General features: G+C 38.6%; 1 protein-coding gene and 1 long non-coding RNA gene across 3 annotated transcripts; both read right to left on the reverse strand.

Annotated features, from left to right (window-relative positions):
* Window positions 1-41,152: 41,152 nt before the first annotated feature.
* On the reverse strand, window positions 41,153-42,584 carry LOC133826447 (uncharacterized). The gene is made up of 4 exons (XM_062258800.1): window positions 42,562-42,584; window positions 42,284-42,442; window positions 41,419-41,535; window positions 41,153-41,236 (listed from the first exon to the last, which is right to left on the reverse strand). The coding sequence occupies exons 1-4, from the start codon at window positions 42,562-42,564 to the stop codon at window positions 41,153-41,155; spliced, it is 363 nt and encodes a 120-aa protein (XP_062114784.1). The 5' UTR covers window positions 42,565-42,584.
* Window positions 42,585-45,334: 2,750 nt separating this feature from the next.
* LOC133824635 (uncharacterized) lies at window positions 45,335-46,852 on the reverse strand. 2 transcript variants are annotated; one of them, XR_009888550.1, is made up of 3 exons: window positions 46,770-46,852; window positions 46,131-46,219; window positions 45,335-45,565 (listed from the first exon to the last, which is right to left on the reverse strand). It is a non-coding gene; the product is annotated as an uncharacterized LOC133824635 (long non-coding RNA). The 2 variants fall into 2 exon arrangements; XR_009888549.1 differs by having other exon boundaries at window positions 45,335-45,577.
* Between the last annotated feature and the right edge of the window lie 25,237 nt (window positions 46,853-72,089).

Genomic DNA, 72,089 nt, shown 5'->3' on the forward strand with positions numbered 1-72,089 from the left:
CTATTCACATTACTAAAACTCACACTCTTATAACACTTTAGATGGCGATTGACAAGACTTGGACAACATTGAGAAATCGTGGTTGTCAAGAATATTGGAATGGTCGGCAAGCTTTTTTTAGGATGGCGTTGGAACATAAAGATTCTGATGGAAGAATTAGGTGCCTGTGTGTGAGATGCAATAATAATAGATTTAGATCTTTGGATGTAGTTCGAGCACACGTTTTCGATAGGGGTTTTCATCAAGCTTATGATAAGTGGATTTTTCATGGTGAGGTGGAAGAAAATGTTGCTGATGAGGTGGTTGATGAGAATGAAGACGATGAGATGATTCACGTTGTGGAAGACTTCCTTTTACCAACAACTGAGGATGTAGAAAGGGATCCCGGCGGGAGTTAGTATTATGATGAGTTATTTGAGGAGATTGAAGCGGAGTTGTATCCTGGATGTGATTGGATTTCATCCCTGAACTTTTTAGCAAAGTTATTGCATCTAAAAGTTAGAGGGAAGGTGCCTAACAACATATTTGATGAATTGCTGAAGTTGTTAAAGCTTGCATTTCCTAAGGAAAACAAAATCTGTAACGACCCAAATTCGGTGTTTAGGCTTAAGGGCCTGGGGAAATGTGCCTGGAGGGCATGATGGGATTTTGTGTGTGACTTTAATGAGCTTAATGCATGATTACGATTTATTGCACGTTATGTGATTAATTGATTAATTGAGATGCACGACTATGTGAATTAGTATGCATGTAGACCTGATTGTCTTAGAATGAGCATGATTGTAATCTGGCCATGTTTGGGCATATCTGTGATAATTGTACTATGTGAATGGTGCCATGTGAGTGTGATGTTTTATCAGGATGCACGCATCGAGACGGTCCTAGTGAGCCATTTAGTCTAAAAGTCACAACGGGGTGTTGTACCCGGCTCGGGTAAAGCCTAGGGGTACTTTGGGAATCTTATAAGTTGAGTTGTGAATGAGTGGTTAGTTATTGGTAAATGAATAACGTGGGTAACCATTTGTAACTGATGTGGGTAACAAGTTTTAAGATAGGAAGTGGTAGAATTGAAAGGAAAGTGTAAAGACTTAAGTGCCCTTGAAGGTTTAGCTAAAGAGGGATTATTAGGAAGGGGTAAATTGGTCTTTTGGCAAGGCAAATAGGCATGTTGCAGCTGGGTATATGGGGTATACGGTTTGGGCAAGGGATCATTTAGTGTCTTGATAAAATTAGAAGAGAAGGAAAAGAAGAGGAGAGAAAGGCTAGGGCAAGCAAGAAGAAGAAGAAGAAGAGAAGGAGAAGTGGGAGTCTAGGAGGGGATCAAGGACTTGTGTGGATTCTTTATTTGAGGTAAGGGTTTTATACATATCTAAGTATGGATGTTGTTTTGATTTAAGGAATTTAAATGCCTAAGCTAAACATTGTTGGGTTTTGGGGTTAGTTGCTGAAATTTGAAATTATAGGAGTGGATCTTGGGTGTGTTGATGTTTTGAATTGATTCTTGTGTTTATAGGGTGTTAGATTGTTCATATGAGGTTTGGATTTGAGTTTTGGGGTTTAGGTATTGGTTTGGGGTGATTTGGAGAGGTTAAAGCTCGGGAAAAATGCAGGAAAAACCTAGAAAATCTGGGTTCGCGATGGAGCGCCGCGGCCCTTGATGGGTGTGCCGCGGCCCTAGGCCATTTTGGCAGCCCAAATGTTGAATTTTTAGGGGTTTTGCCCGGGGACACGGGGGATGGTTCCGATACTTTGTTTTGTGGATTTAGAGGTCCCGGGAGTGCGGGATTGGTCCCGGGAAGTGGTTCTAGGCTTGGTTAGTATTGAAAGTGTTTTATGTGTGTTGTGACTAGGATTTCGGAGGGGCTCGTGCTTGTGGACCGTGCTCGTGACTGTGGTGCATCGGAAAGTTCGGGATACAGGTAAGAAAACCGTAACACCCGAGCGTAGGGCATGGCCCCACTGTGTGATTGGAGGGCATGGCCCGAGATTGTATTATGTGTAAATGTTTAACTTTAAATGGATCATGACGTGTGTGAATGATTACTTTGAATATGCTATATGTGTGATTATATTGTAATGAACGGCATGGGCCGAGAGCGGCATAGGCCGGGTACGGCCGTGGGGCCGGAATTAACACTCAAGCACATGGAATGCTTATAATCAGGGTTGGACCCAAGGGATACATGAGTTATCCTCGCAGAGAGAACCGAAACCCCAGGGCTTTGGTAAGGCCTCTGGGGCGGCATGGCCGTGCTTATTTAATTGATGATTTCCCATTTATCAGTGAATTATGCCAGCTTTATAATTTGCATATGTTATGTACTATTTGGGTTTTCTTGCTGGGCTTCGGCTCACGGGTGCTCCGTGTGGCAGGTAAAAGCAAGGAGTCTGTCAACCGGCCATGAGTATGGGGAGCGTGGGAGCGGCGCGTACATGTTCGGCCTGCCCGACTGCTTTGGTTGGGGGCATTTTGTATATGGCTGTATTTAACCATTCTTTTGATAACTGATCAAGTTTAGATCTATTTTTGAGTTGTAAATATTTTGTAAACCTTATTTTGGGATCCCAGATGTTTTATATTTAACGTTTTCAATGAAGTTGACTATTTTAAAAGAATACAGCCTTAAACTCTGGTTTAATCACACTTTTGGTTTTAGGAACCACTTTGAGTCAATTAAATGCACAATTTCTGTTTTAAACTCACTTAGTAACGGCTCTAAGGTAGTAGGGCGTTACAAAATCCCTGGATCATACTACGAGGCGAAAAAGAGATTGAAAAAATTAGGGTTGGGATATGAGTCCATTCATGTGTGTCAGTATGATTGTTGCTTATTTTACAATGAGTATGCATCTAAAGAGACATGCCCAGTATGTGGAAGTAGCAGATGGATTACTTCCGAAATGACGAAAGGAAAAAAAGTGCCACACAAGGTGATGCGTTACTTTCCCTTCACACCTCGGTTGAAAAGATTATACAGTTCAAGGATTACAGCGAAACACATGATATGGCATCACGCTGGGAAATCAAAAGATGAAGGGGTGATGCGACACCCGGTGGACGGCTCTGCGTGGAAGGACTTTGATGCCAAGCATCCTGATTTTTCAAGGGATCCCAGAAATGTTCGTCTAGGCTTAGCTGCTGATGGATTTAATCCATTTGGCAACATGAACCTTGCATACAGCATGTGGCCTGTGGTATTGGCAAACTATAATCTGCCACCTTGGTTGTGTATGAAAGACAATTATTTCATGTTGACCCTCCTTATTCCTGGGCCAAAATCACCAGGTAAGGACATTGATGTATTTCTGAGACCATTGGTGGATGAGTTGAAGGATCTGTTGGTTAACGGAGTTGACACAAGAGATAGTACGACCAATAGGATGTTCAAGATGCGGGCAGCCCTTTTGTAGACTATGAACGATTTTCCAGCTCGCAGTAGTTTGTCTGGATGGAGTGGTCAGGGATACAAAGATTTTCCTACGTGTAATGAAGACACAATTTCCATCCGAGTGATCGGTAAGACATCTTATGTTGGTCACAGAAGATTCTTGTTAAGTACTCATCGAATGAGAAGAGACACCGAGTTCGATGGAGAAGTTGAGAGAAGACGTCCTCCGAGACGGTTTACTTTTGAGGATATACTATAACAAGTTAATGCTCTTGCATCGCAAGTTCCAGGGAAACATGTCCAATTTGGGGGTGTGAAACGTAAAAGAGGTGTAGATGAAGGTAATTGGAGGAAAACAATATCTTTTTTGAGCTTGAGTATTGATGTACAAATAAATTAAAACACAATATAGATGTCATGCATGTTGAGAAGAATGTGTGTGATAGTCTCCTTGGCACCATCTTAAACAATGATAAATCTAAGGAAACCACTAATGCAAGACATGATTTGAAAAAGATGGGTGTGAGAGAATCATTGTGGATTTATGAAGATGAGAACGGGAAGTTGATGAAGCCGCACGCTCCTTATGTGTTAACTCCGGCGCAGAGGCAACAATTTTGTCAATTTATAAAAGGAGTTAGATTTCCAGATGGCTTTTGTTTAAATTTAAAGAAGAAAGTGTCCGAGAATGATACAAATATTCTTGGGTTGAAGTCACATGATTTGTCATGTGATAATGCAACGATTACTTTCTCTCGGTGTTCGAAAGTTTCTTCCAAAATCTATATCGACCACTATTACAAAATTATGCAATTTCTTCAGGCAAATATGTTCGAGGACTTTAAATGTCAAAGATATGGAGGAAGCACAAAATGATCTTATTCAAATATTGTGCAAGATGGAGTTGATTTTTCCTCCAGCTTTTTTTGACATAATGATTCATTTGGTATTACATTTTCCAGAAGAAGCTATATTGGGTGGCCCGGTATTTATGAGGTGGATGTATCCTTTTGAAAGGTACATGAAAAAATTGAAGAATTACGTGGGAAGTAAAGCTCGCCCTGAAGGGTCGATCGCCGAAGGCTATGTTGCAGATGAGTCTTTGACCTTTTGTTCAATGTTTTAAAGACATTGAAACAAGATTTAACCTTCTTGATCGAAATGAAGATGCAACTTATATCCCACGAAACCTTACAGTTTTCCAATCTCAATGTCGTCCACTCACAAAGGGAACTTTGAAGCCTCTCAATCATAACACTCGTGAAATAGCTGAGTGGTTCATATTTGAGAATTCTCCTGAAATTGAGCCTTATTTAGAGTAAGTTTATTTCCTTTTAAATTAGAACATGTGTGGTTATTATAAGTTTTTTTTATCAAGAATCGTAACACTATTCTAATTAACAGTAAACACCTACAAGAGATTAGACAAAAATACCCAGATGGTGATCATGATCGTTTGCATAGGAAAAGTTTTCGTTCATGGTTTCATAAGAAGGTAGCTTTGAACTTTCATTTTATTAATGATTTATTTTGTGAATCTAATACCATTTTATGTATTTAGATATATGACTTGCACAAGCTTGGGTCTTTGGAAAATGGTGATGAATTGTTAGCTTTAGCATCTGGGTCAGATCATTTGGCAACCTATTACCAAGGTTGTATAGTCAATGGCGTTCGATTTATTGCACACGACCGAGATAAAAAGCGCACCACATAGAATAGTGGAGTGTTTGTTGCCGAAACAGAAGGTTTTAATTATTATGGCACACTTGAAGAAGTAGTGACACTATCTTTCACTGGTGCATATACAGTGGCATTATTTCGATGCAAATGGTTTAATACAAATCCAAGAAGGAAGAAAACAATCATTGAAAATAATATCACCAGTATAAACGTCAATGGTGAATGGTACAAAGATGAGCCGTATATACTTGCTAGTCAAGCTAAGCAAGTTTTCTATCTCGATGATCTACTTAGGGGTCGTGATTGGAAAGTTGTAGAAGATGTTAATCATCGACAAATTTGGGACATTAAGGACAATTCTGATGAGGTTAATGATGTTATTGATGTTGTACATGAAACAAGTTCATCAAATTTTGTGTTGACTGTGGACCTCGGAGAGTTGATTATGCAATCTGATCAACCTGTTGCATATGTTGGAGCTGATGAAGAGGGTGACGACGAAGCTAATATGTCAGAACATGAGGAAGTCGCAGCTGCAGAGGATGAATTGTTAGTTGAGCTTTGTGAAGATGAAAATGTGTCTCCAATTACTGATGGAAATAATAGTGATTACTCTGTTTAGTTTTTCTATTTGTGTAACAGAACTATATATTGAAATATAATAAAGTTTTTTTTGTAATTATTATTAATATGAATTGAACGTGATATACTAATAATTTAATTTAATGCTAATTACTAACTAATAAATTTTAAATTGAAGTATAATGTCAGCTGATATAGCAACCTATCACGGTGGAGATGGTGGGGGTCAAGACCCGCCAGATCCTTCTAGAGTACCATCATCTTGCGAGTCAGATTAAATATTTCATATCAAAATTCTTTTTAGAAATTATTTTGTTAGAGAAATATAACAACAATACTCATACTGGTTATTGTTAATAAATTTTAAAGCCCCGCCGACAAGAAGAAAAGGTCGTGGCCTTGCTAGTAATAATGTTCTTGAAGAACGAAGGAAAAGCCGGGAAACCATTGGATCTAGAGCTTGATCCTGTGACTAACAAAGTGGTTGGGCAGTAGGATCAAGCTTTTATTCGCATGTTGGGCACTTTAGTTACCATACTGTGTCTGGGACATTACTAGGATTTTGCTAATTTACCTCAACAGTTTAAGGATCAAGTGCTTGATCGTATGAGGGTAAAAAATTACAAATCTTGTACTTTTCATTATTTATTTTCATTATTTACAAAGTAATCTATTTTTTTTTCTTAATGCAGTATTACTATAATATAGACGATCATCCACAACGTGAGTCTGTTCTGGCAACTGTCTATAAGGAGATGGGCGAAAGATATCGCGAGAGAAAGAATAATAGACATAGACACTTCAAAAATCATTATGCTGGACCAGAAGATTGGGAGAATGTCCTCTCTAAGCCACCTGACCATTGCACTAAGGAGGCTTGAAAGAATATTTGTGAATTGTTTTTGAGCAAAATATTTTTGGCTCGTTCCGCTAAAAATCAAGCAAACAGAAAACAAATGAAGTATGTAACAACACAAGGCACAAAGTTGTTGGTAGCTAAGCGTCACGAATATGTAAGTGAATATGTTAATTTAATTTTATAAAATAACACATTCTAAAAGATTTTGTTTACATTTGTATAGGAGAACCCAGATGCGCATGTTATTGATACTTGGAGGGATGCTCATATGAAAAAATCGACAAAATCTTTTGTCAATGAGGCAGTTCAATAAGATTATGTAAGTGAATAGTATTTTTTTTTGTTTTTAATGTTTCTAACGTTTCTATTTTTTTTTTAATAATGTTATCTTTATACAGGAAAAAATGGCGGCAGAGGTTCAGAGGTCACAGCTTGAGAGGCAGAGTTAACAGCAGAGTGATGGATCTCTTAATGTATTTGGCGTTGATTCGTCCCCGGTCGATCAATACGAGATACTAAGTAAAGTACTCGGGGAGAGATCTGACTACCAATGAGGAGTGGGTTATAGGGTGAAAGGGAAGGCAAGAAAGACAACCTCCAGCTCTACAGATCAAAGTCAGTCCCAAGCAAATACTGTTGCTACGCCTAATGAAGATATGACTACTATGGCTTTGATGATGAAGGCAATACGTGAGACGATTCAGAAGGTGGTACCTGAGCAACCCAGTAATTTGTATGACCCACGGTTTGACAGTTTTCTGCAGAGGTATTTGCCACCACAATCTGAAGGTGGTTCGTCTTCTCAGAGTAACACCGCCCATCCTGACCTTCATACACTGCCACAGCAGCAGTACCAACCTCCTTCACAGTATCCGCCACAGTAGCAGTACCAGCCTCCTCCATCGTATCCGCCACATGTGCCGTCGCAACAACCTCCTCAGTATCCAAACCAATACATTTTTGGACGCTCTTCCCAGTCTCCTCCACTATATTTTAGCTTTACCGATTTTCAAGGAGGATCGATGCAGCATCCGCTACCTAATGTTAGGTATGGGGAGGTTGGAGGTTCGTCGCAGCAGCCATATGCGAGATATGGTGAGTTTGGGGGCGGGTCGCAGCCATAGCCTCGAGATCAGTTTGGGGACTTCACGCTCGGACGATCTTCACAGCAGCCTTTTATTCCTTCACCTCCACAGCCGTCGCCCTCACATCCACACCAAAATGTTGAAGACGGGGACAATTTCAATATTAATCTTAATGATTTTATTTAGTTAATAGTTTATGTATTTTGATTAAATTAATACTGTATTTATTTTTAATGACAATAGCGATATTAGTTAGTTTGATAAATATTAAAACTATTTACATTAATTTTAATGTTAGTTATGTTTAAATTAATTAAATGGTTATTTTGTTAGATTTTATTATGAATTATTTTTAAAAATAATTTAATATAATAAATATTAATTTATTTCAAATTATTTTAAAATTATATTTTAAAAATATTAGTAGCGGCGGACCCCGCGACTAATAATAATGCATCTGGCACAGTTATTAGCAGCGGGTGTGTTAATCCGCCGCTACTAATCATTAATAGCGACAAATAATTTGAGGCGGATCATTAGCGGCAGACCGCCACCACTAATACGTATCGGCGACGGATGTAACAACTATTAGCGGCGGAGGATCCCGCCGCTAATGAACTCAATTCTTGTAGTGATACTCAATTTTTTTCATCAAAATCAGGTTTAGGGGCCTATTTGAGCTATTTTACAAAACACAAGGTCCAAAATATAATTTGTCAAAACACAGGATCCAAACAAGTAATGAGACAAAACACAAAGTCTAAAAATGTATAAACCCTTATTAATATACAAACACTTCAAAATAACTTATCATTAAAAAAATTATTTATTTAATAAATATTCAAACAGAATAAATAAGCTACAACTTTTACTTATGCTTAACCAAATGGAACGTTAATTATGTAGGAAAGCAATTTTCACCTGCTATCGACTCTAACATTGATATCGCATCTGATTCTTTATTTATTTGTCTTCACAACAGAAATAGTTGTAGCTGTCGACGAAGACGATTGTTCAGGTGCAAATTGATTTACAGTCCGGCGGTACTGATCAAACCATTTGTTCTACATTTACCATTCCTTTCTCCACGGAGGTAACGATCTCCTAGCCGCATCACACATTGTTCTGATGATCCGCTTCAGACCATAGCCATTGTCGATTTATACTCTCGGAAGGGACTATAAGACACTTGAGTATTGTGCGGAAGACCGTGCGATCTCACACTCAGCCACAAAAATGAGATCGATTAAGTAGCGGTGGGTTTGGTGGTAAGCTGTTTATGTTCTTACGAGTTGTGAAAAACTACATATTACCGGTGCCATAATGTTCATAGAAATTAAACAATAGATGTACATGTTTTTTGCCATTTCAACCCCTTTGTTACTCAACCTAATCAATATCACGATACTCAAAGTGGAATTTAGTTTTCCAACAAAAACAAATCATGTCGAATTTCAACTACTTGGCCATTGTTAATCTTAAACTCTTTTATGTCTTTATTAACATAACTGTAAAAAATTGGGGTACTGAACACCCATCTAAAAACATCGTCCTGCCCATTTCGTCTTTATCATGTTTAGTTATTACCTGTTCTTCGAATAACATATCTATAATTCATCATCAGTATTGAAAATTTTCTTTATTTCTTGCAGTAAAGTGTCCCTAGATTTTCCGTTATCTTAATAAATCTTGCCACCAATCTATACTTGAGATTATCTTTGCCAAGGACCGACTGCTACTGGAAGAATTATCAATATAAATAAAGAAGAAGAAGAAAACAGTTGTAGTTGAATAGTAAGAAAGAAAGAAGAATAATGGTTATGAGAGATGTTCACGTGTTAGCCTTAGACTATTTTAGCCTGGAAAAAAGATGACGTGTTGGCTGTTGGAAAAAGCAAGCAATAGTTCAACAGTAAACAATAGAGATGATCTTATACAAACAAGCACACGTTAACATTTACCCATTATCCCTGTCCACCAATCATCTTCAAGAAAAAGAGCTCCATCGGTGTGGCTATTTTCCACGTCTGCGCCAAAGATTTTTCTTTTATTTATATAATAGAATATTAAAAAAAAAACATTATAATTGATGTTATAAATATAAAAAATAGGATAAATCTTTAGTGCAGGCATCCAGAACGCCCGTACCACTGCGACTATTTCAATCAATGGCTTTGATTTCTTGGTAACACATAATATACGGTGCACGTGTGTAACTTAATATTTCTTAAAGAATTATTTTTAATTAATTATTATTTTAATACGAGAATTTCTTGCCATTTTTTTATATACATGGATGGCATTTCAAAGCATGGATTTAGTATAAGTGTCCGATGTTAATTTTTTTATGATTTGTTATGTAAGTTTGCATTTTCAAAGTCACCTTATAATTAAAATTAGGTATAATTTAGAGTAATTATTTAATTTGGCATATTTGTCTGACCATGTAATTACATAGTTATGTAATTAGAGGTAATTGATGGGTTTCAATTACACTTTCCAATTCTCTTAGTCCCCATGAGAATTTTGTATAATTACACTGTGTAATTACTAATTATTATCAATTTTAAATAATATTTATTGAATAATATTATTTTTCCGTGTAATTACTAGCTGTTTTGTCAAACATAACAATATGAATTCATAAATAATTACCACTTGACATCCAAACACACCTTATATTTTAATATTTAATGTAATTACTCAGATATGTAATTACTACCCTAGTAATTACACAGTTGTTTCCAAACATACACTAAGTATTATTTCTTTGTTTTGAAACTTTGTTTACAATCATGTTCATTTTCACCACACAAAAGCATGTTCTTTTTAAATTAAGTGCAGTGCCACTACCACTTGATCAATCTCTTCCTAGTGGATCATCACCATCACTCCTCGGCCAGCTTATCGAGCCCATCACTAAGCCTCCGACGTCGTACAAGAGCCATCAAGAACAAAGAAGAACTTGAAAAACAGAGGTTGTCCCACATTGTTGTAGAGCGAAATCGCCACAAAAAATGAACGAGTACCTTATTGAACTCTGATCTTTAATGCCCTCTTGCTATGCTTAGAGGGTTATTATTTTTTAGTTTTTGTATTCTTGCTGCCATTCTAGTTTGTTGATATTATTATGCATCCAAGTATTCATATGGTTATAATTTTAAATTTCATAACAGGGTGACTATAGTAGATAAAATTCGTCTACATATCAAAAGTCCCATAAGACAATCAGACTAGTCGGTCAGGCCCAAATTGACATATCTCAGGCAGGCAACCAGACTAGCGAGCTAGCCCAATTTTACATATCTTACGTAGGCAGGCAACCAGACTAGCCAACCAGGCCCAATTTTACATATCTCAGGTAGGCAGGTAGCCAAACTAGCCAGCCATCCCAATTTCACATATCTCAGGCAGGCAGGCAACTAGACTAGCCAGCCAAGTCCAATTTGACGTATCTCAGGCAGACATACAACCATAATAGCCACCCAAGCCTAAGTATACATATCTCAGGAAGGCAGACAACCATACTAGCCAGTCAGGCCCAATTTTATATATCTCAGGCAGGAAGGGAACCAGACTAGCCAGCCACAGTCAGGCCCAATCCAACAAAAGCAGGTGACCCATATTTGTTATTTGGCTCATTCAATAATCAATCCATACATGGACTAGGATCCGAAGGCATTAGTCAGTGAGAGACAATAGAAATCTCTCTAACCAAACCAATCGAACTAGTTTACCGAACCTGACTGGACTCTCAAGCTCCGTCGTCGCCACCACTTTCACTATTACTCATCTTTTATCATTGATTATTTTGTTATATTATCATTTTATCAATTAATCTATTGTAATCCAACTGACTTGAGCATTAGAGTCCCTTTGGCTGACACACTACTGGTGCTCCCAATCGAAGTCTTACCTAATTCTTTGTCCTTGTCAGTAGCAGGAAGCTTGAAAAAACCACAGAAGACTTGTATGTTGTAGTTGAATGACTGAATGAGCCTTTGCGAGATTATGTAGGTCACTTCATGTAACGCCCTGGATAGCCAAGACCGTTACACTGTGTGTTTATAAAGTGCCAGACTTGCTAATCAAGTCATTAAAGTAAAAGCGTGTTACTGAAATAGAAGAGGAACTAGGGTTAAAAGTGTTTTGGTCTCAAAAGTACGTTTTCATTACTAAACATTGTTTACGTACATGGGATCCCCAAAACTTGCAGTTTAAAAGCCATTTACAAAAGTTACAACGTTTAGATACATCAACTGGCCATACTAAGGCAAAAGCGAGCTGTTAGGTAATCTCTGTCCTGACACACTTCTCGACCGTGGTGATCGAACAGCTGGCTATGTACAATTCACCTCGGAGCTCTCCACCTCAGGCCTGGTCCAGCTTGCCCTTGCCCTTACCTGCACCACGAAGCACCCGTGAGCCAAGGCCCAGCAAGAAAACATAGAAACAACAGAGCATGAACAACTAGCAACAAATGAATTACACATATAGCATCTCATCAAATACATAATGCACAGACGATAACCAGGGCTAGCGCTCACAGGCAGCTCCCTCTGTTATCCTTTTGTTTCCGGCACTCAATGGCCAATTCGCGCTCCGTGCGCTAAACTCATGAACGGTACTCTTAGACCGCTTATACGTGTCCCTTGGCATAATACCAACGATGACACAATACAACTTTCGGGAGCACTTAGTCCCATTCACAACCATACATTCGGGTGCAGTTTTCTTACCTTTCAATTCAATAGCTTTAATCCCTCGACACCTTGAGCACGATCCCACTTGAGCCCTAGCGCTCACCTAAACACAATCATGGCCAAAGTCAACATCAACCCTTAAGTTCAAAACCTAGCCCCGGGGCCAAACCCGAGCCCCCGGGATGTCCTAGTTCCACCAAACAAGGTGGTGGAACCAAACCCCAAACCTTAGGTCAAAAACCCTTGCAAATTACCCTAAAATCCCCTTCAGAAGGCAGGGTAGCGCTACAGCGCTCTTGGGAGGGTGCTATAGCGCTACAGACAGAAACCAAAACCCTTCCAGCAAAATGGCCTAGCGCTACAGCGCCCAAAGGCTAGCGCTGTAGCGCTAGTCACAGACAGCCCAACACCAAAATTTCCCTTGTGCGATTTTCTCGAGCCAACCTCAACCAAACCTCTTCCAACTCTTACCCAAACTTAAAAACAACCTCATGACCACACTCCACTCATCCCAAGCACCCTAAACATCTAAAATCCAAGCACATGCAATCACAAACTCAAAATTCACCATAGCCACCTCCAAACTCTAAAACCCAACATAAACCAGCTGAACATCAGAACTAAAGCTTAGAATCCATACCTTTGATAGAATTTCGCCCACAAGCTATCCCTAGGCTCCCTTGGCTTGCTACTCCTCAGCCCTAAGCCTGAATTCCCCAAAGTTCCATTCAATTCAATTCAAGCACCACAACTTAAAAACCAGAAACAGAAATGGATGAACTCTAGAACCTTACCTCAAGTGTTGGTGAAACCCTGCTAAACCTCTGTCAATTCCTTAGTCTTAGGTCAAGATCCTTGATGTTTAGTTATCCCAGCTCTCCTCTAAGCTTTACTCCAGAAATTCTCAAGAAACAGATGAAGGAAAGTGTAAACCGACTTTAGAGAAACTCTCTCTGTTTTCCCTCTTCCTTTTCCCTTCTTTTTCAGACTTCCTTGATATTCTATAAATTCCACTAACTTAAAACCTCAGTAATACCCATCCTTAAGAGCCCAATGACCTTTATGCCCTCCCAATTAACTCTAATCCTTTAGTCCACTTAAGGGCATTTTAGTCATTTGACCTAATTCCCGCTACTTCCTCGAATGTCTCTATTATTTCCCCCTTAATTCCCGATACCTAATTAATCACCAATAGCATTCCTCAATGTTACAATAATCTCCAGCTCATCCACTAAATTCCCATTTACACCCGTGAGCTCACCCCGAGCCGGGTATAAATCCCCGCTATGACTTTTCCGCTACTTAGCTCACTAGGATCGTCTCGAGTCACAGATCGCAAATATATCCACATAATAATGTGGTCTCAACAATTATCACATATATCAAAGCAGTTATGCCCTTAATGGCCAAAATTACGATTATGCCCTTCTACCCTATTCTGGGCCTACATGCATACAAACACGCATAGTCATGCATCTCAAGTACTCAAGTAATCATATAACATGCTTTAAATCATAATTATACATCTTAATCACTAAAATCACACGTAATCTCCATTATGCCCTCCAGGCATGCTAATCAAGGCCCTTAAGCCTTATTAGCGAATTTGGGTCGTTACAACTATCCCCTCTTAATAAGAATTTCGTCCTCGAAATTTACCTGAACAACTCGGGATACTGATCCCGCATCGCTGTCTCAAGCTCCCAGGTCGCCTCCTCGACCTTAGCATTCCTCCATAGTATTTTAACCAGAGGGATCGTCTTATTCCGCAATACTTTATCTTTCCGATCCAAGATCTGAACCGGTTGCTCTTCATAAGCCAAATCTGCCTGTAACTCCAAATCTTCATGCCTCAACACATGAGTCACATCTGAAACATACTTCCGAAGCATGGAGACATGGAACACGTCATGAACTCCAGACAATGATGGCGGCAAAGCTAACCTGTAAGCCACCTGACCAATCCTTTCCAGGATCTCGAATGGTCCAATGAACCTAGGGCTTAGCTTGCCCTTCTTACCAAATCTCCTCACCCCTCGCAGAGGTGAAACTCGAAGAAAGACGTGATCACCCACCTGAAACTCCACGTCTCTGCGCTTAGGATCAGCGTAGCTTTTCTGTCTACTCTGTGAAGCGAGCATTCTAGCCCGAATCTTCTCTATGGCCTCACTTGTCTTCTGAACCATATCTGGCCCCAAATACCTCCTCTCACCCATCTCATCCCAATGAATGGGTGATCTACACTTTCTCCCATATAACATCTCGTAGGGAGCCACTCCAATTGTTGACTGATAACTATTATTGTATGAGAACTCAATCAACGGAAGGTACTTACTCCATGAACCCTCAAAATCAATCACACAGGCTCTGAGCATATCCTCCAATACCTGAATCGTCCTCTCAGACTGTCCATCAGTCTGAGGATGAAAAGCTGTACTAAACTTCAACTGAGTCCCCAAAGCTTTCTGCAGACCTCCCCAAAACTTGGAAGTGAAGATAGGATCTCGGTCTGACACAATCGACTTAGGAACCCCATGGAGACGTACGATCTCTTTCACGTACAACTCAGCGTACTGATCCACAGTATAAGTTGACCTCACTGGAAGGAAATGGGCTGACTTGGTGTATCTATCCACTATAACCCATATTGAATCATGAAACCCTACTGTCCGGGGTAGACCTCCTACAAAATCCATAGTAATATCCTCCCATTTCCACTCAGGGATACCCAAAGGCTGAAGCAACCCTGCCGGTCGCTGATGCTCAGCTTTCACCTGTTGACAGGTTAAGCATCTGGCAACGTACTCTACTACATCCCTTTTCATCCCGGGCCACCAATACAAAGTTCGTAGATCCTGATACATCTTCGTGGTACCCGGATGAAGCGAGTACGGTGTCGTATGAGCCTCATCCAATATTTCTCGTCTGATCCCCTCATCTGCTGGAACACAAATTCGTCCCTGATACCGAAGTAAACCAACCTCAGAAACAAAATAGTCCTTAGCTACCCCCGCCAAGACATCATCTCTAATCCCCTGTAACAGAGTGTCTACCAACTGCCCTTCTCTGATCCGCTCTAGCAGGGTCGACTGCAGAGTAATGTTGGCCAACTGGCCCACTACCAATTCTATCCCCGCTCTAACCATCTCATCAGCTAACTCCCTTGAGATCTGAACGGAGCTATACAACTGACCTGGACCTCGGCGGCTCAATGCATCAGCCACCACATTGGCTTTCCCCGGATGATAGAGAATATCACAATCATAGTCCTTTACCAACTCTAGCCAACGCCTCTGTCTCATGTTCAGGTCCTTCTGTGTAAAGAAATACTTCAGGCTCTTATGGTCAGTGTATACCTCGCACTTCTCCCCATAAAGATAATGCCGCCAAATCTTCAGTGCAAAGACCACCGCTGCCAGCTCCAAATCATGAGTAGGATACCGCTGCTCATACTCCTTCAGCTGTCGCGATGCATAAGCTATCACTTTCTCATTCTGCATCAACACGCAGCCTAAGCCCAACCTCGATGCATCACAATAAACAACAAACTTCCCTTCCTCCAAAGGTAAACTCAACACTGGCGCTGTAATAAGTCGTCGCTTCAATTCTTGGAAGCTACCTTCACACTTATCTGACCAAACGAACTTTAGATTCTTTCTTGTCAATTCTGTCATTGGTGCTGCTATCTTCGAGAAGCCCTCTACAAACCGCCTGTAGTAGCCTGCCAAACCAAGAAAACTCCGCACTTCCGAGGCGTTCCTTGGCCTCGGCCAATCCCTAACTGCTTCTATCTTAGACGGATCCACCTTAATCCCATCCGCACCTACAATGTGTCCAAGGAATGTCACTTCAGGTAACCAAAACTCGTAGAGCATAATCCAATAATTACAAGGCATTAATTAGTTACCAGCAAACCATAAAATACATTCAAGGCAGCACACTGGTCAATAACCAATAATTCAGCTCCAGATACTCATCAAGTCATACACAATAATCAACAATAGAACATATGTCAAGCAATAACTAGGGTTAATGCCTGCAGGTCGCACCCTCTATTTAATTCACTGTCTTTGGCTCGCTTAGGCCAAGCCCAGTGACATACCCACTGACTCCGGCCAGTTTAACTGAGCTCAGTGATTAATAAGCTGTCCTCGGATACCAGTGTCCGAGCCGCGTCATGTGCGCTAGTATTGATTTCGGCACCCTTAGGCCGTTTATCACTTGTCCCAGTGGCATAATACCACCTCATGACATTCATACAATTATAGGGAACTCTTAGTCCCAACATATTCACATAGTTTATCATAATCACATAACAACACATAAAAATATAGGGAACACTCAGTCCCATCCTATCCTCCTACATAGGTGCAGTTTTCTTACCTTAATTCCAAGTGCTTTAATTAGAAAGGACGACCCCCGAGCACGATCTGTTTCCCGAGCCCTAGCTTATCACCTAGTCACAACCAAGATAATGGATTCCATTAATATTCAAATATAGGTTCTCGGGTACAAAACTAACTTCCGGGAAATCGAATTCCACCAAACACGGTGGTGAAATCGATCCCGAGCACTTTAGGTTAGATTCCCGTGCTTTAAAACTCCAAATGTTCAAGTATACATCTAAGGGCTGCATCCCTTGAAGCCTAGCCGCGTCCCTGCCCTAAAACAGAACCTTAGCCCTCCCTGGAAGAAGACACGCGCTGCGGACCTTGCTTTGGGTGCCGCGGCGCTCACCCCTAGTCGACCTTCTTGGCTCATCTTCATCCTAGGGTCGCAGCGCTCTAGAACAGAGCCGCGACCCTTCCCTTCGAGCCCAGAATTTCCACCATTTCCAACCTCTAAACCTTACCAAAAATCATCCCAAAGCTCCCTATTTCAATATCAATCATTCCCAACACTTTTAAGATAAATTTAACAGCATAATTCAACAGAAAACCCAACCTAAAACTCATTGAAATCCATGTTTCAATCTCCGAAACTCAAGAACTTCAAAAACTAAAACCAACTAAAAAACACTCAAATTTAAGCTTTTAATCATGAATTAAAGTTTACCTCTTCAGCTGAACCTCTTCTCTAAGCAGAATCCCAGTTAATTCCCAAGTTTATCAGCTCCAATTTAACCTTAAACATCAACAACACAATCATCTTACTACTCAGTCAAAAGCTCAAAGTTTCTAACTTCAAAATACAGTTTAATTCTCACCTTGGCTTTGATTAAAGATTTCTTGGATAATCCTTGAACTGAGCTTCTAAATCCCCACTGAATTCTCAGCAATTCCCAGCTCAATCCACTTGGTTTTCTCTTTTTTTCTTTCCTTGTGGTTTTGCCTAGTTTCCTTGAGAGAGAGAGAGAGAGAGAGAGAGAGATAGAGAGAGAGAGAAAAGAGCTGAGAAGAAAGAAAAAATGTCGGTTTATTTGTGTTCTACTGTTTTCTTAAGTCTAACCTTATCATTTAGGTCAAACCCGAGGCTCGGGGTGCCGGAACCGTCCCCGAGGGCAAAACGGTAAAATTCCCCAATATTCTCGCTTAGACTTCCTAACCTCAAATATATCTCCATATATTTATTTTCATAACTCGATAGTCTAAATAACTACCCGATACCCAAAATACCCCTGACTTATCCAAAGTCAATTGTTAAGCCTCGTTGTGACTTTTCCCGCTATCTAGCCCTAGGATCGCCTCGTGCCGAAAGCTACAAACACACATGCATACATATATATATCTACCTATCCACATAATAATGTGGCCTCAACAATTTATCACACACACACTCACGTTTATGCCCTAACAGGCCAAAATTACAATTATGCCCTTACCAGCCAAACAGGGCCCGCATTGCTTATCCAATACCCATATTCATGCTTTCTTACCATTAATTCTCTTAACCTCCAATTATGTCCTCCCGGCACACTAATCAAGGCCCTTAAGCCTCATTAGTAATTTTGGGTCGTTACATTCTATCTCCCTCTCTCATCTTTTTTTTTTCCTTGGAAGCTTGGAGGCCTAGTGACATCTTGGAGGAAACTAGTCAAAAACTAAGGAAATTGGAGCTGGGATTTTGGGGAGCTTGAGGCTTGGAGCTTAGGAGATCAGCTCAGAGACTCAATTCAGCAAGGGTAAGTTTTAAATTATAAGGATTGTGTTTGAAATTTTTGTTGGTTTTCTTAGTGTATGCATGTGTGTTGGGTGAAGAATTGAATTTGGGTTTGAAGAGATTTTTAGCTTGAATTCTTGTTGGGTTTTGCTGTTGAATCTATAGTATAACCTCTATGATGATTGGTTTGGATTTTTGGCTTGATTCTGGGGATAATTGGACTGGTTTTTGAGGTGAAAATGGTGAGTTTTTCTAGGCTCGAGGGGTCGGGCCGCGACGCTGTTCTTGCTGAGCCGCGACCCCTTAGAACTTGGGGCGTCTGGAATTGAAGGCGCGCCGCGGCGCCCTTCAGGAAGGGCCGTGGCGCGTGTAGGTTATTTTGAGGTAGGGCCTCGGGTTGAGCTGGGGGCCGCGACATGAGTCCCTAAGGCTGTGACGCTTAGTGCATTTTTGGGTTTTTAAGAGGTTTTAGGCTCGAGAATTCAATAGTTAGGGCTTGGGATGGATTTTATCACCCGGATTGATAGAATTCAATGTCCTGGAGGCTAGAACCATAATCTAAAGCTATTTAATGGATTAGAACTTGATGAGTCAAAATTGTTAATGCATTATGGCTAGGATTTCGGTGAGGCTCGGACTAGGGAACTGTGCTCGGGACATCGGTGCTTGGAAAGCTCGAGACACAGGTAAGAAAACTACTGTTCCCCATAGAGCTTGTGTTGTAGGGCTCGACCCTATATGACTGTGTTGCAGGGCGTGGCCCTTTGATTGAATTTATATGTGTTTAGATATCTGATTAGTTATATCAAGTGTGTATATAAATGATGGAACGGCGAAGGCCGAGAATGGCAAAGGCCGGGAACAGCGAAGGTCGAGAACGGCAAGGGGCCGGGAGCAGCGTTTAGCATGCAGAGTGCGAGCTGCCAGGGCGAGACCCTAAAGGATACCTGGGATATCCTTACGGTATAGACCGCGAACCCAGGGCCTGGTAAAGCGCCTGGGACGGCATGGCCGTACATGTATAACTTGGTGATGGCTTGATTTTATGTTAAGTGTTTGATATGCGTATATTATCTGCTTGTGAGGGTTTTCTTGCTGGGCTTCAGCTCATAGGTGCTCTATGGTGCAGGTAAATGCAAGGGGAAAGTCGATCAACCTTGAGTATGGTGAGCGTGACGAGCGGTGCGTACATGTCTGGTCTGCCTGGCTGCCACGGCCAGGGGTGTTTTTGGGAGATGATTGTACCAAACTTGAATTTTGTCATTTAGTCGACTCTGGTTATATTTTGAATTGTAAATATTTCTAAACAATGTTTTTGGGATCCTAAGTGTTAAATGTTTTATAATTTTCAATGAAAGGTTTATTCTTAAGTTTATGACTCTGATTATGGTTTAATTACACTTTTGTCCTAAAACCTCAATTAGCGAGCTAATTGCACACTTTAAACTCACTTAGTAACATCTCTAAGGCAGTAGGGTGTTACATGGGCACCCCTACCCTAGGGGGGTGGCGGCCCTATCCTATCCCCATTTCACCATATGTTGTTTTTAGGGATTTGGAAGAGCATGGGGGACTGGGGGACGATTCCACCACCCCGTTTGATGGAATTGGAAGTCTCGAGAGAATGGGATTGGTCCCGCACTCAGTATTTTGATTTAGTTCTTAACAAGAGTACCATTTATGGTTATGACTAGGTTTACGACAAGGCTTGGGGGGAAAAAGGGATTGCGCCCGAGGTTGTACCATTATTCGCACAGGACTCGAGGTAAGAAAACTGGTATATGCACATAGAGCTAGTCGGTTGGTATGCTAATTAGCATTGAATTATCTGTGAATATGTGGTATAATCTATATTCGACCATCATGTTGAACCTAGGGTCAGACAGCCATCGCATTGAGCGTGGGGCTGGTCGCCAAGCATGTGGAACGCAGGTCGTAAAGGTAAGTTTAGTTTGAGGGTGTGAGCCCCACTTGCCCAGCACAAACTGTGAGCTAAATGCCTGGGTACGCTCTCACTCGGTTGGGCCGTTCAAGAAGGCTATTTTCATGGGTTGTGTAATTGATTATATGACTAAAATGAGTATTTTTTTTAAATTGTGGAACGTGTTTACATGTTATATGATTGGAATGAATGTATTTGATATCTGTGAAATATGTGTTTATTGCTTTTGAATATTTGGATTACTGTTATACTTTGTGGGGTTTTCTTGATGGGCCGCGGCTCACGTGTGTTCTATGGTGCAGGTAAGAGCAAAGAGATACTGGACCAACCATGAGTTGGAGAGCTTCGGGGCCGTTGTGTACATATGCGGCCAGCTCGATCACCACGACCGAGATTTCTTTTGTAGATCTGGAACTACTGATCATTTTGCCACTTAGGACGAATTTTTTGTATATTGTTTGTCTTGTATCAATTTAGAAACTCTTTTCTGGGATCCCATGTATATATTAAACTCTTTTAATGAAAAGTATTACTCTTTTGGCCAAATTCTTAATACCTAACATTTATTTAGTTTAATTACACGTTTAAGTCCAAATGACTTGTTTAGAGAGTTGAGCACTATTTTAAACACACGGTGTAACGATCTTGGATTAGTAGGGCATTACATCGCCCTTGAAAGGAACAAAGCAATCAACAAAGAAGTTGAGAAGCTCATTGAGAATGGATTCGTAAGGGAGGTGCATTATCTTGAATGGTTGGCCAATGTGGTCATTGTAAATAAGAAGAATGGCAAGTGATGAGCGTGCATCAAATTCATAGAACTCAACAAGCCATGCCCTAATGACTCATTCCCATTACCACACATGGACATGTTGATAGACGCCACAACTAGTCATGAACTCCTAAGTTTCATGGACACGTACTCGGGATACAACCAGATCCTAATGCACCAAGACGACCAAGAGAAGACAACCTTCATGACCAACTTGGGCATATTCTTCTACAAGGACATGACGTTCGGATTGAAGAACGCAGGGGCAACTTACCAACGATAGGTGAACAAGATGTTTGTTGACTTGCTGGGGAAGACTATGGAATTCTACATCGACGACATGCTTGTCAAATCTCTCATTGCAGAGGACAACATTAGTCATTGAAACAATCTTTTGATATTCTAATAAAATACAATATGAAGTTGAATCCTACTAAATGTTCTTTTAGTGTAACTGCAGGAAAGTTCTTCGAATACTTGGTAACTTGGAGGGGAATCGAGACTAAATCGACATAAATAGATTCAATCAAAAGGATCCTTTCTCCAACATGAATAAAGGATGTACATAAGATAATTGGATGTATTGCTGCACTTAGTCGATTCATCTCAAAGTCCTTAGAATGATGTCACCTCTTTTTCAACACATTGAGGAAGTCCAAAAACTTTGAGTGGACAACAGAGTGTGAAGAAGCATTGACCAAATTGAAGCAATACTTAACCAATCCGCCTCTATTATCTAAACCAAAAGATCATGAGTTGTTGTTCGTCTACTTGGCTGTATCTGAAGCTGCAGTCAGAGCAGTTATGATCAGAAAGGACGAAGGTAATCAACTCCAAATTTTTATATGTAAGTAAATCCTTGCTTGATGCAGAAACATGATACATTCAACTAGAAAAGATAGCGTTGGCACTCGTCCATGCAGCATGGAAGCTACGCCATTACTTTTAGTGACACCCAATTGTAGTGTTGACTACATTCCCTCTCAAGACCATTTTTTGCAAGCCAGAGTAATCAGACAGACTAGCCAAGTGGGTAGTAGAGCTCAGCGAGTATGGCATAACTTACAAGCCACGAACCTCGTTGAAGTCTCAGGATTAGCTAATTTCATTGCCGATTTTTAACAATTACGTGCAGACAGAAAAAGAACTCTGCTGCCTAACTGAGGGATAGTCAGCCAACATTTGGAAACACTATGTAGAAAGATCAAGTAACACAAGAGGAAGCAGACTCAGACTCAACCTGACCCCCCCTCAAGAGGAATCAATTGAGCAGGCTGTCAGATGTGGGTTCAAAGCTACAAATAATGAAGCAGAGTACGAAGCAATGATTGTTGGACTCGGGCTAGTCAAAGCAATTGGAGACAGATTGATTAATGTATTTAGCGACTCACAACTGGTAGTCAATCAGATGCAAGGTAACTACCAAGCTCGAGATGATAAGATGCCAACATACCTCAACAAAACCAAGGAGTTGCAATAAGGCTTTGATGAGTTCACCATCAACTAAGTACCAAGGGGGGAGAATAGTCATGCAGATGCACTACCCAACCTCGGATCCTCCACCCAGACAACCAACCCCAAGGTAATGCCTGAAGTGTATCTCCAATGGACAACCGTCTAGAAGGGTGAAGAAGAGCTAGTCAATGACATCTCAATTAACCGAACATGGATGAATCCAATACTTGAGTACCTGGAACAAGACATACTACATGAGGAGAAGAATGAGGCACACTGAGTCAAGGCTCAGTCAGGTCGCTTCTCCATCATACAAGGTAAACTCTATAAACAATCCTTTTCTGGTCCTTATTTAAGATGTGTTGACCCTACATAAGCAAAGTACATACTAGCTGAGCTGGATGAGGGGGAGTGTGTAAACCATTCCGATGGATGAAGTTTAGCACACCGAGTCCTGACACAAGGGCACTACTAGCCAACCATGAGAGTAGACTTGTAACGCTTTACTAAACCAAGATCATTACACTGCGTATTTAAAATAGTACTTAACTCGTTAAGCAAGTCATTTGGACTTAAGCGTGTAATTAAAGTTAATAAATGGGTTAGGTATTAAATTTTTTGGCCTATAGAGTATTACTTTTCATTAAAAGAGTTCAATATATACATGGGATCCCTGAAAAGAGTTTATAATCAGGTACAAGATAAACAGAACACAAAATAGCCGTCGTAAGCGGAAAAATGACTATAGTTCTAGATCCTCAAAAGAAGTCTAGACCGTGGTGATCGAGCAAGCCGCATATGTACACATCTCCCCGAAGCCCTCGAACTCATGGCTGGTTCAACTTCTCTTTGCCCTTACCTGCACCATAGAGCACCCGTGAGTCGAGGCCCAGCAAGAAAACCCCACAAGGGATGACAAAATCCCAAATATTCATAAGCAATAAACACATGTTTCACACACATTAAATGCATTTATTCTAATCATATAACTGGTAAACACATTCAACAATTCACAAAGATAGTTATCTCAATCACACAAATCAATTACACGGCCCAGGAAAACAACCCTGCCGAACGACCCAACCACGCGAGCTGCGTACTTAGGCCCTCAGCTTAAGGTTTGTGCGGGCGAGTGGGTTTGCACCCTTATACCAGACTTGCCTTCACAACCTGCATTCCATAGGCTTTCCAACCAACCTCGCAATTTCTGACCAGCCCCACACTCAATGCGATGGCCGAAGAACTCCACGTTCAACACGATGACCGAATATAGATTATACCACACATTCACAGACAATTCAATGCTAGTATGCCTAGCAACCAATAAGCTCTATGTGCATATGCCAGTTTTCTTACCTCAAGTCTTGAGAGATAAGGTAAAGAAACCGCGAGCACGATCCTTTCCTCCCAATCCTTGCGGTTCCCCTAGTCACAACATATTAAGGAATATCCATCAAGAACTAAACCAATTAAGAGCTTTAAGATTAAGCCCTAGCCCTCAGGACCTCAGATTCCACTAAACCGGGTAGTGGAATTGTTCCTAAGACCTCTGATTGGGTTTTCCAAAACCCAAACTTAACACATTCTAAAATCCCATTTAGCGCCGTGACACCCCTAGCTGCGTCGCGACCCCTCAATAGGCCGAGAAGCCTTCCTATAAAAATGTGCATTTTGAGCAGCGACGCACCCACAAATGGCCGTGATGCCCCAACTAGCCGAGAGTATCTCTTTCCATTTTTAGTCGCGATGCTCCCTATAAAGGGCTGTAGCACCACAATGGTCCAAGGGAAGCCCACCCTTGAAGAAACCCAAGCGGGCGGTGGCGCTCAACCCAAGTGTCGCGGCGCTACCGCGAAGAAACCTAGAAATATGATTTTTAGAAATCTCAAACCAACCCAAAACCAACCCTAAGCTCAAATTTACCCCCATCAACTCAGAATTCCACCTTAGATCATTGACACCAACCACAAGCAACCCAAAACCATTCTTAAATGTTTCTAAATCCCATAAAAATCCAAAAAACAGAAGTTTTGCCAAAAAAACACTTCAAGAAAACTCAAAGAGCTTCAAATTTTGAATTTACCTTTTAGAAAACCAAATTCCCAGCTGGATTCTAGCTTTGGCAGCTCCCAAATCTTCTCCTTGATGACCACTACCTCCTCAAGTCCCCAAACTCTTCAAATTTGGCAAGTCCTTGCTTTGAGAGCTTCTTAACTTCAAGACCATTCTAAATGTCTTCCAAAATGTGAGAAAGAGAGAAATTAATCAGGCCAATCCCTTATCCTGTAACTTAATTTTCAACTGACCTTTATACACCTAGCACATAACCTTTTCCTTAAAGCCCCACAAGGGCAAAATGGTCATTTAGCACCAATTCCCACTAAACCTCAAATTTCACTTAAAATTCCAAATTAAATCCACTAATTCCTCCGAATACCAATATTTTCCCAAATATATCTCATACCCCAGAAATTCTCAGTAAATCACCAAATTACCAAAATACCCCTAGGCTCACCCCGAACCAAGTATTAATCCTCGTTGTGACTTTTCCACTAATTGCTCAAAAGGACCGACTCCTGCTGAATATCTCAAATATATTCACATAATAATGTGGTCTCAAACATATAACACATATAATTACAATTATACCCTAAACGAGTCAAAATTACGAAAATGACATTTTTAACAAAAGTGGGTCTTTAAGCACATTTAAAACACATAAACATGCATAAACAGTCATATCATAATATAACTCATATGATCCACCTACTCACACATTTATTAAATTAATTAATACATGATTACTCCACTTGCCCTCTTGGCACGCTAATCAAGGCACTAAGCCTCATTAGGGGTTTCAGAACGTTACAACTATCCCCTCCTAATTGAAATTTCTTCCTCAAAATTTACTTGAACATTTCGGGATACTGATCCTGCATGTATGACTCTAACTCCCAGGTCACTTCCTCGACCTTACTATTTGTCCACAGTACTTTAACCAGAGGAATATTCTTGTTTCCCAAGACTATGTCTTTCATATCCATGATCTGTATTCGCTACTCCTCATAGGATAAATCTGTCCATAGCCATAGATCCTCATAACTCAACATATGAGTTGTATCTGATTCATACTTCCGAAGCATAGAAATATGAAACACATTATGAACCTCTGACAGCGATGGGGGTAAAGCCAACCTATAGGCTACCTACCAATCCTCTCTAGGATCTCAAAAGGTCCCACAATCCTAGGGCTCATCTTGCCCTTCTTTCCAAATTGCTTCACCCCACTCAAAGGTGAAACTCAAATAAAACCACAGTCCTCAACTTGGAACTCTATATCTCTACGCTTAGGATCAGCGTGCTTTTCTACCAACTTTGTGTAGCGAGCATCCGAGCTTTGATCTTCTCAACAACTTCATTGGTCCTCTAAACTAATTCAGGGCACATATATTTCCTCTCACCCATTTCATCCCATTACATGGGTGATCTACACTTCCTTCCATACAACATCTTATATGGAGCCATCCTAATCGTTGTCTGATAGCTGTCGTTGTAGGAAAACTCAATTTAAGGTAAATAATTACTCCAGATGCCTTTGAAGTCCAATACACACACTCGAAGCATGTCTTTCAATATCTGAATTTTCCTCTCAAACTAACCATCTGTTCGAGGATGATAAGCAACACTAAACTTCAACTGTGTACCCATAACTTTCTGCAAACTCCCCCAAAACTTGGAAGTAAAAGTTAGGTTCCGATCTGACACACTAGACTTCAGAGCCCCATGAAGAGGTATAATCTCCTTCATATACACTTTGACATACTGTCCACTATAAAATTCATTTTCACAAGCAAGAAGCAAGGTGATTTGGTATATTGGTCCATAATTACCCACACTGAATCATGCTGACTCACTGTCCTAAGAAATCCAACCACAAAGTCCATGATAATGTCCTTCCACTTCCACTCGGAGATACCCAAAGGCTGTAATGGCCCTGTTGGTCTCTGATGTTTAGCTTTCACTTGCTAACACATCAGGCACTAAGCCACATATTCAACGCATCTTTCTTCATCACAGGCCACCAATATAATGATTTTAGATCCTGATACATCTTCTTGGTGCCTGGATGTAGCGAATACGGTGTAGTGTGAGATTCATACACAATCTCCCATCTAATACCAGCATCCATCGAAACACAGATCCGATCCTTGTATCTCAGCAGGCCCATCTCTGAAAAAGCATAGTCCTTAGCTACTCTAGCTAGGATGTCCCCTCTATGCTTCCTTTGTTGGAAAAAATTAAGTGAATGAGAAATTGATGCCTAAAATGGTAATGATATTATCTGAATATTGTGTGATTTATTCTTATTGATTTTGGCCAATCACTTTCGTCAAAATTAAGATATCAGAATATTGTGTTATTAATTCCGATTGACTGTCAGAAAATCACTTTGGGTAACAACTGATATTACCAGAATAAGTGTGATTAATTCTGATTGATTATCAGAAAATCACTTTGGGTAACTGCTGATATTACCAGAATAAGGGTAATTAATTCTAATTGATTTTTAGATATTAAGATACCGGATTTGTTGGATATTTGAGCATTAATGCACTTGATTCACACATTTTTAAACTCTCCATGAAGCCTATAAAAGGAGGTTTCTCCTCTCATTCTAGGACACTGATACAGAATATCACACACTTAGTCTTTTTCTCTCTTTAGTCTCTGTGGTATTTTCTGGTGATAGAGGGAAGGTTTGTTTCGAGTTCGCCTAAGCAGACGCAGTGGTGCATTCGTCCTGCTTGATAGCTGTTGTATCCTGGGAAGTGGTTTCTCACGAATTCTCTAGCACCGTTCAGGTAGAAGGGGCAAATCTGCTTTAAGGAAAGCGTGTTTCGCGTGCCTCGACTTTGGTTTATTCTTTCTATTTGTGAATGCCAAAAATTGACCAGAGCCATAGTCAACAACTTCCCTCAATTAGCCTCGAGCAAGCAAAGCTGCCTAATATCTTGTCCGACACAAGACCCATGTCTCACAGGAGCCCTTAGCGAAAGTTCCCGGAAGGACCTAAAGGGCCTCGCTATGCGAGGCTGCCCTTCCCCCACGGCCTCGGCCCCATGGCCTCGCGCCCCATGGCCTCGCCCCATGGTCTCGGCTCCATGGCATCAGCCCCATGGCCTTGCGCCCATGCCCTCGGCCCCATGGCCTCGCCCCCATGGTCTCGGCCCCATGGCCGAGCGCCCCCTGGCCTTACACCCATGGTCTCGGCCTCATGGCCTCGCTCCCATGGTCTCGGCCCCATGGCCTCATGCCCATGGTCTCGGCCTCATGGCCTCGCGCCCCATGGCCCCGCGCCCCATGGCCTCGGCCTCATGGCCTCGCACCCCATGGCCTCGCCCCCATGGTCTCGGCCCCATGGCCTCGCGCCCCATGGCCTCACGCCCATGTTCTCGCCCTCATGGCCTCGCCCCCACGGTCTCGGCCCCATGGCCTTGCGCCCATGCCCTCGGCCCCATGGCCTCGCCCGCATGGTCTCGGCCCCATGGCCTCACGCCCATGGTCTCGGCCTCATGGCCTCGCGCCCCGTGGCCTCGCCCCCATGGTCTCGGCCCCATGGCCTTGCGCCCATGCCCTCGACCCCATGGCCTCGCCCCCGTGGTCTCGGCCCCATGGCCTCGCGCCCCATGGCTCATGCCCATGGCCTCGTGCCCATGGCCTTGCACCCATGGCCTCGACCCCATGGCCTTGCGGCCATGACCTCACGCTCCATGGCATCGCGCCCATGGCCTCGGCCCCATGGTCTCGCGCCCATGGCCTTGGAGGTGAGAATACTCACAAGTGGCAAGGTACACGCATGAATATGGAATGTACCTACAAACCTAAAGAAGTCAGAGTACGGATATGGTACCCCTACCAGACAAGTAGTGGGAACGCCATGAGTGGGTATGCAAGGATAGGAGTTATGGACCGTACGTCTATGGCCAGGAGTCAGAGCCGACACCACTACCACCTGCACCACTGCGTCTGCCACCACTCCTCTGGCATGAGTACAGACAAGTAGTGGAGACATCCTCCTGACACCTGCTCCTGTACTAGATGTACGACCACAACCTCTGAAGCCACTCCCCTGACATAGTACTTATGTACCCCTTGGTCTCCTGGACCACCATGTACCAAGGGCCATTAGAGCCTACTATAAAAGGAATTCTAACACCACCTGAAAGGGGGTTGGGAGTTCTACTGTAGCAAAGGCTTGAGAGTTAATGAAAGATTGATTGATTTCTCCATTGTTATTCTGTCATAATTCTTGAGTTATTGCTTTGATTTCTATAGCTTTTTTATTGACGATCCTAACTTGATAATTTCTTCCAACTCAACTTAGTTGACGAGTTCTCACCGTCAACACTATTGTATTTTTTTTTTTCATTTCTGTTTTTCAACTAAATATATTAATATATATTTCGTTCTTCTCCGCTATATTATTTCTAACATCCTCAACTGGGGATCACTCATCTAACCTTCCTTTATCCTCTCCAAAAGAGTAGATTGCAAGGTAATGTTGGCTAGCTGACCCACCACCAGCTCTATTCCTACTCTAGTCATATACTTTGCCAACTCTCTAGATATCTGCCTTGAGTTGTATAACTGTCCCAGACCCATCCAATTCAGAGCATCTGCCACCATATTGGCTTTCCCTAGATGATATAAAATTTTACAATCATAATCCTTTACTAATTCTAGTCAATGTCTCTATCTCATAATCAGATCCTTCTAAGTAAAGAAGTACTTCAAGCTCTTATGATCCATGTCAATCTCACACTTCTCCCCATATAGATAGTGTCACCACACCTTCATTACAAATACCACTATTGCTAACTCCAAATCATGAGTAGGGCACCGCTGTCCATACTCTTTTAATTGTCGTGATGCATAGACAATCTCCTTCCTAGATCATATAAGAACATAACCTAATCCCTATCTAGACGCATCACAGTAGACCACAAACTTCCCCTGATCTGATGGAAGACTCGAAACTAGAGTAGTGATCAATCATCACTTCAACTCTTGAAAGATGTTCTTACATCTGTCTGACCAAACAAACTTCAAGTTCTTGCGGGTTAATTATATCAATGGTGTAGCAATTCTTGAGAACCCTTCTACGAACATCGGTAATACCCTGCCAATCTGAGAAAACTTCTGATCTCCAAGCCGCTCCTTGGCCTTAGAGAATACCTAATTGCCTTAATCTCGGCAGATCCACTCTAATCCCATCTTTACTAACAATGTGACCGAGGAATGTCACCTAATGTAACTAGAACTTGTTGAGATTGGTTAACGATAATAGTTAAGATGTTTACACGTTGAAGTGAAAAACACTTAACAATTTTCACTTAAGGAGAAGTGAAAACATGAGATTGTGTAGAAGACATCTAAAAGTGACTTTTATGGGTCTAAAGTGATACAATGAGGTATCCAAACATTCCCAAAACTTTTGGTAGCATTTGGAGCAATTTAAGGACCATTGGAAGGGTCCAAAGTTAGGGGGGGGGGGGGGGATGCGTCACTCCATAAGTGGCGTAGCATCGCCAAAATGCGAAGGCCTTCAAAACCCCTAGCAAGAAATGCATTGCCTGCTAGTAGGCGACGTATCGCTTGGGCGGTAGGGTCGTACAGTTTACGTAAAATGCTCCAAATAATGTGTTTAAAATGCTCTAATCATATTGGTTAGACTAATGATAATGCCTACACTATATATATGTGTTATTAGAGTTGTAAAGCATTGATCACACTTTCCAAATCTCTCTCTAACCTCTTTCTCTCTCTAGTTTGTTAAAACAAAGTTTTCTCCAAGAAACTCATCAAGCTTTGCTTGAATTGCATGAGTTTTAAGACTTAATCAATCTCAAATCTCATTCTACTTAGTTGAAGCTTCAAGTAATAAGGGAAGGCTTGGAATAGAGATTTTGGACAACAATATTCTTGTTGTGTATAAGCCTTAGAAGTTCCCCAAGTTGGAAGATTCAAGTTGTTCTAAATCAAAGGTTGTATCTATCTAACCCTAATTTTTTTTTGTGTTACTTTATTGTGTTTTCATTGTTATTATTGATGATTAAATGTTTCTAAGTTCATCTTATCATCATTTAATCATTTAGTTTCTTATATTTAAGATTAACATTCATACCATGAACATGTTTATTTGATTATCAAGAATTGCATTCATACTTTGAATTTGGATCTTGATTAACATCTAGGGTTTGTAATATTGCATTATTCCCATTATTCGTTGTTGATTTGGAAAGTGTAAATCCATAAATTCCCAACAATCAAAATCTTTATTCCAATTACTTTCATTTTTGTGTTATGCATAATCAACAATGAGGGAAATTGTTTCATCTTCTACAACCTTCAAATCTTTGTTTCAAGATTTGGTTTGTGTTGAACACATAGCCATGAAAGATCAAAGAAAATTCTATTTGGATATGCTCTACATGAATGAGGATATGGATTCAAAGTCTTCATCAAGAAAGGATGAGACAACTCAATGGGATTACATAATTTAGGAAATTGGTATCATCAAATTCCTTATTTCTAAATGTGTAGATTTTAAGAATTTGAATGAAATGTGTTTGTTGCCATATTTTTGTGAGTTCGAGATTATTGTTTATGATAAGAGTACAATGGTGAATGTTAATAAAAATTTCAAGGGTTATTTTTATACTTGTTTTGTTTGTAAATTTATTGATCATCTTGTGAGATATGGTAATTGTAAAATTAACCATAATGAGATTAGGATTAAGACAATTGATTGAGATCATTGCACTTCTAAATAAATTTAATTTGGTCACTTTAATTGATGATGAGATCTTTGTGACTTTAATTAAATTTAATGTATTTAATTAGGAATGCATTGTAACCCTAATTGAGAATAATACATACGAAGAGGAATGTATGATAACCCTAAATAGAATTGACATAGTTCATGCACGTAGTGATGATACTAATGCAACCTTAAGAGAAGGTGAACATGTCAATGCAATTGATGATAAGATCATTGCAAAAGAAAGTGAAGATACTAAGGTCAATGCATTTGATGTTGAGATCATTGCAAACCTAAGTAAAGAGACCAAGGCCAATACATTTGATGTTGAGATCATTGCAACCTTTAGTGAAGTTAATGCAGCCCAAGGAAAGGAGCAAGGGTGGTGGTATGATACTTGCGCCACCATTCATGCAACCTATGATAAAACTCTTTTCAAAACCTTTGAAAGTGCAAAGGTTGCACTTGAAGTCCAAATGGGAAATGAAAAGAGATCCAAGGTACTTGGAAGGGGTTGCATTGATGTGTTCTTCACTAATGGAAAGAAAGTGACCCTAACTAATGTTTTATATGTTCTCGATATGACTAGAAACATTATAAGTGGGAGTTTATTGAGTAAATCCGGTATCGAAATAGAGTTTGAATCTGGTAAACTTATTTTGACTAAATTAGGTACTTTTGTGGGAAATGGTTATTCATGTGATGGGATGATCAAACTATGTACTCTTAATAATGACAATAATAATATGGCATCTAATTCTTGTAATGTGATTAATTCTAGTTCTATTACTTTGCAGCATAATAGACTCGCTCATTAGGTTATAGCACAATAAAAGAGTTGTTAAATATGGATTAATTAATTGTGATGCGAATGAGCATGATAGATGTGAATTATGTGTTAAATCTAAAATGGTTAATAAACATTTTCCAAGTGTTGATAGATGTTCAAACTTGCTAGATTTAATACATAGTAATTTATGTGAATTGAATGACATGTTGACTAGAGGAGGAAATATATACTTCATGACTTTTATAGATGATTGATCTAAGTATATTTATGTGTATTTACTTAAGAGTAATGATGAGGCATTTAATGCATTTAAAATCTATAAAGTTGAAGTAGAAAATCAATTGGAAAGGAAAATAAAGATTCTTAAAAGTGATAGTGGTGGTGAATATTTTTCAATTGATTTTAATTTGTTTTGTGAATAACATGACATTATACATGAATGCACTGCACAATACACTACGTAACAAAATAGAATAGCTGAAAGAAAGAATAGGACTTATCTTGAGATTATTAACTTTATGCTTTTACATGCTAAATTGTGTTATAATTTGTGGGGTGAAACTTTGCTTGCTGTGTGTCATATATTGAATCAAATTCCTATGAAAAAGAACAATGCATCTCTATATGAGTTATGGAAAAAAAGAAGCCTAACCTAGACTATCATAAAGTGTGGGGGTGTCTTGCTTATTGCAAGAGCATGGAGCCTAAAAGGACCAAGTTGGGTCCAAGGGCAATAAAGTGTGCATTTGTTGGCTATGCCTCAAATAGCAAGTCCTATAGGCTATTAGACTTGGAGTCTAAAGTGATATTTGAATTAGGAGAAGTGAAGTTCTTTGAGAATATGTTATATTATGATAGCAACTCCCAAAAACCCAGAGGTGTTGGAGAATCTCTTACAGAGAAATATCCAAAGGTTGATGAGCAACCAATATTGCGTTAGAGAAGCCAAAAGCTTAAAGAGTTGGGGTCAATTCAGAAATGTTCTCAAGTAGAGATACTCTACCAATATTGAGTTCAGCGAAAACATAGGAAAAGCCCCAGAATTTTTGGGTTTTGGGGCTCGAGTCGCGGCCCTGTTCATCAGGCACCGCGGCCTGCTTAAATGCTGAGGCCTGGGGACCTTGGAATTTTACCCAGGCTCCGCGGCGCAGGCTAAGGCGCACCGCAACCCTTAAGGGCTGCGTCGCGGCTCAAATGGGAATTTTTGGCTATTTGAGGCTTTTAGGCTTGGGAACCCAAATGTTAGGGCTCGGGAAGGGTTCTACTACTCGGTTTAGTAGAATCCGAGGTCTCAAAGGCTAGTATTTAATCCAAAAGTTCTTAATTGATTAGGACTTGTTGGATGTTTACTTATCATTACGTTGTGACTAGGTTTATCGCTCACGCTCGGGATTAGGAATCGTGCTCGGGATCGCTTTGGGTTGTCAGCTCGGGACACCAGATAAGAGAACTGTTTGTGCCTATAGAGCTATGTGGTGTATAGTGTTGTATGAGTTGTTTATAGCTGTTATGTCATACAAGTGATTGTGACTACTCGGCAAGAGCGAGAAGCGGCAAAGTACTGGGTTTAGCATTAAGCATTCTGAATGTTGGATGCCAGGGTGAGACCCTCTAAGGGTGCTGTACACACCCATTCAGTTAATACTATAGATTTGGTGCCTAATAACGCACCCTGATCGGTGGAGGCTGCTAATGTGTTACTGTACTGTTGTGCTACTGTACTATTAGGTTGTTATGACATTGTGTTATTGTGCTGTTATACTGCTGTGTTATTATGCATTGCAATAGAAACTTGTAATTGTTTACAATTTAGATTAAGTAAGTATCTGCAGAAATAAATTATTGTACGTTGTGCTTTGAAGTTCTCTTGCTAGGCCTTGGCTCATGGGTGCTCTGTGGTGTAGGTAAGGGCAAGGAAAAGGTCAAGCAGCCATGAGTTGGAGGGCATGGAGCGGTGTGTACATGTTTGGCCTACCTGGCCGCTATGGCTAGGGTTGTTTTAAGGAACATGTGGTAAACATTCGATTTTGCGCTTAGGACGACTGTACCATATCTTTGGATTGTAAATGTATTTCAAAATAGTATTTTGGGATCCCAATGTAACATTTTTTCGAATTTTAATAAATGACCAACTCTTTATATTTAATGTTCATTAAATGGGTCTTTATTTTGATTTAATCACACTTTTTAACCTTAAACCTCAATTAGTGTGCCAATGACACATTTATAAATCACATGGTAATGACTCTAAGGTAGTAGGGCGTTATACATATGCATCGGTTGCTAGGACAACCGCCATAAGAGTACTATTTGCCTTATCATCAATATATAACCTTTATGTCATCAAATGGATGTCAAAACAATATTCATAAATAGAGATCTTGATGAGGAGATTTATATGGAACAACCAGAGGGTTTCGTTCTAAGGGGAAATGAACATAAAGTGTTTAGGCTTGTTAAATCTTTATATGGTTTAAAACAAGCACCAAAACAATGTCATGAGAAGTTTTATAAAGCTATTGTTTCAGATGGGTGTACACACAATAATTGACAAGTGCTTATACTCTAAGACTTGTGATGACTATGTCATCTCAATGTGTCTATATATGGATGATTGTTGATTTTGAGTAATGAGATGAAAGGCATAACAGAAATGAAGAGGTTTCTATATTCTACTTTCTAAATGGAGGACCTTTGAGAGGTCGATACCTTCTTTGGTATAAAAGTGAGAATAAATACTGGGGGTTATGCCTTAAGTCAAGCTTACTTTGTTGAGAAAGTGCTTGACAAGTTTAGTGATCTCAAAATTAAAGAGATGAATACACCATTTGATTCAAGCATAATGCTTGAAAAGAACAATGGTAGAGCGGTTAGTAAACTAAGTAGCTTTACTAGCAATCCAAGTATGGAACATTGAAAAGCGATTGATAGAGGTCTAGGGTACCTTAAAAGGACAAAGCAGCTAGGCCTCCAATAATCAAAGTTCCCGAAGATACTTGAAGGATATTCCGATGCAAGTTGGATATCAAGTGTAGGAGATAATCTCTCCACAAGTGGTTGGGTGTTTATGCTAAAAAAAAGGAGCGATTTATTAGGGCCCAATGAAACAAACATATATTACACTCAACCATGGAGAATGAGTTTATAGCTCTAGCGACAAATGGCAAAGAGGCCAAGTGGCTTAGGGATTTTATGAGGAATATCCTAATGGTGATAAACAAGCCACATTTGCTAAAGCTTATAATGGCATGAGAAGTCTGGACGTATAAGTCTAAGACATGAATATGTGAGACAATTGATTGGAGGAGGAATCATATCGATCTCATATATTGAGATAATTCAGAACTTAGCGGATCCATTTACAAAAACCTTTTGTGAAGAGGTTAGTAAGTTCCACTTCAAAAAGGATGGGACTAAAACTCCTAGAATAAATATTCACCAATGATGGCAACCCAACTTCAAACTTGTGAACTTCAAAGGCAAGAGTTCAATTGGTAAGAACAAGTTATTGGGTTAATAGTTTCAACACTAACAAAGTCATGAGTTCCATCCAAGGATTGTTAATGTTGGTTGCTACCGAGTGAGGGTTAAGCCTAGGGTTTTTTTGATGAAGTTCAGTTGTGCGCAACAAGCATCTCTAAAAGTTGGAAAGATGTTGTAAGAACTTCACCTATGTGAACTTAGAGGTGGTGCAGCCTATCATGGGAGTTGGAGTTTCTCCTCGGAAAGTTCATGAAATGGATGAGCACATGGCCATATGAGTGCTAAGAGAGAAAAGTGGGAAAATGAATGGTCAAGTTGAGGTATGTGAGGTGTTATCGGTTTTATCATTAAGGAGTACTTGGTTCAATCTTTAAGACACAAATGACTTCGATAAGACTTTGTAATACTTTCACTAAGGTAAAGTTCAAATCGAAAGATACTTTATTTTATGCACCAAAATTGTTAAGCTAAGAAGAAAGGATTATATTTAACCGAGTGGGGGAATGTTGAGATTGGTTAAATATAATAAATAAGATGTTTACACATTGAGGTGCAAAACACTTAACGTTTTTCACTTAAGGAGAAGTGAAAACATGAGATTGTGTAGAAGGCATCTAAAATTGACTTTTATAGGTTTAAAGTGATAAAATAAGGTATCCAAATATTCCCAAAAAGTTTGGTAGAATTTGGAGTAATTTTAGGACCACTGGAAGTGTCCAAAGTCAGAGGGGGTTGCGATGCATCGCCCCCTAAGTGGCGTAGCTTCACCAAAATTCAAAGGGCTTCAAAAGCCCTAATAGGTGATGCATCGTCTGATAGTAGGCGATGTATCGCCATACATCATCTAGGCGTTCTTTTAGGGTTGTACAATTTACGTAAAATGCTCCAAATGATGTGTTTTAAATGTTCTAATCCTATTGGTTAGACTAATGATGATGCCTACACTATTTATATGGGTTATTAGAGTTGTAAAACCTTGATCACACTTTCCAACTCTCTCTCTAACCTCCTTCTCTCTCTAGCTTTCTAAGACCAAAGTTTTCTCCAAGAAACTCATCAAGCTTTGCTTGACTTGCATGCGTTTTAAGGCTTGTTAAATCCCAAATATCATTCTACTTAGTTGAAGCTTCAAGCAATAAGGGTTGACTTGGAATAGAGATTTTGGACAACAATATTCTTATTGTGTATAAGCCTTAGAAGTTCCCCAAATTTGAAGATTCAAGTTGCTCTAAATCAAATGTTGTATTTATCTAACCCTAACTTTGTTTTGTGTTACTTTATTATGTTTTCATTGTTTGTATTGATGATTAAATATTTCTAAGTTCATCTTATTATCATTTAATCATTTAGTTTCTTATATTCAAGATTAATATTCATACCATGAACATGATTTTTTGATTATCAAGAATCGCATTCATACTTTGAATTTGGATCTTGATTAACATCTAGGGTTTGTAATATTGCATTATTCTCATTATTTACTGTTGATTTGCAAAGTGTAAAGCCATATATTCCCAACAGAACTCACACTTCTTGAACTTAGTATACAATTTGTGATCCCTCAATCTCTGTAGTACCAACTGGAGATGGTGCTCATGCTCTGCTTCTGACTGAGAATAAACTAGGAAGTTGTCGATGAATAATCCTTGAACACTTTGCTCATCAAATCCATAAATGCTGCTATGGAATTTTTCAATCCAAATGACATGACTAAGAACATATAATGCTCGTACCTCATGCCAAAAGCTGTCTTTGGGATATCCTCCTCTTTGATCCTCAACTTGTAATAATTTGATCGAAGATCAATCTTTGAAAACATTGTCTTGCCCTGTAACTGATAAAAAAAATCATCGATTCTTGGCAGTAGATACTTGTTCTTGATGGTCATATTATTCAGGTTTTTATAGTCAATACACCTTCTTAGTGACCCATCCTTCTTCTTCCCAAACAAGACCGGTGCACCCCAAATCAAGTAGCTCTTGTAACTATACTGATACGAACCACACCAACGATTGTGGTGAAACCCGACACCAAATATGGCAGCCACCAAGAACACACGAATCTGGAATGATGAACCGTGACCCAATGCTTAGCCAAGCACGAACCTTGGTATGAGGAAGATGCCACAAACGGTGATGGGAATCCGTTTGATAAGTCAGATTGAACGCCACAAGGAATACCCTTGATAAGTTCGAATAGTCTCTTCAAGAACTCAAGAAGAAAAACTCACAAATTTCATTTCATCATAATCTGAATTTCCCAAACGTTTTACAAGCCCTAATATGGCCGAAATTACATGAAAGAAAAGCCCCGTTGTCTTCCTAATAAAACCCTAACAATCACAAAATAGAAAAACTCTTGGACTCTCACAAGTTAAATGTTTGACTTTCACAAAAAAAAAAAAAAGACTAAATAAAATGGGATTAAGTGACTGATTAAAATAAAAATACAAGATGCCAAAATCCAATAAGACTCATTACAAGAAGCTAAATATTGATCAAGCTCCTAAACTGGTGTCCTCATCATTCCCCCCCTCTTGACTTGGATCAACTGGAACTTGACTTGAATCTTTAGTCTTGGTGTCCTCATCATTACCTTCAATTCTTTCAATTCTGCCGAGCCATTCTATATGGTGCCCTGGACACACTACAAGAAAAAACAGTATTTATAACACTTAAAAAGTGCTATCTGGGACTATTGATAGCACTTCTGAAAATGCTAACGTAGCCCATGTTATTAAAAGTCCAGTCTTTTCTATAACATTTTTTGAATGTTATGTTCGGTGTTATCTTAAACTATTCAATAACACATTTTTAGGTGCTATAATATTCAAATAATAACATTTAGATAGAGTTTTTGATTATAAATTTGAAGTTTAATCTTGTACTTTTTTCATAACACTTTTCAACTGTTACATTTGATTATTTTGATAACATTTTTAGTTTGTTATATTATATAAACCATAACGATTTTTTACGCTTATAATATGTTTTTAAATCATAACATATTAAAAGTCTAGTAATAAAATTTTGTTACTTTAGTGTAGATAATATATTTTAAATTTTATTTTGATAAATATACTTATAAGGTTTTTTTTAAATTAAAAGATTTTCATTATTGTATTTTGATAAAAAAAAAATCAAAATTAATCATAAAATGTAATTCTCAATAGATTGATAAACCACAAGTATTACATTAATCAATAACTAATTCAAACCATGAATATGTCTAATTCATGAGATCTTAGTTCTAACTTAAATTTGAAAGCATAACATAATAAAGTAATATAATCTTGAACATTTTTTACTTTAAAAATGAAAAACAGAAACATTACAAAATACACAAAAGTAAACCATGCATGAAACTTGCTCCATCCTTCAATTCATCATCCAACCAAGTACTTGCTGCTGAAGTTATTTGTTGCCATCTGAAGCTCTCTAAATTGAAATCTCCTCAAGTTTCCAAGGCAAACCTCCTCATGATGTTGCTCTGAAATTTTTTAAAACACTGCAAAATTTAGTCAAATAAACAGTATGGTAATAGTTCAAAAGCTTGGCATCTATCACTCTCTAATCCAGTGAGTCAAAGAGACCTCTTCTATGCTCATATAAGTTGCATATTAATTACAAACTTTTCCACAAAAAATTAGCAAAATGAGAGCTGAATAAAATGACAAAATTAATCAAAAGAAAACAGAGAAAAACCATATACACACGTACATACATACATACAATGTGTAGTGACTGAAACATATTAGTATTATATTTAACTAAATATCAACCCTAATATAGCTTAAACATGAAAGTTGGAAACTCCCAAAAAAGAAAAATGTATAAATAAAAGTTGTCACTATTGCACAAGAAAATGTTAGCATGTAGTCTTTCTTGATACTAGATATGATAATCAATTAGTGAACCTCAATCAGTAACATTAGCTGCAAAAATAGCTTAAGAAAAACTTGTTAAGATCTTACAAAGAGATTCAGAATGTGGTCTTTCATTGTATCAAATAAACAGCATTATCCCTTTCCACAAATATTCAAATAAGCAGCTATATTTTAGGCACAATTTTAGGACATTCATAAACAAAACGAATCTAATTGGCATGGAATGCATTTTGATTTACAAGACTAATGAATGACTTATGCAAAGAAAAACTCCATATCTCTATCCATGTTTATATTTCATTAGCATAGCTGAAATTCCCAAATACCAAAACTAAACATGAATAGAAGATCTTGGGACAAAGCAGAGAAACATTCCCACTTAAAATAATTTCACAAGCTCAGGGTGAAAAAACAAGCTCCAAGGACCAGGACCAAGCATTTCATAATATTTTTTATCTTCACTAAAGAGAAAAAACACTTGCCCAAAAAGGAGCAACTCAAACCATATTTTAAACAACTCAAATATTAAGAAACAACATCTGGGAACAAGAAACTAAAACTACTATCCTTGCATCAAAAAGCTATTATACTGATTTAGTTTGCATTGGTAGCTGTTGTTATATCATGTCTTGTGATAGTAGTTCTTGGTTCATATGCTTGCTATTATGCACTTAACAGAAGACACAAAAAGAAGTCAACATATATAGGATTACACAAAAACAAAATGGTTATTTGCAGGGGGCACTAAGAGATGGAAAGGAAGTGACAGTGAAGAGGCTTAGCCAATGAGCAAAGGCAGGTCAAGTATTTAATAGAGGTTAGTGAAAAAGCTTCTCACTTTAGGGTGGGCACTATTAGGATTGCAGGGACTTGAGCACCATAAGATATTGTGTTTAAAATTACCAAAATAACAATTTAGTAAATGTTTTTTTTTCCTCATTGGTGGTAGGTACTGTAAGGAAACTTAGTGACTGAATGAATAGAATCAATTCTCATTAATGAAGTAATGATACAAAAGAGTATATATACAGAAAAGACCAAAACTAATAAAGTAACTAATCTACAAAATAACAATAATTAGTTACAATGAACAACTAACTAACCAAAACAGTTAGTAGCTGTAAAAATTGGCCTAACAGGTACCACATTTTAATGATCTTTTGAATCTTTCTAGGGAATATTATAATGATCAAGTGTCATCAAAGGTGAGTACAAAAAGTATCCTAAGCAGTCAACACTTAATGATCCTTTGGCAAATTTATCATGACAGCAGAAAAGCTACAAGTTATACTATTATAATAATTAGTTTTTCAAAATTGATAAATCAAATCAATAAAATTACTCATAAGCAAAGGAGATTACATAGCAAAAAGAGATTGAGGCATAGAGAATGTTTCAACAATTTACGCTAGCAGCAATTTATTGTTTCAACAATTTACTAGTTGCTTCATTAACATAGATATGAATATAGTAGACAATTTTATAGAGAGAGCTACAATTATAATATGAGATTCAGATTCAGATTTTACCCAAAATTGCAGAAAAAAAAGATGACACTTGGATTTCTAGAGAAAATCTAAAATGACAGAGAGAGGCTCAAATTTTACACCTTAAACATGAAATGTTGAAATGAGATAGATAAATGCTTCAATACAAGGGAAATGAGATAGGCATGCCATTGCACACACTGATAATGATAAATGAAACCTCAATCAGAATTAGTGTATAAGAACTAGACTAGATCAGTAAGTTTAGACAATATTAAAGCACTCTTCTGGATTAAGGTTGTTGTTGTTCAACAATATAAATAACATCAAAGCAATACTAGTTCCCTTTTATAACACGTAATAAAGTCAGAGAGAAACTAACATCAACATCAGATAAATGCCCTGCCATTATTCGCAAAGGTTGTATTCTTTCCATAGACCATATCCTTGCTGTCCGGTCGTGTGATGCACTAGCGAAATAGTGTCCTACAGGACTATACTGCTCCGAGAATTCATAACCAAAGAAGTTATTATATAACATTAAAATCATTACTAAGGAAAGATGACCATTATTTAATGTGGTGAAGGGAAAGAGAAGAGACAAAGTAAAGAAGTCAAAACAATTGTATGGCAGAAAATAGTAATAACACAAGTAATTGAATAGGTACAAAAGTAAAACCAATACCCCTAATATCGCTTTTTTTTTAACTTGAATTTAAAGAAGCAAATTCTTTTTGAGAGAAAAAAAAAGTAAAGTAGAGGAAAATCTAAAATTGTATAACACCTTATTCAATATATTTATAAAAGTTATAAATTTTTAGAAAATTGCATCCAAACAAGAGAGAAAAAAAATCTCAATTTTTATTTGAATCCAAACAAGAGAGAAAAAAATCTTTTGGATTTTCTTTTTTCCATCCTAGAATCCAAATTCCAAATAGAGGGCAAATGTTTAAGTGGCCAAGAAAGGAAACTAAAAAGGAGAATGCACACACACACACATATATATATTGGCCACTCATTTCATGTCAAATCAACAGCAGAGATGCAAAAGAACTGCTAATATGAACAATTTACAACTGAAAATGATGAGATATACCTATACATCCCATACTGGGTAATTATGACCCTTGTAGCAAACAAGATTTGCATTTAGTTCAGTGCTCCATAACCGAACTGCACGAAAACAATGTAATTCTTTCATAAACAAAACAAAGAGGGAAAGAGGGAGAGAGAATAAATGACTGTACTTGTTGAATCGGCTGAAGAGGAAAGTATAAAATCTCCCATAGGACTAAAAGAAGCTGAATAAACTGGTCCTGAGTGCCCCTGAAATAAGGTATAGGGTCTTTTTCCTCCATTTGAACCAAACTCATTTGGATTTGCATCATCGTCACCCTGCAAAACAGCTAATAGCAGCAGTATTTTAAAAATAAGATATGCTTTGACCAAAATACAGAATACAGAGCAAACAAAACATACTTTTCAACAAACTAACATAGCTTTAATAAACCTAAAGAGATATTACCATCCTTAACTAGCTTTTAACTCCATGACTGCCATCAATTTTTTAACCAAATGTTTGTTGCACTTACAGCCGAAAAAACCTAGCAATTTATGAAGGCTTAAATTGTGTTTCTATATATCCTAGACTAATTTATACACTGTAAAACACGTGCATATCTTTTTTTAACTTTGATTTATGTACAAGAATATCTCAACACAGTAGAAACAGAGGATTGACTTACTACCAACAGCCTGTTGCCCAAGCTTTGCCATATCCCAAATCTGCACAATGTGTACCAAATTTAGTAGAAAACACAAACAATTGACATGTCACATGCAACGAAAATGTAATCAAGAAAAAACCTTCAGCGATGAATCTGAAAATCCAGCAGCAACCAATGACCCGTCAGGGGGTATAGTTGAACAGTTTAAACTAGAAAAAGATAAACAGGAAGATAAGAAATTGAGAAATTTTTTTTTACTAAAACAGAAAGATAATGTTGAACCGAAAAAAAATCGAGGACAATACCCATTATGTGCATTGATAAATGTATAAAAACTAACGGATGGCAGAGCAACACTGCTCAGCTGTACATGGTTTCTCAAGTCATCAAGTATAAACTGCTCAACCTCTACTGAACTGAAGCAACAAAATAAAAGATTAATCAAATAACCTAGATCAAAAGTTAACATTACAAAAACAGTGGTAGATTTCCCTTTTTTTTGCTAGAATAAACATCATAGGTATGCAAACACTAAGACTAAATCCCTCTTAAAGACTTCGATTGGCAGAGAGAATTAAAACTGGAAACAACATATTCCATCATAAAAAGATCTATTTAAACTATCGAGAATAGTCACATTCACACATAACCAATATACATAAACTATGTTCCTCAAGCTATACAAAAGCTAAAAATATGCATCCTCATATCTGACAGCAACTATAAAAATATGGCAACTACTTAAATTTCCTATTACTAACAAACATATATGGGAAACTGTCATATAGAAAGAAAAAAAAAAAACCTCTTTTAGGCTACTAAATAACTCTCTGTAGGTTGACCAAGTTTTAAATAATTAATTTAGAAAAGAAGAATGATGCTTATCATTCCTAAATAATTTTGAATGAAAATGAAAAAGGGAAAAACATGTGATAAATACTGAGATCAGAAGACAAATGAAAAAGGAATGAATAAAAGACATTTAGATTCCATTTTAACTTCAACATACCAACATGAATCAATGGATCATAAGTGTAATACTTAGAGCACAAAGAGGGGGTAACAGAAAAAAGCAAACCCGATTGAAACAAGATAACTTTGTTGACTCACCCCCCAATGTATTTCCTTCTGATTAATCTGACTGACTGCATCCTGGCTGCTGCCAGTCAATGTAACAGCCTCCGCATCATCAGAAATTGAGTTGGGCTGTCCAAGAGAAACTGCAAACCAGTACACATGCATACATTACACATCATATAAAAATAAAGGAAGCATTTTTACATAAGCGGTAAAATAAGAAACATGTACCTTCAAAGTTGATATGCTCATTGATAATACCAAGTACAGTGGTAGATTGAGACTTATGCAGAAATTGCAGAAGAAGCTCATAAGAATACTGAGAAGACAACAAGTCATGAGTTTTTTTATACTGCTGCCTCACTGATTCAAGTATACGTATAAATAAGAATTCAGGCAAACAATGGAACCATGAAACACACAAATTTTACTAAAAGGAGCAAGAAAATTTATTGAGCTTGTGAAACAAAAGTACCAGAATAGAAGACAGACCCAGATTTATACTAGTTTTTGTCTCCTTTCATTTATACTAGTTTTTTCAAACAACTTCGTTTTTGTCTCCTTTCATTTATACTAGTTTTTTCAAAGACAAAACAATATTTTTATGATTGAAACACACACAAAGTAATAAGAGAAGAGCAGCAAGAGCATATCCTCAAAAAAGGAACAAAAAGAAAATTAAAAAAAATATATAAATGATCCTACCTACTGAAGTAAAGAAAGTAAACACATATATTTAAAACTATTTGAAGAACAAGACACAAAGGAAATGAAGAAACAATTACATCATGTACACACCTGTAGAAGTACAGTTTTAAACAAAGTTGCTTGCCATGTTGAAAATTATTTTCCAATTCAAATAGAAAGGAAAACATAGATTCAAGCTTCATAAAAACTCATACACAAATTCAAAACATACTGAGTTTATAAAGAGAGCCAATATAAATATTAAAACTTGGTAATTTTCAATACCGAACAGTGTCAAGAAGAGAGGAATGGGCATCTGAAATGAGGATTGAGTCAAAACAGAGGGGCTTTCCACCTCACGTGCCATCTATTACTCTTCAATCAAGCAAACCACTCATTCTGAAGAACAAAAAAACTCAATCTGAATACTTTATTTTTTATGCTTATAGTGTCTCAAACCAAAGAATACAAAATGGATTATATTACTAAGCCAATGATACAGGAGAAGATAAACCAGAAAACAAAACTAGGCTGCATAGCACACCACTATCAGAAACAAAATTCCCAAAACTAGCAGCATGTATAGCATGTTGTAAACAGTAAACACAACTAGGATAAACAAACAAACTATATACAGAAACATAAAACACAAAAACTCTAAATCTAAAACCAATATAAAAAACATAATACCCAAAGATGATGCCTAAGAATAATGGTACAAGTTTAATCATAAATGTGATAATAGACAAAGAACAGGGACTTTAATTTAAATTACAACATCACCAAAAGATGAAATAAGACTTAGCAGGCTCTCATTAAGATCTCTTTTGAATAATAAACAAACTATTATTTTGGCATAATGAAGATTGAAAAAGAAAACAGGGACATACGCATAACCAAGAGTGGCTCTACTTATGAGCCCAAGAAGCAAAGAACCTTGAAACAGCATGCTTGGAACCTGCACCAGGTCTCCCGTGGCATCAGGATTAGATGAAAGCAGCAGACCAACAACAAACATTGAAAAGGACAATGCAGCACCTGTAATGACACCTTAGAACAAATAATAAAACTTATCTCAAACTAACACTTAAACAATTAAACAAATTGTTATGAACAAAAACGAATTAAGAACAAGAAATTTTCAAACAGGTTCTTCAACACGCAGCAAGAACCAACACTTTCACAACATTTGTGCTCTCAAAAGTTTCTCTCTTAACACATAAAAGCTCTTTGCTCTTTCTTGTATTCTTGCTCAGTTAAATGGAAAAAATTACTAGCAAACTAAAGCATGAAGAAAAAAATAACAACTTTTCCTCAAAATTGGGTTAAAAGATGAGCAATATTTGCTGACAAGCCAATATTGTAAAACATGAAAAATGATCACCAATCACATAAATTTGACTTTCTTATAACAACACATTTATAAAAACCTCATTTCTCTTACAGGTTATGTATGCAAGCCACCCTTTTGAAAAGATGGTACAAGGCTAACTTGGACTAAAACAAGATACAAATGGCTTGAGAATGCCCAAAGAGGGTGATATGATATCTTTTATGAACACTTAATAGAAAGTAAGGAAAAAACACTGAGCAAGATACTTACCACTGAAACTGAAGTTACAAGGTCATACATCATTATCCCTGCATCTGCTAGAGCTACACTAGCGCATGAAATCACAACAGGCAAATCACCTACAAACAAAAAAAGGATAAAGCCAAAGAGCATGCTAATTACCTTGCTTTCTTGTATACTGAACAGGAGCTAAATTCTGACACGGAAAGACCAAATTGCACAAGAACATAATAAATGAATCTTTACATTTCTTGCTCTTCTTATAGTACTGCGAGAACCCATTTTTTCTATGATTGCAAATAGACATTAAATTTTTTTGTTAATATATAATCTCATCTAAGCATTTATACTTATTCAAACAAAAAGTAAGATTCCTATATCCCAGACATCCTTCACATGCTGGCCAATTCCTATATCCCAGCTAACACTCAGCACAATGTGGCTCATCAAAACAATAACTTACAAGTGCAACAAAAAGAATCTTCGGTGCACAAGTAAAAATTCAAATCATGTATCAATAAGACATTATAAATAAACTATCACAGGTACTTAGTAATTGTACTTTATGAAAACTAAAATGTGAGAAAGGAGGCATCATACTGTGCCTAAGCATAACATGAGTTTGGAAACTCAAAACAATTATCAAACCCATAAATGTTGTAGAATAACCTCACTAAAGTCAAACCCGTCGAATAAACCACCGTCGCAAGCACCGTCGCACCCATGAGCGAGCCACGCCGTAGAACCACGAGTCAAGCCTCCGTGTCACACGACCCAAGTCGTGGGCCTCCACCACCTTGTTACACACCTGCAACAAACAGAGAGAAAGAAAGAAAGATTGAACACTAGAGTAGCTCAGAGAGAAAGATAGAGCGAGAGAGAGTTACCGTTGAAGAATGATGTCGTCGCACTGTCCCTCTCCAAAGCTAGTTTCCGAGAGAAGCCCCTGCACACTTCCATTCACCCGTCGACCATGTGAAAGAAATAGAGGGAGAAGAACAGAGAGAAAAGAGATCGAGAGAGAGTCGGAACGGTTAGGGCAGAGAGGTTCCATTTCAGAAAGAGAGCTTTTTGTTTTTCTTTTGTTTTCTGATTTTATATAATCAGATTGTGAATTAAAAGGAGGGGACGAAGTAAAGGCGCCATATTACTATTTTATTTGGCGCCTGAATTTCATTTGCTGTTTACTCCGTGTTTTCATTTACTTATTCAACAATAGCGTTTTAAAAATTATGTTATATTTTACCGTAATATTTACTCATATTTGTTGTAGTGACACTGGTTTCGTCCTCGGTACCAACTCATTAACAAATTCAATCTCTCGGTGTGGCAGTAGCCTTGGTAAATTCTTTGGGAATACATCCAGAAACTTATAGACTAGCCTAGTCTCTTCAGGTCCAACTAGTATGACCTTAATGGTATCCACCACACTAACTAGGAATCCTATGCAACCTCATCGCAACAGGTCTCTAGCCCTCAATGGTGATATCACAGGAACGCGGGGCCTGCTCACAATACCCATGACTAAAAATGGATTCTCACCTTCAGGCTCAAAAGTCACCATCCTTCTCTTACAATCTATGGTTGCCCAATACTTGGCTAACCAATCCATACCCAGAATCATATCGAAACCTTCCATAGCTGACTTAATCATATCCACTGATAACTCTTTACTATCCACCTCTACTGGAAATGAACTAATCCATCTCCTAGAGATTACCAATTCCACAGTAGGCAACAAAGTCCCAAACCCCACAACATAACAATTACATGGTCTACACAATCTATTTATCACTCTACTAAATTCAAAAGAATGTGTAGCACCAGAATCAATTAACACAATGTAAGAAGATCTGGTACTAGATAGTTGACCTGTCACTGCTAAGGGACTAGCCTCAGCCTTTGATTGCGTCAAGGTGTACACTAGAGTTGGAGTCAAACTGTCTGCCTCCTTAGGTTCTTCCTTCTTCAGTCTTGGGCAATCCTTCCTGAGGTGCCCAAACACTACACATAGAAAGCATTCCTTATCTTGGCATTCTCCCAGATGGTGCCTCCTACACTGAGCGTACTCTGGGTAAGTCTTCTAGTTCTCACCTCTGCCCTGACGGCTAATCTGAACATCTCAGAACCACTTCTCTAATCCAAGGGTGCTAAATGTGTCTATAGCCTTTCTTTTCAGATCACTGGGGTCTCCTCCCCTGTCCGACCCAGTAAATGGAGGTAATAATCTTCGAACATCATGCCATACAGTGCTTTCCCTCCTTATATCATCCTATGCACCCTCAACAGTAAGAGCCCTCTCTACTGTATAGGTAGAGATCTCATATATTGGGGGTGATCCTGATGCCCTAGGCTACCCCAAAATTTAGTCCTCGAATGAATCGCTCCTTCCAAGTCACATCTGTCGGCACCAAGTCAAAAGAAAATTTGGCCAACCCATCAAATTTATTGACATACTTTGTCACTGTCATGTTGCCCTGAACCAGATTCATAAACTCATTCGTCTTCACAGTTCGAACTATGTCACTCTAATACCTCTCATTGAACAACTGTTTCAATTCTTCCCGCCCATAGTAACGACATCCCGGGTCTAGAATACCATTTCCCACCAAGTCCGGGCATCATCCCGTAACATATACGTGGCACAAATAACTTTATCATAAATACCATCCTCATAAAGTCGAGGATGGAGCTAATAATGCCCATCCACTATTTAACTCTGAATGGATCTAGGCCTCCTTTACAAGATGGAGGGTAATGTTTCTGGAATCTCTTGTATAGTGGTTCCCATCTGTTCTCAACCCTAGGTTGAGAAAAAACTGGTGCCATTACCGGCAGAACAATCGGAGTAATGTTCTTTGGTAGACTCTATTGTCTCATCCACCCGATCTCTTCCTCTTGCCTCTGTAATCTCGCTTGCATATCTGTAAACATCTCCTGCCAATTCCAAGGGGCGGGCGGAGGGTTTTGGCCTTGTTTATCATTTCTAGCCCCGATATTAACACTGTCTGGTCCAATTGACTGCCTTGGATGAATAACTTCCAAGTTCATCTGCAATCAATGACTCGGCCTATCAGGCATGATAATCGTATCCCGAAACCATCCCACGGGCAAAACCAAACAACACATCATCGACATAAACACATGTCTATATCATTCATGCATCAATTAACAGGCTATGCTATAACAATATATATATTGTAACGCCATGGATAACCAAGACCGTTACATTGTGTGTTTATAAATGTGTAAGACTTGCTAATCAAGTCATTTAGTTGAAAATGTGTCACTAAAACCATTTTTGAACTAGGGTTAAAAGATTTTGGTCATAAAAGATAAATTTCATTTAAATAAGCGTTTAATACACGGGATCCCAAAAATAGGGTTAAATAACAGTTTACAAAATTTCCAAAGGTTATGTACAACCACAAGCCACTCTAATGGCAAAATAGACATTTTAGGGTCTCCCGTCCCTGTATCATCCCTCGACCGTGGCGGCCGAGCAGCCGACTATGTACATTCTGCCCCCAGAGCTCTCCAAATCAGGGTTGGTCTAGCTTACCCTTGCCTTTACCTGCACCACGTAGCACCCGTGAGCCAAGGCCTAGCAAGAAAACCATAAACATAACATAACCAATAATAGTAATCAACCAATTCATAAATTGTTAATCAAATACTCAGCAGACCACATCGTTCACATAATCAGTGATATTAGTCAACAAACCAACAATCTATCATTCAGATAATTAACATGCCACAATCATCAGATTAACAACAGTAAACATATCATACAATATCCAGGGTCAACGCCCTTAGGTCGCACCCTCTTTTTATCCCGCTGACTCAGACTCACTTAGGCCAAGCTCAGTGATTATATAGTTAACCTCAGCTACTAGTGGCCAAGCCGCATCCTATGCGCAAATATTAATTCCAATACTCTTAGGCCATTTATTTCATGCTCACATGGCATAATACCATCATACAACATTGCATACAAGTATAGGGAACTCTTAGTCCCAACATAGCCCCACAACCGGGTGCAGTTTTCTTACCTTTGATTCCGAGCGGAAAAGGTGAACTGGTTCCGAGCACGATCCCTAGCCTCGAGCCTTGGCGACAAACCTAGTCACAAGAGTCATTGATATCTATCAACTTCCAATTAGAAATAAAATACCTAGGGAACAAAAATAGCCTCTGGGACCTCAATTTCTACTAAATCGGGTAGTAGAAATTGTCTCGAGCCCTAACAACACTAAGAACTTCTCCAAGCTTAAAACTCTCAGGCGGGTTGTGACTTGACTCAGCAAGTCGTGACTTGCCCCAAGTTAGAGAGAAACCTCCCAAGCAAAAAGGGGAGGCGGGTCGCGACTTGGCTAAGCAAGTCGCGACACCCCCCCAAGTCAGAGAGCTCCCATGGCAAGAAGGGCCACACACACTGCGGCGCTCCCAGGCTGGGTCGCGGCGCGCCCTGTGAACCCAGGGAAAACCAGGGTTTCCTCCTCCTTTCCCAGCCAAGAACATTCAAGCTTTGCCCAAATATTTTCCTCTCAATTCCACACTAAACTAGATACGAATTCAGACCCATAATCACATACTTTCACCCTATAATTCTCAACAATATAAACAGAAACCAGCACTTCAATTCAGCCACAAGAATTCTAGTAATAACCACTAAAATTTCCTACTCAAGCCATCAGCCAAATTCATCACTCAACCTATATTCAAACTCAAAAATCAACCTAACCTACTCAACCTCAAAACATAGAAATTAAAGCCAGATTCTTACCTCAATTTATAACCCAATTCCCAGCTGAATTTCCTCCAAATCCTAGCTTAGTTCCTATTTAATTCCTTTTGTTTTTCTTTGAAAATTCCCCAGCCTAAGGCTAGCTTCAACTTCAATGAGGGATAGTGAGAGTGGGAGAAAACGTGAGGGGATGAGAAAGAGAGAGCTAAGACTTTATCCTTCTTTCTTTCCTAGATTACTCTAAAACCTTCTCTGCTTTTGTCCTAATAAAAAGGCTGAGCATATCATTTATTAATAAAAAGACCATTTTACCCCTCCCAACAAAACTAACCTTTAACTTAAACTAAGGGTATAATAGTCATTTGTTCCCAATTCCCACTAATTCCTCAAGTGTTCCTAATATTTATCACTCAAATCCCATCATCCAAATAATCACCAATTATCTACCCAAAGTCTAATAATCTCCAATATATCTCATAAATTCCTGACAATACCCCCAGGCTCCCCCGAGCCGGGTATAAATACCCGCCGTGACTATTTCGCCAAACCTCTCACTAGGACCGTCTCGAGCCATAAGCTGCAAATATATCCACATAATAATGTGGTCTAAAAAATTTACCACAAATAATCACATTTATGCCCTCAACGGGCCAAAAAAATTACAAATATGCCCCTATGAGCTAAACAGGGCCCACATGCATATTAATACTCATAAGCATGCATTTCACATACCCATATAATCATATAAGCATGCTTATCACATAATCATGCATTAAATCATTTAAATCACACGCAAAACAATTATGCCCCCACCACACTAATCAAGGCCCTTAAGCCATATTAGTGATTTTGGGTCGTTATAACTATCCCCTTCTACTGAGAATTTCGTCCTCGAAATTTACTTGAATAACTCGGGATATTGATCCCGCATCGCTGACTCAAGCTGCCAGGTTGCCTCCTCGACCCTGCTATTCCTCCATAACACTTTAACCAGAGGAATTGTATTGTTCCGTAGAACCTTATCTTTCCGATCTATGATCTGAACCGGTCGCTCCTCATAGGACAAATTTGTCTGCAATTCTAAGTTTTCATACTTCAACACATGTGTCGTATCTGAGACGTACTTTCAAAGCATAGAAACATGGATTGTGTCATGAACTCCTGACAACAACAGTGGAAAAGTTAACCTGTAAGCCACCTATCTGATCCTTTCCAGCATCTCAAAAGGTCCAATAAATCTAGGGCTCAGCTTGCCCTTCTTCCCACACCTCCTCACCCCTCGCAATGGTGAAACTTACAGAAACACGTGGTCCCCAACCTGGAACTCCACGTCCCTACGCTTAGGATCAACGTAGCTTTTCTGTGTGCTCTGTGAAGAAAGCATTCTAGCTAGGATCTTCTTAATAGCTTCATTAGTCTTCTGAACCATGTCCGGTCCCAGATAATTTCTCTCACCCATCTCATCCCAATGAATGAGCGATCTACATCTCCTCCCATATAACATCTCATATGGAGCCACTCCAATCATCGATTGATAACTGTTGTTATATGAAAACGCAATCAACATGAGATACTTACTCTAGGATCCCTCAAAATCGATCACACATGCCCTAAGCATATCCTCCAACACCTGAATCGTCCTCTCAGACTGTCCATCAGTCTGAGGATGAAAGGCTGTGCTGAACTTCAATTGAGTCCCCATAGCCTTCTGTAAACCACCCCAAAACTTGGAAGTAAAGATAGGATCCCGATTTGACACAATAGACTTAAGAACCCCATGGAGACGTACGATCTCCCTCACATACAACTCTGCATACTGATCCACCGTATAAGTCATCTTCACTAGAAGAAAATGAGATAACTTGGTGTATCTATCCACTATCACCCATACCGAGTCATGAAGCCCCACTATCCTAGGTAAGCCTCCCACAAATTCCATTGTAATATCCTCCCATTTCCACTCGGGAATACCCAACCCCGCTGGTCACTGATGCTCAGCTTTGACCTGTTGACAGGTCAAACACTTGGCCACGTACTCCACCACATCCTTCTTCATCCTGTGCCACCAATGCAACGTCCGTAGACCCTGATACATCTTCATGGTACCCGGATGAAGTGAGTACGGTGTGGTATGCGATTCATCCAGTATCTCTCATCTAATCCTCACATCAGTCGGAACACAAATCCGACCCTGATACCGTAGCAGACCAACCTCACAACTAGAATAGTCCTTAGCTACCCCCGCTAAGACATTCTCTCTATCCTCCTATAATTGTACATATACAAACTAACCCTCCTTAATTCTCTCTAATAGGGTCGACTGCAAAGTAATGTTGGCCAACCGGCCCACCACCAACTCTATCCTCGCTCTGGACATTTCATCAGCCAACTCTCTCGAAATCTGAGTGGAACTAAATAACTGCCTCGCGCCCCTCTGGCTCAATGCATTCGCCACTACGTTGGCTTTCCTTGAGTGGTAAAGAATATCACAATCATAGTCTTTTATCAACTCCAGCCAATGCCTCAGCCTCATGTTCAGGTCCTTCTGCGTGAGGAAGTGCTTTAAACTCTTATGATCGGTGATATCTCACATTTCTCCCCATACAAATAATGCTACCAAACCTTCAGTGTGAATACCACTGTTGCTAACTCTAAATCATGGGTAGGATACCGCTGCTCATACTCCTTCAGCTGTTGTGATGCATAAGCTATAACCTTCCCATTCTGTATCAACACACAGCTTAAGCCCAACCTCGATGCATCGCAATATACCATAAACTTTCCTTCCTCCGAAGAAAGACTTAGCACAGGTGCAGTAATAAGTTGTTGCCTCAACTCTTGAAAACTGTTCTCACACTTGTCTGACCAGATGGACTTCAAATTATTCAATGTCAATTATGTCATCTGTGTAGCAATCTTCGAGAACCCTTCCACAAACCATCTGTAGTAACCTGCTAGTCCGAACCTTTGAGGCGTTCCTTGGCCTCGGCCAATCTCTCACTGCCTCCACCTTAGATTGATCCAACTTAATCCCATATTCACCAACTATGTGTCCAAGGAATGTCACTTCTGGTAACCAAAGCTCAGACTTCTTAAACTTAGCATACAACCGATGTTCTCTTAACCTCTGTAAGACCTGTCGAAGATGTTGCTCGTGCTCTGCCTTTGACCGAGAGTATACTAAAATGTCATCGATGAAGACAATCACGAACTGATCTAAAAAGTCCTTGAACACCTTGTTCATTAAGTTTATGAAGGTTGTTGGGGCATTGGTCAAACCAAACGACATGACCAAAAACTCATCGTGCCCATACCTCATTCGGAAGGCCGTCTTTGGTATATCCTCGTCCTTGATCCTCAACTGGTGATAACCAGATCGAAGATCAATCTTCGAGAATACCGTCTTTCCCTGCAGCTGATCGAACAAGTCATCAATTCTTGGTAGAGGATACTTATTCTTGATAGTCAACTTATTTAAATCTCTGTAGTCTATACACATCCTCAAAGTTCCGTCCTTCTTCTTCACAAAAAAAATCGGAGCATCCCATGGCGAGTAGCTAGGCCTCATAAATCCTAAATCCAGGAGTTCCTGTAACTGTATCTTCAATTCTTTCAATTTTGCTGGTGCCATTTTATATAGTGCCCTCGACATTGGCTCTGTCCCCAGTGCCAACTCAATGACGAACTGAATCTCCCTGTGCGGCGGTAACCTTGGTAAATCCTCAGGGAATACATCCAAGAATTCATGAACCAATCTAGCCTCTCTCGGCCTTGTTGGCAAAACTCTAGTAGTATCCACCACACTAGCCAGAAAACCTATGCATCCTCCCTATAATAAGTCTCTAGCTCTCAGCGCTGATATCATGGGTACGCGGGGTTCACATACTGCACCCACAAAAACAAAGGGATCCTCTCCCTCTGGCTTAAAGGTCACCATCTTCTTCCTATAATCAATAGTAGCTCCGTATCTAACCATCCAATCCATCCCCAAAATCATGTCAAAATCCTCCATACCTAACTCAATTAAGTCTACTAATAGCTCCCTACCATCAACCATCACTGGCAGTGCTTTAATCCACCTCCTAAAAACGATCAGTTCCCATGTAGGCAATATAGTCCCAAACCCCACACGTTTTGCTGCAGCAAAATTACCAAAGTTAACGGGAATTCAAAACAAGTTCATATAACTTTTCCAAATCCTATGGTATTAATTCTTTTACCTAATTAAACATATTCCTATGCCAATCAAATTTAAGAATCTAGATTTAAGCATCAATTCATAATCACACAAGGCAAGTAACACATTCCTATGCTATTCACAAACATAATCTAACAAGATTATCTACTTGTGTCATCAAAATTTTCCATTATATTCAAACTTTCCATCACAAATATAACTCAATATCTTGCCATTGGTGGCCAAACAACAACAAGAATTCATCAATAAGCATATTTGAATTAACAATGGGTAATTTACTAAAATAAAGTGTTAGAAATTTAGAATTAAGACATAGAGTTCATTAATAATCCAAGGCGCAAAATATATAGTTCATGGTTAAATCAAGAAACACAAATACAAATTCAAATCTGTCCATGAGTAATCAATCACAAAATACTAGAGAAAATAGAAAATGAATAACAAACAAATAGAAGAAATAGCCCAAAATGATGATGGAATGAATATTCTCTTCTTCTCCTCTTCTTCTTTTCTTCATTTCCTTCTTTGTATTGTTGAAGTCTCCTTGTACTTGGTAATTCTTTCTCTAAAAGATGGTTCAATTGGGTAATGGAGGTTGTCTTCTTTTTATAATGCTAGGGTGATAAAACCCTTTTGTCTCATGTCCCAAAAATGCCCCTTCTTGCCTCTCACACGAGTTTCCTTTTCTCTTATAGAAATTACTCCAATATTCAGTCCATTTTCTCTGATTTTTTTTCCAACTCATCACTCCTTGCTAGCTCAATTAATGGTGCCACATGTCTCTCCTTTATATCCTGCTAAAAATGCTTTGGAAAAATTTATTTTGCTCCAGCAAAACCTAACATTTTAACACAAATTAAACAACTAAGAGCCATTTCACTTTTCATTTTTTCTTTGGAAAAATTCATACATAAATTCCTTAATTTCCTACTTTCAGCTCTAAAAAATAACAAGACACAATAACTCACAACAACACAAAAAGCGAAAATAAATTAACTAAAAATAATAACAAACAAGCTCTCATCACGCTTCTAATTATACATTTATAAGCTTAAAAGTATAAAAATAGCTCTTTATTCAAGAGTTATCACATGCAACTTCAAATGTGAGTGGAACAAGAATGACTTGTGTTTGGCTCAGATGGGTGAACTATGGAGTATCATGTATAAATGTAATTAATAGAAAGGCTCAAATGTTCCAATGATGGCCTAAATCACTTCCTAAATAATGTATTTTCCAGGATTTCGTCTCAAGAGATAATCAAGTAAATTCCAGGATCTCAATTTTTTATTTTTTTTTAGAGATTTAAAGAATTTGATGTTTATATAAACTATATCCAAATATCACAAAAAATTAAATAAAATAGAATAAGTGTCATCTTATGAAAAATCTATACTTAAAAAAAATTAACTCAAAGATTAAAAACAAAGGTTAAGAATTATTTATATTTTTCTAAGATCTAAAAAAAAAATCAATCATAATTCTTATCATCGAAAAATGAAAATCACCAAAAATATATACTTTTTTAACAAAACAAAGTAATTTTTTTTAACAAATGAAAGACAATGTAGAGTCCAAGAACTTTACTTAGCTAGTTAGATAGTAGTAGTAATAGTAATAGCTAGTAATAGTTGTAGTATTTTTATGACTGTGGATTTTAGGTTCAAGTCGGGATTTAGTTGGACACTCGTAGTAACACTTGTAGATTTTCTAAGTTTAACCTATAGTTTAAGAATTTTAATTATAACCTAAGGTTTGATTAATATGACTGATTATGGAGATGATAATTATTATACTATAAGGTTTAGATAGACCCAATAAGATAATAACACTTGTCATGTGTAGGTTTAATGAGAAATTTAGTATTTTTAAGGAATAAGTTTATTAAGAGAAATATTTGAACATCCAAGGGTCTGCCAGCAGCTTTGAAATCGTTAAAGGACTTAGTCAAGGCTGTTTACTCAATTCAAATTAGGCTGAAAAAGTGTAATTACGTGTTTAATATTTCAGCGTATGCCGATATATCGCAGCTCTAGGGGGCGATATATCGCCATACGGGGATACGAAAAACACGTAGCTTTGCACGACAACCTCGACGAGCCTCGGGCATATGAAGCCAGGCGATATATCACCTATAGTGGGAGATATATCGGCCCTAGGGTAAGTTTTTCAAATGTTTTTGAAACCGAGATCATTTTAATCCTTAACCTCTTGATAAGTCCAGAATCTTTCTGACCGAGTCTTCAGCCTCTGCTGAACGATTATTCAAATATTTTTCAATTAAAAAGCCATTATTTTATTCAAGTTAAATGAAGATCTTTTCATTCTTGAACTCTATAAATAGGACCTAGTGCCCAACCATTTCTTCATTCATCAAGCTGAGTTCAGAGCCTACAAGCTGCTAGGAGTACTTTAGAGTGTTAAACACTTGGGTTGAGGTTATAAGCTTAATCATTAGAAGCTTAATAAACACTTGGGAAGTAAGGTTTATAGTATATTTCAGTTTGAGGTGTAGTTCGGTCATAGAAGCATTCAAGGTATTCTTAATTCTAGTTTATTTCTGTATTGTTTCCTTAGTTTTTCTACTCGAATCCTAACTCGTATTCTCTATTCTTGGTTATGCATCTAAGATCTTGAACATAAGATTCTTGTTGGTAAGTATCATTTCGATGGTTTAGTTCATTCTCTTCATCTTCTTCTTTTAGTAATACTCACCTTCTCATTATGGTATTTAGGAGTGTTCCAAAATCCCGACTTTGTTCTCATCATCCCAGTATATTGGTAAGGAAAATAGGATAGTTTTATATGCTTATATGTTATGTTGATATGTTATGATAAGCTATGCTATAGTATGTTATGTTATGTTTCAAGGTTATCATTTACCCTACCTCAGATATTAGACATGGGACGTAGATGGGTTATCATAAACCTACCATGTGATCTAACCTACCTAAGATATTAGAAAGGAGACATAGATGGTTTATCACATGTTTTAATGGCCATTAATAGTATAGTCTTATATGATATACGTCTTTAAAGATATATGTTTATAGTTTATAGTCTATGTGTATGTACATGTTTCATGCTTGCAGTAGATTTTCCTTGCTGGGCATTAGGCTCATTCCTTTATGTTTTGTATGTGCAGGAAAATAGCTATGGTGGTGGGAAGATTCTTGGCAGCTTGGGGATGTGTATTGAGGCAGGATGGAATCGGTGGATTGAGTGTTTGATTCGAGGATGGAGTCGCTTCCTAGTCTTTTAAAAATTATGTTTTATATGTATTTTCCGCACTTAATTTGTAATTATTTAAAGTTATGATATGTTTTTATTTTAAAAACAATGGGATCCCATATCCTACTTATGAATTTATGTATTTTTGAACCTTTACTTTACAATTTTAAATAAAGTTATTGTTATTTCTTATGTACGTTTTCTTAAGATTAGTATAGTAGTTTTTAATGGTCCAAGTTTAGAATAGATGGGTCGTTACAGACAAACACACATAAAAATAAAAACACACACACACACACACACTACCCCTAAACTTAAACAAAATATTGTTGTCAATGAGCAATAAAATGGAGAAAGTTAAGAAATACTCCCTTGAATGCATGCTTCCTTGATTTGGCTCCTTTGTTTTTTTGGCAAGAAGTTTCCTTCAAGCTTTTTGGAATTGAAAAACATGAAACAAAACACACTCAAAAAGTGAAATGAAAAATGAAACATGAAATGGAACATTAACATATGAGTTGCCTCCCACAAAACGCTTTAGTTTATAGTCTTTAGCTCGACTATTAAATATTTTTTTCTTTTATCCTACACTATTAAATATGGTGTAGAATTTCATTTGTAGGGTGAACTATAATGTTGATGCAAATGTCATAAATGATAGCAAGCATCACACCTACAAAGTAATTAGAGACATACAATTTTGGTGGAATTTCAATGAAGTATGAAAATTGCACGTCTTTTTTAAACTCCTTTTCAATTTGAGTGAATATGCAAATTGGTTCAATTATGGGCTCAAGACATACAACAATATCATTTTCTTTTTCCTCATGAGCCACAACAATCATTTCACCCAACTCCGTAGTTTCAAGAATTAATTGGATGCTTATCAACGGTTCTCCTACATCTTCATTCTTTTTTTACTCTTGGTTTGACTTAATGGGTCAGGAATGGGTTGACTAGGAAGAACTTGTTTTTCTAACTTGGTCATACAGTTGCAACAAGCTACCCATTGGTTTCTAAAATTTTAAAAGGGATTGAGATTGATGATGTAGAATTTTTTGGGTTGATTGCATGAACTATTGTAGGGTATCCTCTAAAGATGGGCTTATTTCTTGTTGAAAAGGATATAATGGATCAAATTGGGCATGATCTTGATTGGGCATGTTGAATTAATGCCCTTGATTCATTGGTGACTGAGTTTGACTCCATGAACAATTTGGATTATAGGTTGGGGAAAATGGGATACCAAAGGATTCCCCATAAGCATGCATATCATTGGTTTCTCCATAATTTACATTTAATTGTGCATAATAGTTGTACTCAGAATTCTAACTATAATCAATGGGATCCATGTGGTAAGAAACTCAATGACAACCTCAAGAAACCTTTTTTGATATGGAAGATCAATCAAGACCCAGCCATAGAGCATACTAAGAGTTTTAACAGATTAATATATATATTTAAGATTTTTTTTGTTAAAAAAAAAAGCAAACTACTAAGAAGAGTACTAAACACAATAATTAAGGTAAAAAGAAAAAAAAAGAACATAAACAATGTTAGGATTTTAAAACAAAAGTTAGGGGGCACAAGTGCCATCAACTAATAACAATGTAACAAAATAAAATAAAAAGTTAGGAGGCACAAATGCCATCAACTATAAAAAATACTAATAACATAAGTTAGGAGGCACAAGTGTCATCAACTAAAATAATACAACAAAAGAGAAAGATAGGCAAGATAATAGGAGGCACAAGTGTTGTCGACTATAAAAAAGAAAATAAAAGGATGGTTAGAAGGCACAAGTGTTGTCAACTAAAAAAATGTTACAAAACAATAATTATACATATATAATTTTTTTTGGATATATATATATTGTTTTTTTTTTGTATAACTAGTAGAAGAATTATATTCACCTTGATAAAAAAAATTGTTTCTCTTTTTTCAACTCCCCGGAAATGGCGCCAAAAACTTGTTGGACCCAAAAGTAGGTATGTGTTTTAAAATTGTCAATTCGTGCGCAAATCATTGATTGAAGTATAGAAATATAAGCTCGAGGTTGAACCCAAATTAGTTGACTTAAATCAAAAGATAACTATTTTTACCAAAATTCTAACATAGTTAAAAATAATTGATAGGATTTTTGTTTAAAAAGTAAAAAAATGAAATACTAAAAAAATAGACTAATCTAAAAAGAATTGTTTTTAATATCTATTTATAAAATTACTAAGATTTTGTGTAACGACCCAACTATTCTAGACCTTGGACAATTAATAACTACTATACTAATCTTAAGAAAACGTACATATGAAAACACCATAACTTTATTTAAAACTGTAAAGTAAGGGTTTAAATACATAAATATCTCACTTAGGATATGGGATCCCATTGTTTTGAAATAAAACAAAACATAACTTAAATAAATTGGTTACAAAATTAAGTGCGGAAAAATAATACATAGAAATCATAACTAAAAGACTTAAAAACTTCATCCTCAAATCATACGCGCAATCCACCGATTCCATCCTGCCTCAATACACATCCCCAAGCTGCCAAGAACCTTCCCGTCGCCATAACTATTTTCCTGCACATATAAAACATAAAGGAATGAGCCTAATGCCCAGCAAGGAAAATTTACTACAAGCATAAAACATATACATACACATAAACTATAAACTATAAACTGTAAACTATAATCATATAACTATATAAATACAACATCTATTATAATGGTCATCACACTTCTTGGGACTTGCTAGCTAAGCAATCATATGCCCATAAATTTACGGGGCTAGTTATCTAAACAAGTCACATAAATTTATGGGGCTCGTTATCTAAACAATCATATGCCCAAGGAATCTACTATTGGGACTTGTTATCTAAACAAGTTATATATTTGTTATCTAAACAAATTATGTGATTGTTATCTAAACAATTCATATACTAAAACAACTAGAAACATATCATACTTATAACATAAACATATATCAATAACATAAAAGCATACAAATCTACCCTATTTTCCTTACCAAAAACTAGAATGTGAGAACAAGATTAGGACTTTGGAACACTCCTAAAAACCATAATAGAGAGGTGAGTATACTAAAGAAAAGAGATGAAAAGAATGAACTACACCATCGAAAAGATACTTACCAATAAGAACCTCAAGTTCAAGAACTTAGATGCCTAACCAAGAATAAAGAATACTAAGTTAGGATTTGAGTAGAGAAAAACTATAAGAACAATACAGAAAGAAACTAGAATTAGGAATACCTTGAATGCTTCTATGACTGAACTATACCTCGAAACCAAAATACACTATAACCTTACTTCCCAAGTGTTTATTAAGCTTATAATGATTAAGCTTATAACCCCAGCCCAAGTGTTTAACATTCTAAAGTAATCCTAGCAGCTTGTAGGCTCTGAACTCAGCTTAATGAATGAAGAAATGGCTAGGTACTAGGTCCTATTTATAGAGTTCAATAATGAAAAGATCTTCATTTAGCTTGAATAAAATAATGGCTTTTTAATTGAAAAACATTTGAATAATCGTTCAGCTGAGGCTGAAGACTCGATCAAAAAGATTATGGACTTATCAAGAGGTTAAGGATTAAAATGAGCTCGGTTTCAAAATTGTTCAAAAATCTTGCACCATAGTCGATATATCGCCCATGCTAGGCGATATATCATCTGGGCTAATATACCCGAGGCTCATCGAGGTTGTCGTGCGAAGCTACATGTTTTTCGTATCCCCGTATGGCGATATATCGCCCCCTAGAGCTGCGATATATCGGCATACGCTGAAATATTAAACACGTAATTACACTTTTTCAACCTAATTTGAATTGAGTAAACAACATTGACAAAGTCCTTTAATGATTTTAAAGCTGCTGGCAGACCCTAGGATTTTCAAATATTGCTCTTAATAAACTATTCCTAAAAAATACTTAATTTCTCATTAAACCTACACATGACAAGTGTTAATATCTTATTGGGTCTATCTAAACCTTATAGTATAATAATTATCATCTTCATAATCAGTCATATTAATCAAACCTTAGGTTTTAATTAATATTCTTAAACTATAGGTTAAACTTAGAAAATCTACAAGTGTTACTACGAGTGTCCAACTAAATCTCGGCTTGAACCAAAATCCACAGTCATAAAAATACTACAACTATTACTATACTACTACTATCTAACTAGCTACGTAAAGTTTTTGGACTCTACAATTCTCCCCTACTAAAAAGAATTTCGTCCTCGAAATTTACTTACCAAATAAATCTGGATACGGCCTTGCATGTCCTCCTCCAACTCCCACGTTGCCTCTCACTCATAACTATTACTCCATAGGACCTTGACTATAGGAATACTCTTGGACCGTAACTGCTTCATCCCTCTATCTAGGATGCTAACCGGTCATTCCTCATAACTCAAGTCTTTCTGGAGTGCTATCGTATCATACTTAAGGACGTGAGATGGGTCTGACACATACTTGCGTAGCATTGAGATGTGGAACACATTGTGACTATCTACTAGGGCTGGCAGTAGGGCTAGTCTATATGCAACTGTTCCCACTTTGTCCAATATCTCAAAAGGACCTATAAATTGGGGACTAAGTTTGCATTTCTTCCCAAACCGCTTCACACCTTTCATAGGAGATATCTTCAGGAAGGCTTGATCTCCGACTTTGAATTCCCCATCACGTCGCTTGGCATCGGCATAAATTTTCTGTCGGCTTTGAGCAGCAAGCATACGCTGTATAATTAGTGCTACTGCTTCTTGAGCTTTTCTAACAGCATCGGGACCGAGAAGCTGCCTTTCTCCTACTTCGTCCCAATGCAATGGTGATCGGTACCTTCTTCCATATAGCAACTCATAAGGTGCCATCCCAATCGTTGACTGGTATCTATTATTATAGGAGAATTCTATTAGCGGCAAGTACTTATTCCATGTTCCTCCGAAATCAAGTACACAAGCGAGTATCATATCCTCTAAAATCTGAATTGTACGCTTGGACTGCCCGTCTATCTGAGGATGAAAAGTTGTACTAAGACTTAACTTAGTACCCATGGCTTGCTGTAAACTTCCCCAAAATATTGATGTAAACACATATCCTCTATCAGACACTATTGTCTTGGGGATTCCATGCAACCGTACTATCTCTTGGACATAGATGTCTGCATATTGGTCTGCCGTGTATGAAGTCTTAAAAGGCAGGAAATGAGCGGACTTGGTTAGTCTATCTATTACTACCCAAGCTGAATCATGCTGCTTATTCGTTCGTGGCAAACCTATCATGAAATCCATAGCTATATCTTCCCATTTCCATTCTGGTACGCTAAGCGGTTGCAATAAGCCTACAGGCCGCTGATGTTCTGCTTTCACTTGCTAGCATACTAGACACTTAGACACAAATTCTGCTATGTCCTTTTTCATCCCTGGCTACCAATACATTGCCTTCATGTTGTGAGTCATCTTGGTCGACCCTGGGTGAACTGAGTATGGGGTACTGTGCGCTTCTTCTAGAATCGCCATCTTAATCCCGTGATTATCTGGCACGCATACCCGATCCTTATATCTCAATAGCCCTTGACTTGATATTGAGAAATCTGTGGCCTTGCCTTCTCTGACTGCATCCATATGTGCCGCTAGTGTGTCGCCATACCCTTGCCCAATCCGTATATCTTCTAGCAGATTTGACTGGATAGACAAATTAGCCAGCTTGCCGATAACTACCTCTATTCTGGCATTGATCAGCTCTTGCTACCGCGGCTTTTCTATTCTGGCTAGAGCTGCTAAACTTCCATAACTTTTCCTACTTAGCGCATCAGCAACTACGTTTGCCTTTCCTAGGTGGTATAAGACTTCGTAGTCGTAATCCTTCACTAGCTCTAACCACCTGCGCTGCCTCATGTTGAGCTCCTTCTGAGTAAAGAAGTACTTTAGACTTTTGTGGTCCGTATAAATCTCGTACCGTTCTCCGTAAAGATAATGGTGCCAGATTTTCAATGTAAAGACCACCGCTGCCAACTCCATATCTTGCGTTGGATAGCGTTGCTTGTACTCCTTCAGCTGCCTTGAGGCGTAGGCTACCACCTTGTCATTTTGCATCAGCACGCAACCCAACCCTTGCTTTGATGCATCGCAGTAGACTATGAACTTATTGTTGGGTGTCGGTACACAAAGTACTGGTGCTGAGCACAACTTGTCCTTAAGTAACTGGAAGCTTCCTTCACATTTATCATTCTAGTTGAATCTTTGCTGTTTCCGGGTCAGGTTGGTGAGTGGAGTGGCTGTCTTAGAAAAGCCCTCTACGAACCTCCTATAATAACCTGCTAATCCCAGAAAGCTCCTTACTTCAGATGCGTTCTTTGGTCTTGGCCAATCCTTCACGGCATCTACCTTTGATGGGTCTATTGCAACTCCATCCTTGGATATAATGTGCCCGAGGAACGCCACTTGTGAAAGCCAAAACTCGCATTTCTTGAACTTGGTGTAGAGTTGATGCTCCTTTAGTCGTGACAAAATCAACCTCAAATGTTCCTCGTGATCTACTTCATCCTTGGAGCATACTAAGATGTCGTGGATGAACACTACGACGAATTTATCTAAGTAGTCCTTGAAGATCCTATTCATCAAGTCCATAAATGCGACTGGTGCGTTGGTAAGACCAATAGACATAACTAAGAACTCGTAATTCCCAATGGACATTCTATACCCGCAGAAGACATGTATGCCCCGTGATCTCGAGCAAATAATCCAGCTCCTCGACCTCAGCCACGAGTAGTAAGCTTTGTGGATGGTAGTTATTGGACGGAGAGCCATCGTTGGAGTAGGACTGGGAATGCGCGTAACACAAATTCCCTTAGGCATGAAAGTTATCTGAGAAATCAGTTGAGATTGGCTCAAAGATCGCGCTCCAATCCACCGTCCATCCTGCGTGATCATCTAAACACTCAAAGATGACAATCACCTCATTATGAAAACCTGAGCTATACTTAGAACGAGGGAGAATCTTCTATTGTGTGTGGCAATGGGAACATCCTGCGCCACCGAGCTTAAGATTGGAGGGACAATAAACCACCAAACATGAATAATAGGGTGGGAGCTGGTAAACAGGTCCCAAATAACCTAGAGATGAAGGTTCCAACCCTCGAACGACTAGCCCTAATGGAGGAGAAAATGAAGAGGCTCTTGTATGGAAAAACATAGATGATTGTGATTCCAATGAGGAGCTTAAGCATTTTTCTCCTCATATTGCAGCAACTCCGTATCTTGTTGGCTTCAGGAAGCCAACTATGCCCACATATAACAGATGCACTGATCCGTCCAACCACATTGGGACCTTCAACACTCTGATGATGGCCACAACATGAGTTTCGACCTGCGGTGTGTTCTATTCCCAGCTACACTAACCAGACCAGCCAAGCTGTGGTTCAACAAGTAAAAGAAACACTTAATCACCTCTAGGAAAAAGCTATCCTCTAAGTTCAAGAGACAGTTTCGAGCTTCCAAAAAGGTTCAAGTGGAGGCCGAGTCACTGGCCAACATTAAGCAATAGCCTGATGAGTACCTGAAGGCCTACCTCAATTAGTTTACTAACGCGGTGGCCTGAGCTAGAGACGATGATGACAGTGCCAAGCTCATGGCCATGAGAACAGGAATCACTATAGGAAGAGAGTTATGGAAGAAGCTCCATAGGAAATGAGTGAAAAGTGTAGATGAATTCTTGGCTCGAGCTCAAGAGTGGATAAACCTAGAAGAGACAGAATCTACTATTGCAGAAACTAGCCATATCCTCATTCAGCTCGCTAGAGTGGTGGCAGACGCTGCAGTGGCTCAGCCCGTTACCCAGAATAACCAGGTGGGGGTAATAAACGAAAAAGGAATGGTGAGGGTGACAAGAATAGGTCAAAGATAAATAAGCACGGGGATAAATATGCCTCCATCTACACCGCCTATACTAATTTAACATATACATGAGAGCGTATTTATTTAGCTAATTCTACTCGCCTTCCATGGAAGAAGTCCGAGCCCATGAAACATCAAAAGGCGAAGAAAGACTCAACTAAATTTTGTTGATACCACAATGATATTGGCCACAACACATATGATTGCTATCAGTTAAAAGATGAGATCGAGACTCTCATTCGGGCAGGACCATTAGTCCAACACGCTCGGAACAGGGTAACTCCTAATCAACAGGTGGGGCAGAACCCTCAATTGGCTCCGGATAACTAGGTCAATCCAACATAATTAGCTCAGGGAAATCAGATCATCCCTCCCTCTGTTGAAGGAAGGGACATAGCCACCATTGTAGGCGGGCCTCATCTGGTAGGGACGAGAAGTGGGGCCCAGAAGAGATATATTTAGGAGCTAAAAATGCATGATGGAACCGAGTTTATCCCAGAGCAAAGGTTATCTAAATAACAACAATTGGATAAACAACCAATCATTTTTATGAAAGAATACACTCGTCATGTCCAATTCCCTCATAATGATCCACTGGAGATAACTATTCAGCTTGCTAACCGGAGGGTGTGCTAAATACTAATTGATAATGGGAGCTTCGTGAATGTGCTATTCAGGTCCATCCTTGAATAGAAGGGGCTATATGTAACCTATCTCAAGGCGACCTCTATGAGCCTCTATGGATCTTCAGGAGAGGGGGTGGAAGCCAAGGAACAATCGAGCTCGTAGTAACATTGGGTGAGGATACATGAGTTGTCACCAAAATGCTCGAGTTTGTAGTAATTGACTGTCTAGCTGCCTACAATGAAATCTTGGGGAGATCTGCGCTAATGGAGTTTGAAGCTACACTTCAATTCGCTATTTTCCCATGAAATTCCCCTCGCCAGGGAATGCTATAGCATCGCCATGAAAGGAAAATCATAACCTGGATAGCAATCCATGGTATTAACCGAGGAGAATGAGGAACCTTGGGCAATGGTAGTTGCTAGAGAGGTGGAAAAGCTTTAGGAAGGCAAAAACGAGATCGCCCAACCCGAAGAAATTGATCCAAGATTAGGCAAAGACATATCTGAGCTCCAGGCTATAGAGGTGCTAGAGGAAACCATCCTTGACCTAGAAGTACCTTCGAAAGTAGTAAAGGTAGGGAAAAATCTCAGAGCCGAAAGAAAGAAGGAATTGGTCGAGTTTTTAAGAAGAAAATCTTGCGTCTTTGCCTGGTCGCATGAGGACATGGTAGGAATCAGTCCAAGCATGAAGATGCACACATTAAACCTGGACAAAAACGTGCCTGTGAAGGCGCAGAAGTGTAGGTTGTTGGAAAAAGAGCGAGGAGAAGCTCTAGAGGAAGAGGTAGATCTCTTATTGAAATGTGGGTTCATTAGGGAGGCTAAATATCCGAACTGGATTGCCAACCCCAATTTGGTCCCGAAGCTCGACGGAAGGTGGACCTGCATTGATTTCTCCAACCTCAGCAAGGCATGTCCTAAAGACTGTTTCCCAATACTGTGAATAGATGAGCTAGCCGATGCTACAACCGGCCATGTGCTCATGTCCTTCATGGATGCATATTTTGGATATAAATAGATCGTTAACTAGATCGGGAAAAACATATCAAAGGCTGGTCAATAAGATGTTCGTTAACCAGATTGGGAAAACACATGGAGGTGTATATTGATGACATGTTTGTCAAGTCAATGACTGCCAATGACCATGTATCTGATCTGTAAGAATGTTTTGGCATGCTGAGAAAATACAACATGAAGCTGAACCCCTAGAAATGTACCATTGGGGTTTCATCGGGCAAGTTCTTAGGCTTCATAGTCAATGCAAGGGGAATCAAAGAGAATCTTGAGATGATCATGTCGCTATTAGAAATGTTTTTCCAAGGTCGCGAAAATATGTACACAGCTTAACTGGAAAGGTTGTTGCCTTGAACCGATTTGTATCAAAGTCCACGGACAAATGTCTTTCCTTCTACAACTTGCTTAGGGGAAATAGAGGGTTTGATGGACAGAAGAATGTGAGCAAGCATTTCAGGATCCGAAGACTCATCTGGCTGAGCATATTATCAAAACCAATTGTTGGGGTATGTTTATACTTATACCTAGCCATAACAGAAAATGCGATCAGTGTTGTGTTAGTTTGAGAGGAAAACTGAACACAGAAACCAATGTATTATGTGAGTAAGAGGCTTCTGGGAGTTGAATCCATATATCATCTGATTGAAAAACTTGCATTTTGTTTGATCCTGGCCTCGAGAAAACTCAGGCTGTATTTCTAGTTCCACACTGTACATGTCTTAACTAATCAACCTTTAAGGCAGGTCTTATTAAAACATGAGACATGGAGATGTTTGTTAACATGGGGCATCGAACTCTATTAGTTTGAGATATTATATAAACCATGAATAACAATCAAAGGCCAAGCGCTCGCTGACTTCATGGCTGAATGTACTTGGTTCCAAGACAAACCAATGAAAGAACTTGTACAAGAGTTGTGGAAACTCTTCGTTGATGAATCATCAAACAAGAACGGGTCTAGAGCTAGAATAATTTTAATTTTACTCGAAGGACATCACTTCCATATGGTTGTCAAATTTTGTTTTGACACTTCCAACAACGAAGCGGAGTACGAGGCATTGCTGGTTGGAGTTCGGGTAGCAAAAGAGTTAAAAGCAAGAGTAGTTCAATACTTTAATGATTCTCAGCTCATAGTTAATCAAGTATTAATGGAACACCAAACTCAAGGAATCAAAATGGCAGATTATCTAGCTAAGTATAAAGGTGAACTGTCATAATTTGAGTTTTATTCCATCGAATAGGTCCCCCTAGAGAAGAATATGAATGCAAATACTTTAGCCCGTCTCACCATAACCAAAGAGGCAGACACATTAAATGTGGTCCTCGTAGAATTCTTGGATAAACCAAGCATCAATGAAGATCCACTTGAGGTTGGAATGATTTGCAAAGATACGACCTGGATGACCCCCATAGCTGAATACCTCATGACTGGAAAACTGCCAGAAGATCAAAAGAATGCATGAAAGTTATTGTATTAGGTCCCGCAGTATGTTATGGTCGACCAAATTCTCTATAGGTGAGGTCATTCTTTACCCCTCCTAAGGTGTGTTTTACCCAAGGAAGCACAGGCTATCCTCCGAGAAATCCACAAAGGATTTTGTGGAGACCATGTTGGGGGGAAAAACTTGGCTCTAAAGGTACTATGGCAAGGCTATTACTGCCACACACTGAAAAAGGACTCGGCCTCATATGTCCTCAAGTGTGACAAATGCCAACATTTTTTCACCATTGCTCAAGCTGCGCTCATGGAGTTAACCATGATCTCCTCACCCTGTCCATTTTCTATATGGAGGATTGACTTAATCGGCTCATTGCCTAATAAAAAAGGAGGAATTCGCTACGCATTTGTCATAATTGAATATTTTACTAAGTGGGTTGAGGCTGAGCCTCTGGCGACTATACACTACTACAAAATACTCTTTACGGGCCACCTTTTTAGGACCCGCACCTAAATGTATGCCCTTGAAAAGGTCTCTGGAGCTTTAAGGACACTCATTGAGAGTCTTTAAAAAGCCTATTTTAAGACGCGCAATGAGTGTTCTAATAAAATATGTGGGTCCAAAAAAAAACCTGAGAAAAGAAAATTTGTCAGTGACTTTTAAGGGCACGCTTTGCAGGTCCTAAAAACTTTTAATTAAAATACTGTTTTAGGTTTTTTATTCTTCATTTTCTTCTTATATTGTACAAAGTTATGAGATTTAAAATATTTTATAACTTAAAAGTAAGTTTTTAAAAGAGAATAATAAATCGATTAAAGTTTCAATTAATAATATTTTGAGGTTAAAAAATAATTAAGATAAATATTAGCTACTTTTAGGATTTACAGTAGTATTTGTGTTCCCGACGATGCAGAGATTAAGAGGCAAATATTCTATGAAGCACACAATGCCCCTTACGCAATGCACCTAGGAGCTACAAAAATGTACTAGGATTTAAGGAGGTATTTTTGGTGGCCGAAGATGAAAAAGTTAGAAGAAGAATACGTGGCTCGTTGCCTCACTTGCCATCAAACCAAGGCGGAGCACCAGTGACCAGTCGGGTTGTTGCAACCGCTAGAGATTCCAGAATGGAAGTGGGAGATGATCACAATGGATTTTTTCACTGGACTGCTCAATACTCCTAAGGGTCAAAATATGATATTGGTTATTGTTGATAGATTCACCAAGTCAGCACATTTCTTACCCATTAAGATAACTTATTTTGTGGATAAGTTAGCAGAGATTGTACGACTACATGGAATACCTAAGTCCATCATTTCAGACTGAGATGGAGGCTTCACCTCGACATTTTGGAAAAGGATGCAAGAAGGTTTGGGAACTCAACTTAAGTTTGGCATTGCTTTCCTTCCCCAAACAAACGGTCAGTGTGAGTGAATGATCCAAACCCTGGAAGACATGCTGAGAGCCTATGTGCTCGACTTCCAGGAGTCATGGAACGAAAAACTTCCACTGATGGAAATTGCTTACAATAATAGCTACCACAAATCTATTAAGACGGTGCTGTATGAAGCCCTATACGGGTGAAAATGTCTATCCTCAATTCATTGGCACGAAGCCGGTGAAAGAAACTTCTTGGGTATAGAGGAAGTGGAAAAAGTTACCGAAGATATCGAAAAGATTCGGGTGAGGCTGCAGACCTCAATTGATCGAAAACACAAATATGTGGACCGACACCGAAGACCCTTGGCATTTGAAGATGGAGATAAGGTGCTCTTGAAGGTTGCTCTGCTGAAGGGAGCTTTACGTTTTGGTAAGCAAGGTAAATTAAGTCCAAGGTATATCAGAACTTTTGAGATAGTGGAGAAAATCAGCGTGGTTGCCTATCGATTAACTCTCCCACCTGTTTTGGCTTGAGTACTTGATGAATTCCATGTATCTATGCTGAGAAAATATGTGGAAGACCCAAGCCATGTACTTAGTTACGAACAATTGGAGGTGGATCTGAAACTGTGTTACGAGGAAAAACCAGTAAGGATTCTAGATCGTAAGGATAAGGTGTTGCGTAATAAGACTATACCCTTGGTTAATGTGCAATGGTGTAACCACGGGGTAGAAGAAGAAACATGGGAACCTGAAGACTGGATGAGAGAGTTATACCCACAGTTATTCTAAGTTTAGAGGATGAAACTTGTATAATTTGTAGGTATTGTTACCACCCGTGTTTTAAACACCCATTAGTAGCCGGTTGGAGCAGGTGAGGAATTAGGTGGAATATTATTTTGATAAATGATATTATATGAATTTGTGATGATTCGTGAATTTTTATAGCTGCTGTAATGATTCGGTAAAGGATCTAGCTTTATGCTAAGAAAGATTGGTCTTGGACCAAGGAATAAACCCTAGTGGGAGAAAAATCTTGGATTAAATAAAATAGGAAATACTATGGCATAAAAATATTAATTTTTTTTTTGGCAACTGGGACTTTATAGTCAAGCCAATAAGTTTAAGAAAAATTGATGGAGGTTTGAACTCCAATCAACCGGGCTTAAGAACGAGAATTTCTTGCTTGGGCCTCTAAGGGAATTTTGGTCAATTTGTTAAAATTACCAAAATTATGTGATATGTGACAAATTTATTTTTGGGTCACATTTAATTTAATTAATTAAGCTTGGAGATATTTAAAAACTATAGGTTAAAAGTTAAGGGAAATTTAGAGCACAAAATTTCCAAAGGGCCCTTGGATCCCTTAAATGTGAGGTAATAAGAAAGTGCATAAAAGTAATTTCCAAGGGAAGAGAGAGAGAGAGAGGTGGCCAACAAGGT

This window comes from Humulus lupulus, chromosome 1, assembly GCF_963169125.1.
Source record: "Humulus lupulus chromosome 1, drHumLupu1.1, whole genome shotgun sequence".
Lineage (NCBI taxonomy): Eukaryota > Viridiplantae > Streptophyta > Magnoliopsida > Rosales > Cannabaceae > Humulus > Humulus lupulus.

Coding starts and splice junctions, on each gene's coding strand:
- LOC133826447 (XM_062258800.1), bottom strand. Junction 41,536..42,283: donor CTCTTCAGCCGATTCAACAA/GTACAGTCATTT, acceptor TTCTCGGAGCAG/TATAGTCCTGTAGGACACTA. Junction 41,237..41,418: donor GGCATTTATCTGATGTTGAT/GTTAGTTTCTCT, acceptor TATCATTATCAG/TGTGTGCAATGGCATGCCTA.